Consider the following 51,047-nt stretch of genomic DNA (forward strand, 5'->3'; position numbering starts at 1 on the left):
TAAATTAAAATAAAATTTCTTCTCTTGCTTGTTTCAACAGTCTGGCGACGGCTATGACGCCAAATGTCAGGAAGTCACGCGAGGCATGAAGAAATTGCGATGTAATAGCCGCTTCGTCGTTTCAATTCACTACAACGCTGAAGCCAGCCTGCCTCAAGAGCCGGAATCACGAGTGAAGTAGTAGCGATTATAATTTCTTTAACATGCGTCACGTGACCTTTAATCGCCTTTGACATCCTAGCCATCGCTCGGCTGTTGAACCAAAACCCCTATAGGGACTTTAGTTGAAACCGAAACAGGTCTAAGAAATTCATTTCTAAATTGTTTAGCGGTCGCAGGCGAATGCCACGTGCGTCTTACGCATCATTACAGAGAAGGAAACATGCACTTGAAATTTGGTGTCTCTTTTAAAGGGACCTTGAAAATAGATGCAGAAAGTGACTATTCAATGCATAAATTATGCAGAGTAAATGCCACTGAATATGCACGCCTCGTACAAGTCCTCACAAGTGCGCCTACAATTTCAACTTTTTTAAATTTCCGCTCTCGCGCCTCCTTACGCGCAAAACCTCGCACACGACGTCATGCAGCGCACGTGACGTCAGAAGTAACGATTGTCATTGGCTTGCCAAAAACCGCAGCGAAGGTGGCTGATCGGCCCTGCCCAGAGAACCAGAAATATTTATAGGATATCCACAGATGGTCCCAATATCAAACATTTTGAGGGACCCATGAAACATATGGGCGAACATTCGCAAGAAATCATCTACGTAGACATCTACTTGATTTGCATTTGGTGATGCAATCAAAACGTCACTTTGTGAACATTGCTGAGACTGCAACAGGCGACTTTCTGTGAACATTCACAATCAGAAAATTAAATTATACTGGCTTGCTGCACCATCACAAGAAACACAACTGTATGCAGCTCATACAGCTCTTCAAATGATTTATGCTGAACCAAAAAAGCCCCATCAGGGCTAGGAAAGGTGCCTTTTTGAGCAGCACGGGTGTTTCTACCTAATGCATTTGTATGATGCTTGTGCAAAGACAGCGGAGCAGACTAATACATTTTTTGTTCTCTTTTCTAAAAAAAAAAGGTATTAGCAATATCATGCGCTCACTTGGATTTCTTGTTCTCGCTGCCAAAGGCTCATGACTGACTGAAATAGCATGGCTCGACCAGCAAGTGCCACTGGCTTTAGCAGGAGGACCTTATGTGGGGGATATACAAGCTCGTTGAAAGTCACTATCATGTGTGTGTGTGTGTGTGTACACAGCACGTCGACATATTGCACGACGTTATTGGTTTCATAGTGCTTGTGGCTTAAGTGTTTCGCGCATGATTGACTGACTGGCTGACTGGATTGCCATGGTAATGCTTGGTTTATGGTTCATGGGGTTTAGCATCCTAAAGCGACTCAGGCTGTGAGGCACACTGTAGTAAAGGACTCTGGAAATTTCGACCACCTGGGGTTCTTTAACGCGCACTGACATCGCACAATACATGGGCCTCTAGAATTTCGCCTCCATCAAATTCGACCGCCGCGGCCGGGATCGAACCCGCGTCTTTCGGGTCAGCAGCCGAGCACCATAACCACTGAGCCAACGTGGCGGCCTGGTAATGTGAATTACGTTAATCAACTGTCACATCATGGACCTGGGCAAGCCAATTTTGCGGCGATTAGCTTACTAAATTTCAAAAATTTTCTTTTTGCTTCACCTTTGCAGGTCTCCTTTGCAAGAGGGCAGGCCTCAGTCAGGTGCTTTTGGCGCCTTTTGCCTGCTCATCCTTGGTTTGCATGTTTTGTGAACCAAAACTCAAATAATAAAAAAGAAGAATATGCAAAGAGGGTCACAAATATTTTGTACACATGCATGTTTTGCCCAGCTGCCAACAAAATTTCAGTGCGAAATATTTTGAGTCACGTCCATTCTGAGGCAATAGAGACATCATCTACACACAGAATGGACAAAGTGTCGTCATTAAGAAACATATTTGGTAGATTAAATATTTTGGGAGGTGCGTTCTGTCAATATCTTCTCGACTTAAGATGGTTGTCTGGGTGTGCACGCGTCTAGAGGGAAAACATGGAGGCAGTTTTTAATGGCCAGTAACTCCGGTGCTACATAGGCTAATTCAAAAATTTTTCCGCTAAGATGATGGGCGAAGCAATATCTATAAGCTCTATTTTTACCCTCAGTGGACACTGTTTCAGTGCCCCATCAACACGACACCACTGACAATGCTATATGCCAAAAAATCGCTCTTCTAATTCAAAAAACCTACTTTTATAAACTGCCGTCAGTCTTAGGTTAAACACCATGTATATGAATCCACTTTGTACATCACGGAATCTGTGGAAAACATTCTGTGAATTTATTTCCAGTATCTCCCCAAATAAATTTTGTAAACCATCCTCTTATTTATCTCTTCACAGTGATCATTTCTTTCTGGTGTGGCAAAGCATATGGCATAGCAATCGCATAGACAATGATTTATTTCTTCATTTTCTAGATTCATTAGAGCGCTTGTATATCGCTCAGGTTTGATACTGTTTGCTATGTCATTGTTTTCAGCCAGTGCCCGCCAAAACATGAGTTTTTATATTGTAAAACAACAAGCACCCAACATAATCAAAAACCTCACATGACCAACATGACCTCACACTGCAGTCCTCACAGCTTCGAAATTCAAATATACAGTCAGTGTGTGCCACGTGAAAATTTTTAGCGCTGTCATATGGCAAATAAGCTTACTACAACAACTAAGACTGCACGGTGAATGTGGATAGACAAGCATTGCAACGGTAGCAATGGCAACGCACTACCTTAATATTTAGCTGCGAGAATTTTTTTTATTTTCTCTAAGTGATGTAGCACATTATTTTTCCTCCCATACAAACTCCGGAAAATGCATGAGCTTATATAGAACTACCATAATAGAATGCATAAGTAGAGAAAATATCAGTATCACAGTTTTTTGCACTTTTTTTCTCTACAAATGCATTATGTAATTTTATACATATCTGACAGAGTATTACCATTGCGAAAAAAGTAAAGCAGTCACTGTGGCACTCTTAACAATTTGCAGTTTGTGAATGATAACAATGATGGCTAGAGAGCACAAGAAATGCAGAGCCTGTTTGAAAACTTTATTGTAGAGGGCATGAAAAGCGCCAAAATTATTAAAGTGCATTGAAATTGGCTTAAAGATATGTACTCAGTTTCAACTGCTGAAACGAGTGCAAAATGTATAAAATTGTTCAAGACCATTCTATCTAGCAATGAAAGGGCATATGAGGCGTAGCCTCTTCGACGTGTACGTGTCACTACGTGGGATCCTCCGGTTCCTTATGAGGGTGGATGGCTGCCTTCATTGTTAGTTCATTACGACCCGTGCACAGCCCTATGAGATGCAGCTGGTGAAGGAGTGCAAGGCCCACGTACAAGCAATGGTGAATTGCATCTGTAATATCTTACCCTCTGCGGTTTCTCCAAGGGATGGACAAATGCTTTTCACCACCTGCAGTCTGGCTTCGCCCTAGCACCAAGCATATTCTGACAAAAAATACAAGTGTGAAGTTGGGGAAAGAAAAAAAAGAACGATGATATCCATAGATGCCCATGCACATTTTCAAAAATCTGCAACTCAATTAAGCTTATGAGGAAGACAACTGATAACGTGCAGGGCTTAATTTGTTTAAGTAATGACTCCTGTGGGCAGGGTTCGCATTCTAGTACGTTGCAAAGGATCTAACATTGGGCTGCGGGAAATTCATCAGTCGAAGAGACCTTGACAGCGGCAGCCTTTTTAAAAATGATATTCTAGAGGGAAAAAAAAATTTGCTAAAAACCATCAAATCTAGTAAACTGCACTAAAAATTGCTTAGAGATATTCAGTTTGAATGTCTGGAAGGAAGTGCATTACAACACTGCACCGCATAAGAATGAGCAAATCAGCACGCACGAAAACTGGGTCATAGATAATTCAACGAAGGATGCCAGCCGACAGCATGCTGGTTTTCAACTGGTTCAGACAATATACCTCGTATCGATTTCTGATGGCTAGTCAATCACCTTTCTGCTGAGCACCAGCAGGCCAGCTTTACTTTTGGCTGTGAAGCATCCAAACAGGTTAGCCTTGGGGAGAACAACGCGCGATTTAGTGACCCCAGCCATAGCCTTCTCCACAGCACAGTAATACAAAGACCCATACCAATTGCTTGTACGAGTTACATCCGGACGTGGGTATCGCAAGGGGACATACACTACAGGTGTTCCATTGCAGTGGTTTTGAGAAAACATCGTGACACAGCTGGGTATATTTGCATGAAACAAACAAGCAAAGTAGAGGCGGGATAAACACATGGCCCTTGCATGTCCGTCCTACAGCCTCTGGGCACCATGCACCACGCTCACCGCCTGAAGACTAAGACAGTGTTCTAAACCCCGTTTAAATGGCGTGCTACGCTCGGAGCTCATCGGAGGTCCTGTTTACTGGATGTGTGTTTACTGGAGCTGCTCAGAGTGGAGAGCGTGAAGCAGGGCAAGAACTGTGGTATCATGACGGCCAAGCAAGCACTATGGTGGCTAGAGGTGCATCCAGATGGGAAAGGCACAGGCAGAATGCATAGCGAAGCCCCGAGCCATGAGGACCTATAATGTGGTATGACAGAAGGATAAACTGGTTACAAGGAAAGGAAAGGTGCACTAATTGTGTCACTCTCAGTGGACACCTCAATCAAGTCCGCCGCAGGATTGTATCCCGTGTTCCTGAGCTCAGCAGTCAGACGCCATAACCACCAAGCCACTCTGGCGAGTCATGGCAGAATGCCATATCGCTCTACATGCAGGTGAAGTTTGTGGGGACCTTGCCCCCACTGGTACCAAGTGGTTGGCTTCCCTGCGCGAACCAGGGTGCTGGTTCCACACGTTGATGGAGCAGCCGCACAAGGCCTCCGCCGCAGACGCTCCATCAAAATTCAAAGGTTGAGGCTTCACACATACTCCGGGTTTTTCAGCTTTGCTAGTGTTTTGGTGCTTTTCGCACTAAAAAGAGCAGAAATGTTAAGTAGCTAGGCAAATAACATCCAAAAGTTATTGTATTATATCTGGGAGCTTCATTAGTAGATTTGTTAGCTTGCCACCAGTATTCACCACATTGCTGAAAAATGTGATTTTGCTTGGCAGTGCAGCACAAGAAATCCTGACTCTCCCCGTGCATGAAACCAGAACTAGTCGATCAAACTCCTACTATAGACCTTTTCCAGACCCTCGGGAAAACTGGTTTTCTGGGCTGTGCGGAGAACGTGGGGGAGCTTCATCCCCAACTCTTTCCTGTACTACGAGCACAGCCCAGTGCCCCATATGGCGGCGCCCATGGGCCTCTTTTTGGAGAGGTCTATATCACACGTCCTACTGGGGTGCACAATACATGCTACACCCTTTTCTACGGAAACTAGCAAGAGCGGCCAGGCTCCTCATGCCGCCCACCATGCAGCCAACGAGGTGACAGGCATTGTTAGACAGATGATGCAAGCTACACAGAGGTTAACAATTTCCTGGTTGCCTGCTGGGGTGAAAACACACATCAGGTCAATCTATCCTAAGAACAGATAGCCTGCCTGTGACCAGCCTGTGACTGGTTCCGAAGTAGCTCACACTAACCACTCTGCATGAGAATAAAGGTAATATCAATTTACGAACAGGAAAGAGGTGAAACAAACAGTGCAGCTCTTAACAACATAGGCTCTTTAATTTGTGCGTACTACCACCAAACATTCTCTAAGCAGAATGCACAGTAAATAAATAGAACAGGAATCAACAGCACCTGCCAGAGTTAACTCCTGCTCGCTCACTGTGGAGACCAAATGCACAAGGACAGGGGCTCTCAAACTGGCATCTTTGGAACCCTTAGGCGCTCTCGGGGTTCTCCAAGCACCTAAATCCATGCATGCCTCAACCTTCACTTTTCCTTTCAGCCATTCTATTTTGGGACTAACCGTACTGCAGTTTTTCTTACAGCAAGATGTTATGTCCTTTTTACAGTAATTAATTGAATTTGGCCATTTTACTGAGGGGCTGTGTGTCTGCATACTCTTTTTTGCAGAGTTCTTAGCGAGGAAGAGGCGAAAGTCAAGACAACCAGAATTCTTCAACACCTTCTGAAAGCCATTAGGGTCGCTTGACGCTAAAGATTGAGAACCCCTGCACCAGAAGCATGGCAACAAAGTTGGGCACTAACAAAGCTTGAAGGCAGCATCTCACACAAAAAACAACATATTGGAGAAAAAATCCGAAAAACTGAAGTCCAAGCTCATTGTGCAGCAATCAAGAAAGCCTTGCAATTTTAAATGTTTCTCGCAAACAATTATTGAACCAAGAAAATAACACACGTAAGTACATTGGCAAAAAAAAAAGAAGAGAAAAGCAATACAAGCACTGCTTTAACACACATTCCATTTGTTAATTCGTGAGCAGACAGAGATAGCAATGCTATTGCAAACGATCATAAAGCTTTTCATGGCATGCAAAAAGAACCTATATGTCCTGAGAGCAGTTTTAGAAAACATGACCTAAATGCATAAATCTGAAAAATAGAAACTGAAACTGCACAGATCACACAGCCTATTCTGTGCATAATAGCACACTACTAGCAACACTAAACAATGTTAGCAACGTCAGTGAAGAGAGTTGCAACATTTACTTTCTGTGAGCATTACACATATGTACTGCTGTGGTACATTTTTCACTCTATATTTTGACTAGTCCTTGCTTCCTGTGAAAACATGAATTAAAGGAACCAGAGGAACTCAGGTACATTGCATATAACACAACCACAAGAGCTGTCCGTGACAAATGGTTTGTTACAAATGTGTGTTGTCACACAAGTACAGCTTGAACAAGTTTAGCCTGTGGGCCCACAGTGGTGGCATTCATGAGCACAGCACCTTTAAAGGGCAACTGACTACCACGAAATGTCCTTCCTGTGTGAAGGCGGGCCTCCTCCCTCTTGTCGAAAATATTTTCTACCTCTCTGGTAGCGAGGCATCGTCCCCGGAAGGCACGGCCGCAAATATTTTTTGAAAAGACTCTTTAATAGCGTAGTTACAGCCATCGCAATCAAGCTACTTCGCCATGCTCCTCTCTTCCCATTCCCTCCTCAAGATTTTTCTCTCTTGCGCCTCATCAAGTAGGCTCTGCAAGGGAAAACCGCCCTTTCACCTCCAATGTTAGTGGGAGGCATGGTGTCTGGTGGAGTGTGTCACATGTCTACGTCATGGCCCTGCCTTGAAAAGAATTCTTTTCTTGGTTTTTGCTTGTTTTTGCTAGGCGGGGGGTCTCCCAACACCCTCTCTATTTTGCTCTTTGGGTCTCCTCACGGTGTTTCGTTGCATTTTTTTTTCTTTGTCCTTCCTCTCCCCAGTTGCTGTTTGTTTTTTGTGTTTGTTTGAAGCATTTTTTTTTTTTTCACATTCTCCACTCCCTTCCCCACCCTTCCTGGTTGGGTGTACAACAAAACTGCTTTACCTGTGTCTTTTACCGGCCCGTGTTTGTCCCCGCCTCTCCATTGTCATTGCGCATTGCTTGGTGCGCATGCCTTTGCGGCCTTGCTCCGCTGTGCCCACAGATGTGCGCTGTGCTCACAGCCAACACGTCCGTGGTTTCTCCCTGCACTTTTGTTGTTTTTTTTAAGTTATTTTTTGCGGCTTTTAGCAACTTGTGCAATCTTGCCCTTTGTCGGGCTCTCTGTTTCAGCTCCTTGATCTACGAAATAAATGTCCAATGGAAGGCCAGTGCCGACTAGGTCTGTCATTGTGTCCTGTCTTTCCCGCGCTGTTGTCCGGTGATCATGGCAAGGGGGGGGGGGACCAAATCTCTCCGTTTTGCTTTTTTTATCTATTTATTTTTATGACTAGGCTTCAAGGCTGTCGCCACACGCTCCCTCCTCAGTTTTTTTTTCCCCTTCATGTGGGCTTGTAGGCATGTGCAAAAACAGAAGGCGCTGCAGAAAGCGTTCGCACAATGAGCAGACGACGCGACGCCCCAGCTAGGCCCACCCTTCGCCTGTCAGTCAGAAAGACACACCAATGGAATGCCTTTAGCGAAAGTTTTCAGTATGACGTCAGACCGAAGGCTCAGGAGCCAGAGTAGACGATGAAGACGTTTGCTTGTGGAAGGAAAGAAAGAGCAGGCTTTGATTTGAATTTTTACAGCTTTTCGGGGCGCGCATGGCTCTAGTATTTTGCAGTGGTTATCTTCGATGCCTCATCTATGCAGTGGGCTTGTTTTTCTGAAATTTCCTGACCCTGGTCAGTTGCCCTTTAATAACTTGCAGTGACCACTACTAGGCAGAGTTCCATCAAGGCTGGAATTCAATCCTGTCACCCCACTGCTTCCTTGCTTAGGCTGGTGAGCACATGCATGATGCAAAAATGCAATAATCTCCTAGCTTAGTAACTGAACTGTAAATGCCCTGCCTGAGTCTGCAATTACAAATACAGCAAAGCATTTTATTTTGGCCACGCTACTTACTGTTTGCAGTAGCAGCATCATTAGCACAACAGATACCAAGCCTAACTGACCCTCTGTTAGTGTTTCTGAAATACTGCCGCATCTGTAGCAAGCCACTATCTTAAGGTGATTAAAAGTCCATCTTGTCACCACTCTACACACAACTTGACCACAAGAGCTTAACAATGCGTTTGCAGCACAGGTCACACCACCTTAAATTCAAGATAAAATTGAAAATTGGTTTTGAGGAAAGGAAATGACGAAGTAACTGCCTGAAATATCTCGGTGGACACCCGAACCTCGCTGTAAAGGAAAGGATAAGGAAGGGAGTGAAAGAACAAAGGAAGAAAGAGGTGCCGTAGTGGAGGTCTCCAGAATAATTTCGACCACCTGGGGATATTTAACATGCACTGACATCGCACACCACACAGGCGCCTTTTGCGTTTCGCCTCCATCGAAACGCGGCCGCCACGGCCGTGTTCGAACCCGGGTACGCTGGCTCAGTAGACGAGCACCTTAACCACTGGGCCACCGCAGCGGGTAAATTCAAGATAGCAGGCTACAAATTTTGACACTCAATAAGACACGCACAGGAAAACTCAAACAACAGTAGAATCACTAGTTCAAGGAACTGTGAGAAACAAAAAGACAATAATACATTTTTAAAAAGAATCCCGCCAGCCTGGCTTTTTTAACAGCCCTATTTGCAGCAAACACGATCTATTACAAAGCCTTGCCTAATCTAAGCAGAAAAATGGTCACATTTAACTTATTCAAAAGTTAATTTTGTAACGTACAACTGCCAAAAGAAATCTGCCAAGTAATGCACTGGAAAAGCTGCATGAAAAAACAGTGATGTGCAGCAATAAGTAGCTGCTCCACTTTGTGCTAAGCAAGTAATGTGGTTCCTGTGATCTAGTGTAAACTCATAATAGGCTATGATTAAATGCAATGCCAAGGAACAACAATACCTTGCAGAAGACTGAAGATTTGCTTTATTCAAGAGCCATGTTTAAACTTTACTTGTTTTACAGACTTGTACTCGCAGGAAAAAATAAATTACACACATAAAAGCTTGACTGGCACCATATAAGGTATAAATTGTTCGCATAGATCTCTTGAACAAAACAGCTTCCATCTCTATACAGCAAGCTGTTCCAAGTGCTTTCCAAGTGCTTGAAAATTAAAGTCACACTGCTACCAGTATACTGCTACATTTTGCACAATCATTAAAATGCAGCAGGCTCGTCTCAATCTGCTCTTTTTTTTCCCCCCAATACCCATAGTCTTGTGCGTCTTTCAGTAGGAGATTTAATATGCCTACTTCCCCCTTATTGGAAGTACCCATAGTCTTGTGCATCTTTCAATAGGAGAGTTAACATGCCTACTTCCCCCTTATTGGAAGTACCCATAGTCTTGTGCATCTTTCAATGGGAAGTTAACATGCCTACAACTCTCTTTTGGAAATTACAGTAAGTAGAGGGTTTTGCTGAAACGAAGTTGCCATACAAAAGCATGTCAAACCTCTGACAACTGTCAACTGAACTTCCTGTCCCATTCTTCCAGAAGAGAAGGAACACTGGCTAAACAGGCAATTGCTGCCTACATGTCTGAAAGGTAGGCTTAGAACTCGTTCCAGGAGAAGACTGCACCTGTAATACCAAAAAGGTGGACTGTCCACTGTGCATGAGCAGCCTGCACTTCTTACGATATACACCAATAAAACGAGGGTAGTCAACCTCACATGCTTTAGGAAAATATAATTTCGTTCCACAGGCAACTCCCACGGCAACACCAGCCGCTAAAACCTCCGGCTAAACTGCAGCTGCCGACCAAAGCTATTGGCCACGCCACCACTATTTCGGTACTTTCCCCAGGCACCGAAGGGCATGACGACTGCAGTAGCATTGTCCTGCGATGCAAAGTGCATGGCCTGGTCAGTGACAAAGCCTGCCGCCTCGGCTGGTGAACTGCAGCTGTTGATGGCATCCACAATCTCTTGGTCAGACATGGCGCAATTCACACCATCTGTAGTGAGAATCACGAAAGCATCCTTGCCATGCTTGACCTGGGCAAAAGAAATGGTAATACAAGCTTGAGGGCAATGTACAAGCTTTTCCACACAGTATCACATGAGCTAAAAAAAGTACTAACCCAAATTGAGAAATCTAAAAACCTGTGTAGTGCAAAGACATTTTCCACACTGCATTAGAACCCAATGCAACTCAGAACATGGACAGGCATAACTTGATCATTCTAACTAAAAGGAGTTTTATCAGAGTCAGAAGCTGACTATGTTATGCAATCAATAGCACATGCTAGGCCTTTTCACGTGGCTGCTCAGCACCGAGGGCACGTGAGGGATCTGTAATGGCCTCCAACTAGTCCCACGCTAGCACCATGCTGGTGACCCTACTAAGTGATTGTTTCCACGTAGCCAAGAAAAGAACGGGCCCCCACCGCGACAGGTGTGTGGGAAAAGAAAGGGCAGAGGAAAACAGTGGAGGAAAGAACATTATGACAGGCACTCTGACTGCCAATAAGGGAGCCAAGGTAACAAGTTACTGTGCACTGATGGCAGATGATCACAGCCAATGGCAAGCTATGTGAGCACGCACCACTAGCAGTGACATGATGAACTTGAGCTTAAGGCAGTCACGGTTAGCTACCATGGTTACTGGTATGCAACTGCTCAATGCTGGGCCTAGCCACTGAACTGCAGTGCTTTGCTGGCCAGGGCAGTTGGCTGCGCAGCCCGTTGAAATTCACCATTTCACAAGTTAATGCGTTCATATCATAGTACAACCTCATTGATAATTTCATTTGCATACGCTCAAAATCATAAGCAATAAAAATGTTGCATACAGTTAAACAGTTGAAACCAGGTATATCGAACTTGACGGGAATCGCGAAATAATTCGATATACTGATCATCTGATACATAAAAAACAGCAGAAGAATGGCTTATATGTGACCTAGAAGCTAGAATACATTGTAACCACATCAGTGACGCCGCTCTTGCAGTGATGTTCCGCCTGCGTGGGCGCTGCTATGCCTAACGTGCTTCGCATCGAAGCTGCCGCGGACGGTTCTTTAGAACCAGCCACTGCCTGTTATAAGACGTCTAATCCTGTTACCAGTGCACTATAAATAGAATAATTGTTCATTAAACTTGAGCTACAGTTGGTTTCCGCAATGCCTTCAGAAGCACAGTGAGCGAAGCACTCCACGCGAGAGCCGCCACAAAGCTACAGTTAGTTATGTTGGCTTCACCACATGACAGCGATGTGGCGTGGAAAATGAGTATGTAAAAGAGATCGAAGGCCATCCTCAAGCACACCTCACGTTCACCTCGTCATGTGGCTTCACAACGCTAGCACTGTCAGGAGGTGCCCAAGGCCACGCAGCCAACCCGTCGCCACACGCGAAAAGTGATTGAAAGGCGCCACTAGGAGAAGTGCCACTTGCAGGGACGCAGTGTACATTTGGATACACCCAGGCTATGGACTTTCCAGTGTTTATTTTTAAGAAAAATCATCAGGTTTTTTTTCAATGTTTATTTCTTCTTGGGAAATCGGCATTTTTCAGTTAGTTGTATGGTGCAAACGCTAACACCAGTGATTATCGGTTGAAAAAATGATCAAAGTTTATTAATGAGGTAACAGAAGCAAAGGTAACTCTGCACTTTGTGCGTGTACCTTTGTGCCTCTTCTTGTCCCATCGTCTTTGCATTTTTTTTTTTTTTGCAGTCACTATGAACCGACTAGCCCAACATCATGTCTTACCTCAATTTATGTCTCTGCACTTTGTGTGTGTATCCTTGTGCCTCTTCTTGTCCCGTCGTATTTGCGCAGTTTTTTTTTTTTGACAACCACCGCTACTCCCTGTTTTGAGCTGCCCAGTTCTACACCCCTTTGCCTTGCTTCACCCTACCCTACTCCACTCAACTCTTTTAGTGCCCTCTCTTTCTCAAAGACCCGCACCACCCTTCTTTCCACATCCACAGCCACTTCCTCCTTTGCACTTGCACACCACACACTTTGCCCCAAGGTCATTAAAAAGTTGCTTCTCCAAGTGGCTCTGAAGCCTGGTGGCAAAGGTCACTTTAGTTACCATGAAGAGCTCTAAAAAAAAAAATTCACGCTATACAGGGTGTGTCCGGAAAGTAATGCAATTATTTTTTGGGGGGCCCTGCTGTCGGTCCTACCGCGCTCAGATTGGTAGGGTTAGGTGGGGGGGACATTCAGCTTTTCATCACTGCCTAGCGTAGTCTGCTCTAAGCTCTGGCAGCGTCAGGATCGCTGCTTCTGTGTACCCACTGATAGCGCTTGTGTCACGACGTGCAATGGCATCCACATGTAAACAACAGTACGCAATCAAATTCTGTGCTAAACTCGATAACAGTCTTGCCAACACCTACCAAATGATTCAATAAGCCTACAGGAATTCTGCTTTGTGAAATTCTCAAGTTTCAAGGTGGTTGAAAGCATTTAAGGTGGGCTGGGAAGCCATCAATGATGAATCCCACTCTGGATGGCCATCAACGAGCAAAAGTGATGAGAATGTGTCTTGTGTTCATGATCTTTTGAACACTGGCCGTCGAATGAGTGTGCAGATGATAGCAGAGACTCTGAATATTCCAAAAACCACTGTGCACGACATCGAAAATACGTGGATGTGCTCGAGAGAGTGAGAAAAAGGGTCCTCAGAGCGCAAAACAAGATCACCAATACCTGGCAGTTGCACCACGACAACGCTCCCAGCCACACTGCTCTGTGCGTAAGGGAGTTCCTGGCTAAGCACAATTTGGTGACACTGCCCCAGCCCCCCATAGTCCTGAACCTGGCTCCGGCAGACTTCTTCCTGTTCCTGAGAATCAAGAGCGCCCTTAAAGGAGTCCGTTTTGGCAACAACGAAGTGATCCAAACCACCGTGACAAAGGCTCTAAAGACGGTTTCTGTTGACGCCTTCCAGGATGCGTACAGTGCATGACAGAGTCACTGGTGAAAATGTGTAGATGCCAAAGGGGACTACTTCGAAGAATTTTAAACGTTTAAAACGATATCCTGAATAAATTTTTTTCTACGGATAAAATTGCATTACTTTCCAGACACACCCTGTACATTCATACTTTGGTTTCGAATATAATGAGAAGTGCTTTCTGAAGGACAATTTGATGTTTCCCGAGAAATTTTGCGGATTCTTTACCCTTCATTTGCAGAATTTAAAATTTTCCGCTGCAGAAAGTTAGGTGCCTTAGCTATACACCAACACATTACTGTGCCAACAATATTATGCAAAAATGTTCACAGGTGTTGTTTGCAGGAGTCACTACAGACCTCTTTTCCCACATACTCCTTTTGCTGGCATGGAAGACCAACAGATGTGGGTCCAGCTTCTCACCTCCATAGATCTGACGTCTGGTAGAGCGATGACACCGTATGGCTTGAGGTCCAAGTCCCCCAAGCTTCTAGTCATGGCCAGACGTCCATTCACAAGATGGCGTCCATGACTGTCTGAGATGAGCCTGCCACCAGACATTTTAATCCTCTCCTAATGAAGCAAAGTCATCACAAAGAAATCAGTGATATTGGAGCCACATCAGAGTTTGCACACCCTAAAAGTTGTTTATGTTGGCAGCATCTGACTCTATTCCAGGCACACTGATGGCCCAAAACTAATAAAAAAAAACTACGAATTTGGAACAGAAACTCTTTTGTCAAGCTGTCAACACCAGCCCTTTAACCTTTCTTACCTTTTGTAAAATTCCGTTATACCCCTTAAGGTGCAGATTAGTATCCGAATGGGAGAAAATGTTAACATTTTCATATTTTATACAGCATGTCAAAATTGCAAAGAAGAAATTTCCATCCCTCACAATGCTTAATTATACAGTCTTTGTCGAGATCTCATACCTCCACTTCGTGACTCAACACTAGTTTCAAGGTCTGAGTTATAATGCACTGACTGATTCCTGTAATAAGAACTTGTTATGTGAGCAAATTAGCTCATTCTAAGCACTTATTAATGCACTCATCCTTGCAAAACAAAGAAAAGGAAATGCGCACTGCCCACAGCCGTACCAAAGCTACCGTAAAACGCGAAGGCGTCGACCTCAACAACGATTTTAAGCATTAATTTCGCATGCCTGACCTGAAATGGTTTGGTGGACAATTTTACACATTTCAGCACTTTATTATATTGCCCACGTTTCTGTACACTGCACCTTCTGTACAGGAATTTCACAGTGTCCAGGACGTGTGTACAAATGCACACATAGTGCCTGAAGGGATTATAGAAACAAGAAACTTACTGAGCTCCATCTGTTTCGGCGTGCACAAAATTATAGCTTCTTAGGTTTTAAATTCCTTTATATTAATCTCCCAATGACGAAAACCACAAATAGAAAAAAGAAATCCCCTATGACCCTTGGTTTCAGTGACTGTTGGCTTCCGTCTTGTATGTTATAACGAGCACCTCTTTCGATTCCTTTGTCTGCTTTATACAGGATTGCAACTTCATCATCAAGAAGAGCATCAGCTAATTACAACTGATATTATCCTGGAACCATACATGCTATAAAAACGTTTCATCTCTTTCGAACTGCCTTGCAACACATTTCAATATTGCTGCATGATAAAAGAAAATCATGCTGTACAACACCATTATAAACCTTAATCTGAATGTAGCTCAAAGATTACATAAAAAAATCAGTGCAACAAAAGTGCAAGCAAGAAATACTTGCACCAGTTGAAAATTTTCGCACTGCATCACTTAGTACTAATACTACATGCCATCAAAACAAGTAGTGTCACCTAGCTTGCAAAAGACGCAGCAGTACGACCACCATGTTGGCTCAGTCACTGACACAGTTGACTCTTGATAATAACTCGAAGTGGCACAAAAATTTTGAAAATCTGTTCAAATTATGAATGCACAAGTCAAATTAAGAGATGGTTTGATGCTGAGGGAACCAAAGGGTTGTTTAGAATAAATAAAGGTTTGAATTATGTAATGCGAAGGCAAGACAACCGCTGGTCCTTAAGGGTAACGGAGTGGATTCCAAGAGAAGGCAAGCATAGCAGGAGGCGGCAGAAAGTTAGGTGGCTAGATGAGATTGAGAGAAGATATTCACAAGTCATGGCAAGGGCATACACTTAGACATCCCATAGCTGTACTCTTGTCACACAGCCAACCTCAATGCCTGTTGTGTCAATGGGCATCGAAATTTTCAAGGTCCATCCACATGCGCCACTACCACATGGCAAATTTCAATGATCACTGAGCAGTGCGCATGCAATCCAACAGATGGCACTAGGTGCAGCAACATGTAGTAAAAATAGGAAATGAAGCAGTAACCATGAGCTGCATATTGAAGAGCTATTTTTGCTATTCAAGTACCGCACAGTTCAGCCTAATCCAGACAGCGACTACAGAGCAATGATAGGCAACAATACGCACTTCATTTCAGAAGCTTTCATCTTTTGCTGGCAAAGCTACCACAGACCAGTGACCACCCAGGCCCTCTTTGTCGTGTTCATGGCTACTATTGTTGCAGCGGTTGTGGCACACTTCTTGTTCTCAGTCATCACAAAGCGCACGGAGGCGGAAGAGAGTGAAACACAGGGATACGGTGCACAATGAAAGCGGCATTCGCTCGTTTACATCCGACAGTCTGCGGAGCTGTCACTTTGGCTACTAAATAAATATTAGTTGGAGAACAAGTTAATATAGTATGAAATCTAATAAAAACAAAATGATTTTCATCATTTATTTTTAGTTTTTATATCTTGTTCAACCTATGGCGAAAGTGAGGCTGTTCTCGTTCTCAAGGGCCCCAAGATTCTAATGGCCATTTGATAACCTCCGCAGAGCTGATCTCCATCAAGTTCTGAGTTAATTGAAAACCACTGAGTGGCACCGGCTGATCCAAGTTCAGTTCAACAATTGGCTTAAAAGGCATTGAAACTGCCTGTGTGACAGGGGTATTAGCAAAGCTTGTGCACTAAACAATGACAAGGTGCACCCAAGTTTGTGCAATCACGGCCACTATATTACCATGTGCTAGCAACCAAAACTGTGTCCTCTTCAACAATTTTGCATGCTTTCACCACAGTGAAAATGTTCAGAATAAAGCTATCTGTCCAGAAATTGTGCCACTTGGGGGTTCTCGCACTCACTGCAACCTTCATGTTGAACCAATCTGATACATCTCCAGCAGTTCAAATATTAACTTTAACAAGTTACGATAAAAAGTATGAACTGAAAAATATGCTTGTTTGCTCAAGGCAACCATTTCCCATTTCAGTGCCATTCCTGCAAATTCTAAGACTCCTGGCAGTCCCCGTGATTTTATGAGTAGAGTGCTCTCTTGAATGGAATTCGGCTGAATAATCTTCTGCATGCTGACAACGTTTTAACTGCTGGGGTGCCCGTGAATGCTGAAATTATTGTCAATGCCACCACTAACAAGCAAGCCAACAAAGAAAACTGAATGTAACCAACACATGGGCACCAAGACATGCTGATGGGTCATCACATACAAGCAGAACAAGCCTCCTCGAAAGTTATGAATGTTATCAGGACATGCATCATACCCAATGCAGTGGGCAAAGAAGTACTGTATCATTTCAATCTTCAAATCCTCTTCGCAATCAGCAGTGCAACAGTACTGGATAATCGTCACTGTTGGACTAATTATCACATTGCTGGTATATGATTTAACAAGGTGTCTGACTACATACTGAAGAAAGGAATGATGTACATGGTATACAGTTACAGATTTGCCTTTTCGCGATTTTTTTTTCCTATCTTAAAAGAAATTCATTGACATTTATTTTTCTTAATAAATTGGGCATTTTTGTAACTATTTTACTTAAACTGCTCGTCATGCACATTTAACGTGACAAAGTGCATGCACAGATTGCACCAATCACACCTGCTACTCCAGTTGCAAACCACTGTCAGCACATGCACGCCAAGAGTGCTCTTCAAACCTTCCTGAGCCACTTCACACATGACTGGGAACTGGCAAGCCTCGTGGAGAGGCTGCTTGCTCGCAGTAAAGTGGATTTCAATGAAGAAAAAGGACAGCCTACCTTCAGCCACAGGAATTAAAGCTATTAAGAAAAAAAAAAGGAATAACCACTTCAGCCACTATCGAAAAGATAATTTAGCAACACAGCATGATTGAGACTTTCTGTCCTTTGCTTTGAGCGCCATTCTGTGCATGAACCATGCATACAAAACACAAACATGGAGAAGGCCGGATGGTTATCCTTTTAAATTTATGCGTTTATGAAGCCTTAGTGCTGTGGCTGCGTACAAAAAAGTTAGCAAAGCTGCAGTCTTGCTGCAGCTGCCAGATGCTGAACAACTTTCACTGGGACACCCACCTCTTCCAGCTTGAGGCCAGCAGTGTGGTCAGTGGTAAGGCGGCGTGACTCACCACTGCGGCACAGCAGGGCACGGCTGTCGCCTACGTGGGCCACATACAGTTCAGTGCTGCTCCTCAGAAGGCACACAGTGGCGGTTGTCCCAGAGGATGCCTCCTCACCGTCTGCTCATCAGGGGGGAAACGAAACAACAGCAGTATGCACACGTTTACTGGCCCATTACTCAGCCTGAATGCCAACAGATCCTCCCCAGAATACTTCGCATAGTGTGCACCAAGAGAAAGCTAGAGTTGAAGGGCTACTCGAGTTTCTGTGAACAAACAACTACTTGCCACAAGCTAAAATGTTTAAACTACTACTCTTCCTTGTAGCAGCACATTTTTTAGCAGCCCCCACAGATAAATGCAGCCAAACCCAAATATATCGAGCTTGATGGGGATTACAAAACAGTTTGATATATCTATAACTCAAAATATAAAAAATGATAATAAATGTGCTTATCTGTAACCTACAAAAAAGAATATATTGCACCCACGCTAGTGATACGTTTCTTGCAACGCCGGCGTGCTGGCAGCGCAACATTCATAAGGCACGTTACTAGGTCTAACCTATTTTGCATCGAAGCCACAGCAGACAGCGCTGTAGTACTAGCCGCTGCCTATCAAAAGATGTATAATCATGTTATCAGTACACTATAAATAGAATAATCTCATTAGAATTAAGCTACACTTGTTTCTTCAAAATCTCTAGCAGTGAAGCAAGAGAAGTACAGCCCCTCTCCCACTTAAAGGGAAACTGGAAGCGTGTGATAACCACACTTTGCGAAACGCTACTGCCGACAGCCGGCAAGAACCAATGGCAAAGGCGCATGCGCAATAAGCCCGGCCGGCTACTTCATCTGCACATGCGCCTTGTGCCGCCCATTATCTCCGGTTGTCGGCAGCAGCACTTCGCAAAGCACAGTTGTCACGCACTTCCAGTTCTCCTCTAAGAGTGAAAGGGGCTGTACATCAGGTGAGCACAGCCACTAGGCTTTAGTTCATTAAGTCGGCTTCACCACGTGACAGAGACATGGTATGAAAACTGAGTACAAGAGAACAAAGGCTAGCTGCCCTCAAGAACCCCCTACATTCATCTCATCATGTGGTTTCAATGCACTAGCGCTGCCAGCAGGTGCGCAATAAACCGCGCAGCTGCCGACCCGTCCCGGCACACAAAAAGAGATCGAAGAGCGCAGTTAGGAGCAGCACCCTTGCAAGGGCGTAAGCCATTCGATATAGTATCAAATTTTCTGCTGAATGCGAGTTTGATAAACATGAACAAAAGTGCTGTAGTTTTGCATAGAATTTTCAAGGTGACGTTTTGACTATTCAATGTAAATAATAATTATATATATATCCGGGTCTGATATATCTGGTCTTGACTATATATTAAGAGCACACCTGCCCTAAATGTATGATTTCAAAGCCAACTGCAGACATATCCCAAAGTGCTGAGTGGTGTCGTTGATTTAGTTCACAAAATAAATGCTCACTGCCATCAACAGATACCAGTCCTACAGGCCACTCTTGAGCCACTTCATACAGCGAAAATTGCACTGGCACTGCCCGGATACATGCTTTTTGAAACTTCCACTACATTTACGATGACACTGCTCAAGGTGCACTGCCTTAACCACCAGTTGTGGAAAAACTCAACATTTTAAAATGCTAGACAAACAAGACAGAGAGGGGAAATTCGACAAGAAAAAGGTTCAATACTCCCAATGTTGAAAACAGCAAGTTAAAGATATAACCATCCATCATTTTGAAAACTTCGCATGCAAAGATTAGCCAGCAGCTTGTAGGCTATCCTGATCCTGCACTGAAAGAGAGAGATTTAAGCATATAACGAGGTATTAAGAGATGCCCTTTAGTGGTCACACACAAAGGTGTGGAGCGGACGTCGCTTCAGGTTGCAAAGAAATTTAGTTCTGTCATATAACGCATTCTACTGCTGCTTTTGCCTTTAGATGCACACGTTTCATTAGCTATGTCTCAGCGCAAAACTTAAAAGTTCAGTTACATGAATCTGACAGTCATCCAGCAAACCATGCCTGGCAAAATCGCAGTCACAGCCCTGGAAATAGCTTGCACTGGAGGTAAAACCAAGCATTTTCCCAGGTGGTGCACTGAGAAACAACAGCAAAGGTAGCATGTTTCCAAAGGAAAGGGAGTTCTCCACATTATCTACAAAACTTGATGAAAAGCCATTTTAGTTGCCATGTGTTTCCAACACTCACCTGGCCAGTTAAAGGCAACATATTTTGCGAAGGAATTGTTGATGTCAATGAATGCTGACTGGAGCAGTGCCTGCAGGTCTGTCTGGCCTCTGCGGACCCAGTACATGATGTGTGCCTCCATGTGTTCCGCACAAAAGTCTGCACAGGTTGAGCCACCATGCCCATCAAACACGGCAAAGTAGAGGAGGTCGGGTGTGAGCTCCTTGACCCTGCACAATGCACAATGATTTTGATTACTGAGAGCAAGTTCCCTACCAGCAGGCACATACCAACACAACTGTTCTAGAACACTATGTGCACGAACCATAATAGATTAATGAAGCACAATCTTAAAATTAACATGCAGAAGATCAAAGTAATGTTCAACAGTCTCGCAAGGGAACAGCAGTTCACAATTGGTAGCGAGGTGCTGAAAGTGGTAAGGGAATATGTGTTAGGGCAGGTAGTGGCTGCTGATCTGGATCATGAGAGGGAAATAACTAGAAGAATAAGATGGGGTGGAGCGCATATGGCAGGTTTTCTCAGATCATGAATGGCAGTTCACCAATATCCCTCAAGAGAAAAGTGTACAACAGCTGTATCTTACCGGTACTCACTTAAGGGGCAGAAACGTGAAGGCTAACGAAAAGGGTTCAGCTTAAGTTAAGGACATTGCAGGGAGCTATGGAAAGAGAAATGATAGGTGTAGCATTAAGAGACCACAAGCGGGCAGAGTGGGCGAGGGAACAAACGCATATTAATGACATGCTAGTTCAAAACAAAAGGAAGAAATGGGCTTGGCCAGGGCATGTAATGCGAAGGAGAGATAACCGCTAGTCCTTAAAGGGGCCCCGAAACACAATCTTAGTTGACTGTTTTGCCTGTTGATCGCATACAGTGAGTTACAATAGTGCTATTAGCATCGGTAATACCGCGTATATTCCGTTTTTTAATATTTTAATGTCCTCCCAAAAACAAATTCATGGCTCTGATGGTGTCCCCACACAGTGGCGGGTTTTAGCAGCGGATATGACATCACCTGGCGTGAGCTTGATGATTGGACGAACAGTAAATATACTGCAAATTGTGTGAGTAAATAGAGGCACATTTTGTCACCTGTCGGTGTTTTATATTAGATCAACAAAAACAACTTGTTTGTCTTAGATAAAAGCCCTGCAAAGCAAGTCAAATAAAAATACACCACCAGGGGGGTGTATTCTTGGGCTTGTTGGTTCATATTTGAAAGGTAAAAACGTAGTGCAAAGAAACAAGGACACAGTGTGTTGTCTGTCTTTCTGTGTCCTTGTTTCTTTGCGCTACGTTTTTACCTACCACCAGGGGCTCTTGCATGGAAACGGCGCTGCCAGACTAAGCAAGAACAAGTTACAGAGAGCAGGCAACCGTGGAGTGCAAACTTCCGCGACGTGCTCTGGCAGGCTGTTTTGATTGGTTGCGCCAGGCGCCGTCATTGGGAGAGCGAAATAGGAGTGGGAAGCCTGGCCAAAATCGAGTTGAGGGCAGCGTTTTGTTTGCTTGTATTTTGAAATTTCTTCATTGAATAACTCCCGTTCCTGTGCATCGATTCCTGTAATTCTTTTTAAGTCAGCATCTGTGTGACATAAAGAAGCCACCTGAAGTATAGCCGGTATCCCCTCAAGCAGTGTTTTGCAGCCCCTTTAATGGAGTGGATTCCAAATGAGAGAAGGCAAGTGTAGCAAGGGATGCCAGAAAGTTAGGTGCGCAGATGAGATTAAGAAGTCTGCAGGGATAAGGTGGCTGCAGCTGGAAAAGGGCAGGGTTAATGGAGAGACATGGGAGAGGCCTTTTTGCCCTCTGAAGATGATGGTGAATTCATTTACAACAAAGTAATCCCTGCCTACATAACTGACCCATCCGTGCAAAAGTATTCTGCAGACATATGCTCACACTGAAGATGAATAAGAAGCAACATGATGCCTCACAACCTAAGGTACAACTTTTTATCTACTGTCAATGCCACAACCTTTCCTTTCCAAATAAAATCAGACAATTTTTACTCTCAACCAGTGTTTTGAATGAGAGCACAAAACTTTCACAAAATAATGTTTGTAATTTCACCATACCCTCTGCAGACCTGCTCACACAAATATGTGGGTGCAAAGAAAAAAATACTTTGAACTCCACAGAAGAACTGTGCATGTTCTGGCCCAGCCCACATGACAACCTGACAATCTGCATCACACCGTTTCCTGCCCACATGACCGCCGACCCGCAACCAGGCCGTCGTCAGGCCCAGGCCCTGCACCCCAACCCATTCTCTGCAGATACTACCACCTGCTATGTAAATGCATCACGCTCTCCTCCTCACGGTTCCACTGCCTTTGTCATCATGACATATTCCAAATCCACTCCCACTACACCTACTGCTGGCCCCTACTTCAATCCAACTACTCCACTTGTTCTGGAGATTGCTGCCATCATGCATGCTACTCCGGAACTTGCTTCCCCTATCCTTCTACTCATTACCAGATTTGCACGGATTCCATGGAAGCCATTCGGGCAATTCACGTGTATCGCCCTCTCGAGGTCTTGCACAATGACCTGTACCACGCTCTCTCACAATTTTCCCCTGCCTCAGTCACTACGGTGTGGGTGCCAGGCTATGCAGGGATTGCCAGAAATGAGCTGGCCCATCAGCTTGCCCACAAGACACTTATAGATGGGTGCCGATGGTCCCCTGGCCTTCCCCACCCATGGCGGACAAGGCACACTTCTAAAAGAAGACCCTGAAGCAGCATTAAACACATCTCCAACAATTTCTGCAGACATAACCTCCACCACACACCTGCTTACCACCTCGCAGAGCCATACAGCTTAATCCACTCGTCACCCCGTCCGACTGTTCCTCTATAGGTTTCACACCAACCCCACCTGCCCAAATTCCCTTTGCCCGTATGCGAATGTGGAGCAACTCCTTTTCGCTTGATCCATAGCCATCCATTCCGTCCAATACACCAACCCCCCACCTTCCCAGTGGCCGGCATGGATGGTTTCGGGCAACTCATGTCGACCAATTGGTTCTTGTGAAGGAAAAGTACTTACAACGTATTAATTTGGCCTTTAATAAAATTTTTCTCTATCTCTCTCACTAGTTCAGGAAACACCAAAAAAGGTGTCTCTCATCACTTGATCAAAAGGGCACGCGCTTGAAGACTTCCCAAATGGCATTCTAGGTTCCTTTGCAGACAGCGAGAAGTGCGATGCTTACTTGAGCTAGACCATGTGAAGGAAACTGCTTTACATTTTTTTTTTTTCTTAATTCCAAGTTCACTGTAACTTGAAGTATGTTTGATCTCTGCTATAGCGACAGCTTCACCAATAAAAGCCCAACTCGCTCATGTTTGTGGGTTCATTTTTGCAATCAAGGATTTAATTTTCTGATATCTGGATGCTAGATATTATGTCAGATGACCTTAAGAAGTAATAAATGCATAAACAAATCAGAGCTTCTCGGTTACTACGTCTATGGGCCTCAAAGGAATAGCAATCCAGCAGTTCAGGCCAACAAGTGTTTCTATGCGTGTCAAAAAACAACTCCATAAACTAAGGATCTAAGGATGCACCACACATGGTTTCATTATGGGTGTTTTTCTTTGAAAAACAGACTTATATAGAAGAACAAGTCTTCAAGAAAAGTGCTCCAGTGGGGGAAATGATCAAAAGCATGAAAAAAAAACACCAAAAGAGACAAGGGCAACTCCGGCATTTTTTTGACACCCACGCATTTTTTCAGAAACTTTCACAGTAGACTCTCTGGAGTCTCTGATCCTTTATGCCAAATATCGCAGCTGAGTGGCATTTTCTTTCGGTACAAACTATTTAATATTTTCCAGTTTCACGGTGTCCATCAAGGTGATTTCTATGGGCATCATGAGCTGCACACTCGTTATTTGCTCTGGGTTTGGTGAAAGAAAAAATTTTGACCTTGTTTTTGATCATTTCAATCAAATAATGATCGAAACCATTACTTATTCACCAGTTTAGCCGATCAACACAAAACAAAAGTTTTTTTAAAGTATCCCTGACGTCATACTTGGCTTTTTGTGACATCATACTTTGGTCAAAAGCCAGTTTCAGTTTGGGTTTCCTGGTTTTTGCTATTTTATAATTGTCTCCCTCAATATTTTGAAAAAAGTATTAAAGTAGTATAGACACCTAACTTTGGGGTACGCATTTTCTTCTTTGTAATGAGGTGTAAGGCATCATTATACACGGATTACCACATGGTATCCTCCTACAACCACTAAATAAATTATGATCGAATTTAGCTCTCGTCCTGTTTCGGTTTCGACAGCCGAACGATGAACGAATGATGAATGTGATGTTAAAGAGAGGTTATAGGTCACGTGAGGCATGAAAAACTGCAATATAATCGGTGCTTCTACATTCATTGTCATTACGGCCCTCAAGGAAGGCTGGCTTTAGCACTGTAGGGATTTAAAATGATTAAGCAGCAATTGATCGCAGTTTTTTCATGACTCAAGTGACCTATAACTTCTTTTTGACGTCACAGCCATTGTTCAGTTGTTGAAACCAAAACTGAAACAGCACGAGAAAGAAATTTTATTATAAATTATCTAGCAGTCGTAGGCGAATACCACATGGCAATTCATGTAATGTCTTCCGTATCATTACAGAGAAGAAAACATGCCACCAAAATTAGGTGTCTATACTCCTTTAACTGGAGCCAAGGCACGGATAGTCGACTCAAAATGTTCGAAAACTTTCCAGAGTTGCACTTCAATGCTGCATTTTTTCATTTCAAACGGTTCTCAAACTGCGGTACAAGGAAAGCACTTAACAGTAGTCTCTGAAAACATGCCTGAAATCATAATAGTTCCTGCTCTTTAGTGATATGTTTTCTAGTTTTCTTGCATGGATAAACAGACCTGCAGGACGTGCAAAAGCTAGTTCAAGTATATGTAGTCTTCTGTTTTCGGGTTTTACTTTTTCCACAATTCAGGGTAAAAATCTGGCAATATTTTTCGAGCTCAAATTCGGGTGAAATTGGGTTATCCAGATAAAAGTTTCGCAGCTCATGTTCTTTCGAGTCATTTTTTGCAGCAAAAGACAGCTTGCTATAACAGTTTGTCTTTCTGCTGGACATAAAATGCACTTTTGTTTGCTCATTTCATAAACAATGTAGAAATCGAGAGTCCCACTAAAAAAGTCTTAACTAATTAAGGTTGTTCTTCTAATCTATTACAAATATTATGTTGCATACGTTACCAATCTCCTACGGAGCATTCCCGCATCTGAGCAAGAGCGGCCTGCCTTTATTTGTACAGTGTGAAAACTTTCAACGTAACAGCGACGACTTTAAACGCACAAGGTCCTTGGATTGTTTAGTTTTCTTTTTTTTTCATTTCATTTTTTTTTACATGACGGCAAAAGTGCTGTAACAAAAACTAATATAAATCTCACCCACCAGACAGTGATAAGATATTTTTAGTACATGGAGTAGCGTCCATTTCAGTTTCAACACTCAAAGCCATTACGGTAGTGATTTACGCCTCGTCGCTAAAAGTTTTCAAAGGCCGTGGTTGCCACTCATTTCAAGAAACTCAAAAAGATTGTGGCGCCATCTAGTTACAAAAGCTAGAAGCGCATAGTCGAAGATACAAAGAGAGCGTTGCTTTTCTTCGAATGGTGCACTGGAGAGAGTGTGAACTATAACAAAACACGACGAGCACTTCTGAAAGAAAAATCCCACTGTGCACTCAAAACAGATAAGTGATATTTTACTGAGATGTGGTCACGTGGAGGACTGCAATGATAAGGGCGGGTTTCGCCGCAAGACGGCTTTTTATTTGATTTTCAATGCCAAATTAAAATCACAAATCCTCATTTCTTTGATATTGCAGTGCTCAATTCTTGCAGTTTGAGGCACAATCTTTTCATTTCCGCCATAATCTCATGACACATTTTAGTCAGTGTTCAGACTCTTTAACAGAAGTGCCCTGAAAAGAAGATATGTGAGCATGTTAAATGCGTCCAAATATGTCAGGTGGTTCAAGGAAGCCGATCACTTATTTTTACAAATAGGCTTTTTGAGGTATACAGATGGCTTCTGCTCGCAGACTCAGGAAAGAGGGTGAATCATGTTGACTAGCAAGCTGATTAAGTAAGTTCTAATTGATTGACTGATTGAAAGTTCTTTATTTTAAACAGCAAGGCACAAGGTTGCTATGAAGGGGAAAAGGCATAGCATGCTATTCACTCGTCAAAGTCCGACTGAGTTTACGGTCCATTCTGTTACGGATGGACCCGATCAGAAGGACTTTAGTAGGAACCAGTACACCACCTTGACGAGGCCACTTTAGCTCCTATAGACAGCGAAAGGAGCTGTGTGTCCGAATCCGTGAGCAGTGCAACGCAGTAATCTATGTTCTGAAGTGACTGTATGGCGATGCTCCTGGTTTCGAATGCAGTACATTGCCAGAGAAAATGGGCAAGGTTTTGTGCAGCAGTGGAGGCCCCCGTGCAAGCAAGTTACCACGGTGACGTTGGGCAGTCACCATTTCACCAGAATATATGCCCAGGTGGTAATTTCGCAAGTGGGCCACTTGAAGTGGGTTACTGGACAGGAACCTCTTGCAAGAGGGACCATTTGACAATGTGGAACCACTTGACAATTTAGATCCACTTGACAATGTGGAACCACTTGATAATGTGGTACCACTTGACAAAAGGGACCATTTGGGACTTTCCAGTTTAAAAAAAACACTGAAAATTTCAATTGGAACCAACTGGATATTCAGTTGGTTTCAGTTGGATTTTGAAATAGGTTCCAATCATGCCTTTAATCAACTAGCATACTATTAAGGTGCAAAAGGAAAACTGATTTGTGAGGACTGCAGGGTGACGCTCAGCCTTCTGCAGCATTTTTACAAGATAATTGAAACTGAGAATTGCATATGCTGTCATAGAAATCAAGATGCACTCGCAAGAAACACATACTATAGTCAGACACTAATAAATCTAGCTTAATGTATAGACCCTATTCACTATCAGATTCGGCAGGCAGTGGGAGGCTCCTGCGCAGCAACCAATATGGAGAGAGATGCACATGTCAGGATTGGTTCGATGCTTACCACCTATACTGACGAGTTCCATTTTCTGAGGAGAAAGTTGCAGACTTATTTCGATACAGGTGGTCTCATGAGCACGGTGAAAGAACACGATAGATGGCTGGAAGAAGGTACCCCAAGCGGCGAGAAAGTTGCGCATGCTTCACACCGCTCTCGGCAGGTGGCTATATTAAAACACGGGCCTTCAGTAGTGTAGTTTTCAAAAGAGCAGTGTTAAGTAGGACTTTAAGCTCGCAGGCACTAAATAAGCTAATGTGTTGTGGGATTATGTAGGCACTGTAAGCATTTTTTTGTGACTGCAGTGTGTCAGAATAAGTCGGGTGCAGTACCAATTGGATGAATACTGGTCCCTGCACGTCCATATCTGCACATATCTGTTCTGAAATATCTGTGACATGATATGCATGTCCCTAGCTTGAAAGATTGAGCCAAATGTCTAGTGCAGATTTGTCGAATGCAGTTGCAAGAATCACAATTAAAGTTTTGTTTAGTGTAGCAGTACATTGTATCAGCATGCAAAAAAGGATTTTACAGCATTAAATTAATTTTGCAGAGCAGTTTCCCACAGCCAGCATATGTAATCAATCGACCTTTGCACAAAACTTCCGTGTACACTTTAAAACTTTTATAGAATTAACTACCAGAGGGCTATCTAGGGGCTATCTAGTCTTTGAGGACAAAGGTAGTATAAAATAGGTAGTTGTGAATGTTATAACCTCGAACCATGGTCCAGAAAAAAAAAAAGTCTGACAGGAATGGAAGACATTTACTATCTGAATGATTAGAGGTGGTAGCCCTTGACAGCTTCTGCAAAATCTGTTCAATAAAAATAATTTTTAATTCATGGATACATAGTATGGCAAAAAGTACAATAATCAAAGCAGTTTTCCATTTCACCCTCATTAGTAATTTTACAGCACTTGAAACAGCAATATTCAAGGTGTCAATATAATGCATAGAAAAATTTTGCATAATTATAAATTTTTGAAGCGTGACTGAACCATTGCACTTCAAATATGCATGCACTGTGCCTTCAGCTTCCCTTAGCAAACAATATGATATGTCTCTCTGTCCTAGACATTGAGATATCGACATACTAAGACAGCTGGGTGTCCAAAATTTTCATGCTATTAAATCACCTGCTCCTGCACAAATTCAACCCACACAATGATTTGAATTCAATATTACAGTCAAAATAAAGATTTCCTAAAGGCAAAAAATTGGTAGAGTTGGAGAATAATAGCTGTATACACCAGAAAAGACATTTTTAGAAAATCGATTTTTGGGTCATGTTTTGGTCCCAAAGACCCGTGTCCCCCCTCCATAAAGGTGTCTTTTCTGGACAAAAGTTGGAAGTAACACGTGTGCTGTTGTTTGTGTCATCCTTGCCTCTATTGCACTGCACACAGTAGTTGCGCTGAGTCAACAAAACAAGCCCACAGGTCTACCTTAATTTAAAGCAGAACATGCACAGACTTCCGTATTTATCTGTCTGGATTTTTAAAAATTCCTGTGTGCAAAGTACTGGCCTAATCGAAAGCAAATATTGCTCACAAAGTAGCATGTTATGATCTACGTTCTTTGAGATGTAATTAAACATGGAACTTGCCTGCATTTTCTAGAATTGAGGTGAAACTGCTGCCGGCTGTGAGTAAAGTTTTCGCAGACGCGAGCCATACAGCTGATCTGACAGACTGCTCTACCTGCCAGATGAAGAAGCAGCCGAAACTCTGGCTCAGTGGATGGGCGAGTTGCGCATTTGTTATGAAGCTTACTGTTGCATTTTTGTGGAGTTTTAGTTAGAGGGGTGATGGCTCTTCCTTTTGACTTTAATTTTAACGAGAAGACAAAACAGCATCTTCAAGGAACCCCACAATTTGCCCTTGCCCAGAAGACATCAGCTGAGTACCCAATCGGCAGAGGGCGCAGCCCCTTGTTTCAGCTGCTCAACCTGCCTTTCCAAAAACTGCACCTGTGGGTGACACCAGTATTTAAGTTATTACAAGAAAATTCAGGCCCTTGCGGAAAATTCCCTTGCGGATTCAGGCAAGGGAGGTCAACAGAAATCGCGCTTAATAAACAAAAGGAACTGATCATAGATTCTTTTGAGGACTGAAAAATCGTTCTTGGAATTTATATTGATTTTACAAAGGCGTTTGACTTAGTCCACCATCGTCTACTACTGCATAAGCTACTCCATTATGGAATCAGAGGTATAGGTTTATCCTTAATGGAATCCTACCTAGAAAACCGCATGCAAATGGTTGTCAATGACCGCACATCGTCAACATTAAAACCTATTTTTTCTGGAGTCCCACAGGGCAGCATTTTAGGCCCCTTACTCTTCAATATCTATATTAATGATATATTTTACATGCCCTTACCTGTGACTTTAATAGCTTACGCCGATGATCTCACAATGCTTTTGTCCGGTGATAATGAAAGAAATCTATTACTGTATGGAAACCAATTTTTAGAATATTTGTGCGAATGGTCGAGAAAGAATTGTTTAAGAGTAAATGCTAAGAAAACTAATGCCATTATCTTCCGTCCAAAGAACAAGCCTATCTCCATGAGTTTTGATCTCATGCTGGGTGACACTAGAATTGAAGTTGTAGACACTATAAAATGCCTTGGTGTGGTGCTCACGGAAACCCTGAGTTGGGACAAACATGTAAACACTATCCGCAAGAAAATGAACCGAGTCAATGGTGCCCTGTGTCGACATAGATACACACTTCCAACAAAGATAAAGATTCTTATATATAATGCATACTTACTTCCAATCATTACCTACTGTATAAGTAAGTGTCTGGGGTACCACAACGAAACATAACAAACACAAGATCTTAGTTACACAGAAGCGTGCTGTCAGATTTATTGCAAATGTACCATGGCATTCCAATGCGTTTCCTTACTTTAAGCAATATGGTATTTTGTCTGTTGATATATTGCACCCGTTCATATTGTTATGTGCATACAAAAATGCAGTTAAAACAAATAATCAACTGTTCCTTGCAGCCTTTATCTACATCAATACACACCAGTGTACAATACCCGGTGTCTTTTACCTTGGCTTCTACCCTTTTGCCGTACTTTATACCGTAAACAGTCCTTATCCTATAACCTAGGAAATTATCTCAACACATTGGCAGCAAATAATGTTTGCATAGAAGACATCTCAAAGAAACAGTTATTATCTGTCATGTGCATTTTCGAATCTATTGTGGCATCAATGTAAATAGGTTTGGTGTATTATATTGTCTATTGTTCCTATTATTTATGTGCATCTCTGTTGTGTACGCGGTCAGGGCTACACTATTGTTGTCCTTTTTCTTTGTTTGTTTTGATGGGGATATTCAGCTCAACTTAAGCCTGATGTTCGTGAAACACTGCTGTCGTATTCATGGGGTACTGGGTGCTACTTCAAGCTGCATTATGCAGCTTTTTGCCCAGTGTCCCCTTTTTCCACTGTAATGTGTGTGGAGAAATAAATTTTCAATTTCAATATTTCAATTTCAAAAATCAGGCAAGTATTGATGTTTAATTACGTATCAAAGAACACAGACAATAATACGCTACCTTGCGAGCAATGTTTGCTCTCGATTAGGCCAGTGATTAGGGCACAGGAATTTTTTTAAACCCAGACAAATAAATACGGAAGTGTGTGTATTAGTGCAGAAGCAATAACTTCCCTTGGGATAATCATTCAATGTACAGCTAAGTCACGTTTTGGGACAGCCTACTAACAAATAGGAGAGAGGAAGGCAACATTCCATTGCCAATTTTTTTAGGCATGCCAGGGATGAAAATGCCAACTCATGTGCAAAGACAGCAGTTGCCCAACTACAGCTCTATGAAGCAGGTTGAAATGCACAAGTATGTGTGCGTGTGTGTGTGGGGGGGGGGGGGGGGAGCAACTGTATGTGTAGCAGTAATCACGACAGCTTGCAGGGTTAATGATCCATTAAAACCGGCAGACAACTGCTGTTGTTGCACTATCCGCTGAAGTTAAATAACTTCTTTCACCTGTCAGCATTTGTTTTTACTGCGCAGCTCTTAGGTGCCCGCTCCTGCATTCCGCGTCGTCGTCGTTGTCGGCGTAACCGGTTGTCAAAGTCATTACCAAGATCGAAGCAGTCGGAATATAAGCTAGAACATCAGCTAAACAAAACAGAACACACAACGGGTCAAGATGAACGTAGTTAAAAGAAGCAGACATCCTACATGAACGCAGCAAAGACTCTGAAGAATGGTACGGCAAAACAGCGCTGACGGACGGGACGGAAGAAGATGAGACAAACACATGCGCTGTTTGTCTCATCTTCTTCCGTCCCGTCCGTCAGCGCTGTTTTGCCGTACCATTCAACATGAACCAACCAGCCCGACTCAGCCCTCTCCTTGAACTCTGAAGAAATGCAGCTGGCAAGCCACTTCAAGGCGGACAGGTCACTCGCAGGTCTTTTTTTTTTTTTTTTTAAGCCAACCTTTCAGCGAGCTGTCCGCAATGCAATTCACCCCTTGTGTGCACTTCTCAGAGAAAGAACTCAGGCACGCAAACACAGCACACAAAAACATGTACACACCTGTAGCGGTCTTCATTGTAGGTTCGTCGGCCGAGGATCGTCGCGCAGCCGGCATGTTCACCAGATATTTTGGGCACAGGCTTGCCAACTTTGATACTCTGCTGCAGCAGAAGCGGCAAATCGATCCGATTGTCCCACGTTCCTAAAGTGTCAAAATTAATGTGCTGCTGACGCTGTCCGATGTTTTCGGGGTCCGAGAGAATTTGCTTTTCGCGTACAGGCGGCCGAAATAAAGGTTTCAAGACATCTCTATTCAAGCGGGACACCCGCGGTAGGTTCAACCTCAAGAGCAACAGAGACATGCAAAGGACGTTGCTAGAACACGCAACGAATATGCACTTTGTCGGGAGTAACAGAAAACGTCGGTAACAGCCGCAAACAGCGCCGATGTTACCAATTACGTTGCGTGCAGAAAAAAATTCTGACTCCTCTGCGGATGTCTCCGATGGCCTATTGAGGATGCGAATTAAACGACAGCAGCAACGTCACAGCCTTCTGACACACCGCACCGCTGACCGCACGCATCTGCCACAACCGGCTACAACCGCTACAACTGCTACAACCCTACAACCGCTACAACATGCTACAACCGTGACTGCGTTCAACTTAAAGTAGATAAAAATTGTATTAAAAAAATAGTGATTTTATAAGTAATGGTATTAAGTCTGACAGCTTATTCTATAGATATGTGAAGCAAAAAATTACAGGCGATATAGCATATGACGGTGTGGTTAGGCCACTTCGATTTCGGTTTCGGTTTTGGGACGAGATTTGATTTATGAGGTTGAAGATACCCGTCGCGGTGGTTCAATGGTTAAGACGCCCGCCTACTGAGACGGAATACCCGGGTTCGAACCCGGAAGCATGGGCGTCCGGAGGGGGGGGCAAGGGGGGGCGGCTGCACCCCCCTGGAAAATCACTCACTCTAACCGTGAGTGATGGCCGCACACCAGGGGCGGCGGTGCGCTCAGCAAAAAGAGTAAAAGCGGCCCCGCTTCCAGCTTTGGGTCACATCTGCGAAGTGCCGCGTCCGGGGACGCGTCGTTGCAGACATACAGCGGCACCGGCGAGCATGTGTTTCGAGGCGTCTTGAGATGGGTGCCTGTTTCTTTGATCTCTAGAGAGATAGCCACACGGAGGCAGACAGTGCACAATCCGGCCACCGATGAATTCTTCAGGAGGGAGGGACAAATCAGCCGTGTCCACCCCCGCTTTGTCGGGCTGCTCAAGGGCAAGCAGGCGATGAGTTGGCGCCGCCGCCGCTCGCTGTCTCCTCCGATCCACGGGAGAGCGCAGTTCGGTAGAAGCGCCGCTTTCAGAATCTTCGGCAAAGGGGATTAGCAGTTGCTTTTGTTCACGGCGACGCAGTCTCCAGAGGCGCCCCCACACCAGCGTTCCTTGCATCTTCTCCGGAAGCCAGCGCCTTTGGTCAAGGCAGCCCGATGGCGCCTGCCTGGCTCGCCTGGCTCGCCTGTCACCTCTGGCTGGGCCTCAAATCCCAACAGCGCCCATGTACTGTGCGATGTCAGTGCATGGTAAAGAGACCCAGGTGGTCGACATTATCCGGAACTCTGTACTACTCCGTCCCTCATAGCCTGAGTCGTTTTGGGGCTCTGAACCCCATAAAAACACACAAAACAAATTTTCCGACCGGAGTGGCGAGTGTCCCTTCCCCTCGGAAGTCGCGAGGCGTTCCTTTCACCCCCAAAGTGCTATTAGGAACGACGACAACAAGTCTCGCCGGGTGGCCGCCAGCACGCCTGTTTCTACTGTGTATGGCTGCTAGCGACTTGAGGGTGATTGCTTTCGGGCCTGCCGCCATGGACCACAAGCACCGAGAGGACCCAGGTGCCAGCTGACTTCAATTACGGAGTTTGCCCGGTTGGAGTGCAGGAACAAAACCAGACCCCCTTCACAAAGTGCCTGCACGTGTAGAACGCCGCCGCCGCCTCGGGGAGACGAACGTTATCTTCCCCATTTGCCGTGACCGTGCCAGGGAACAAAGGGCCTCGTCTCCGGTTGCTCTTTGGCGTGCCCAAGCACCGCGACAAGCTGGCGGGCCTCATCTCCGACCCAAGCACGAGGAACCACTTTCGGCGTTTTCGTGACCTCGCGTCTGGCCTCGAGCGGCGGGTGGCATTTGATGATCAACAGATGTCGGTGACCCGCAGAAACCTTCGGCTGGCCGGAGGCCATCACCTACCGCCGTCAACGCTACCTCGACGACAACCTTCTTTCCCTCAGACTCCACATGTGAAGGGGGCGTGACCATGAGTGCAGTGTCGTGTGTGTGCGCACAGGTGAAAGCTCTAGGCCCCTCCCACTCCGGCAAGGGCGTCCTCAACCTAGGGACTTTAGGGAACAAGAAGGATATAAAACTCGACAACGGATGCGGCAGAATCGTCTCACTTCTAACCACCAATGTAAAATGTAAATAAACCTATTCTCCTTTCGCCATCTACCTCTTCGCTCAGCGGCACTCCTGTCCTGAACCCTCAACTCCAACAGTGCGTATTCGGGGATACTGCGGCAAGTAGGCCCTTCCATGTGTGCGCGCCTCTGTGTTTGTGCTTCGGTATTTTTAGTGGCCGGTTGTCAACGAAGCTGAGAACAATCAAGACAGCGGACGAGAAAACGACGAGCGGCGAGTAGTGTGTGTGCAAATACTCGACTGTGCGGTTGCGCGAGCAAGATGGAGCGAGGTGTATGAAGCTGCGAGCGTGCATTTATCTTGTAAATAAGTTTTCGTTGTATATATAGTCATTTTTTGTTTTCAACGTACGCATTCAACCGTTTTTTCAATCAATGTGTATATATTTTTAACACTACCAACCCCGAAGAACTCCATAGCCAGCTTTGTCTCGCGCGGTTCCGAATGATGGACATTCGGCGCTTCTTCAAGCGTCAGCGGTTGTCTGACTAAGCGTTATCCAAATGCGCCCCTGCAGATTCTGGTGTGATATGTGACAACGGTGTAGCATTTGAACAGAGTGATGCAAGCTTTTATCACCGGACAGTAGCTGATGTCGTCGACTCCATGGAAGGGACTCTGTCAACAGTGAGTTCAGGTAATGCAGCAGGCCGAGATGATTCCATTTCTCCTTTCTTGGGATTTAAGTCCGGATTTGACCAGAGCGATGCAACCTTTCATCACCGGACAGTAGCCGACGTCGTCGTCTCCATGGAAGGAACTTCACCAGCGAGCTCCGGTCACGCAGTAAGCCGAGACGATTCCCTTTCTCCTTGCTTGGGATCGAAGTCCGGAGACAACATCAAGAAAACAAATAACTTGCCTCAAGAATATGACTTAGGAGAGTTTCTAGGCAAAGCTAAACTCACTGGCATACCGGACTTTTTGAAGTTACGTCTTCTTACTAAGCCATGGTCACCAAATGTTACATACGATTTTAAGAAGGATGTAACACCTGGAAAGAGGCCTTTTCGACATCAATGGCTGGGAGATTACGCCCCCTGGCTTGCGTACTCAGCGACAGCGAAAGGCGCTATTTGTCGTTTTTGCGTCATTTTTCCTCCACGTGTTCACCGGGGTACTCAAGGAAGTTTTATCGTGCGCGCTTTCAGTAACTACAGAAAAATGCACGAGGCGTGCAGGGATCACGTAAAATCCCAATGGCACCAGGAGGCAATGACGGCCTCACAGAACTTTATGGATGTGATGAAAGGCAAGCAGCTACCCGTTGTAGAGCAGCTGAACAGAGCACTCCACGCGCAAGTTGAAAGGAACCGTGAGAAACTATTTCCAATAGTTTCCACCATTGTCTTTTGCGCAACGCATGACTTGCCAATTCGCGGCAAGCAGTCCGATAGTGGAGTCTTCAATGATCTGCTTGACTTTCGTGTAGAAGCTGGAGATACTCTACTTCAGGAGCACTTCGCTTCTTCTGCTGGCAATGCCAAGTACACTTCTGTCCGCGTCCAGAACGAGATCATCACAATCTGTGGCGACATCCTGAAAGAGCAGATAGTTACCGAAGCTAACAAAGCGTTTGCTTTTTCCGTTCTTGCTGACGAAACTGCAGATATTTCAGGAAAAGAGCAGATGTCTATAGGCGTTCGCTTTATTGACAAGGCGGGAGCCGAAGTGTGCGTTCGAGAGCAGTTTTTGGGATTTGTAGAGCTGGAGCAATTAAACTCCGCTTGCATCGCCGCGACAATCTTGAAGTTTTTGACGAATGTCGGGCTGATTCTTTCGAACCTCGTTGGACAGGGGTACGATGGATGTGGCTGGAAAAGAAGCTGGAGTGAACAAAATTATACAAAAACAGTTCCCGAAGGCACTATTTTTCCACTGTGCAAGTCACAAACTAAATCTCGTCATCAACGATCTGAACGACGTCTCTGAAATTCGAAACACAATTGGCATAATCAAACAAACCATAAACTTCTTCCGCGAGAGCGTACTCCGGAGAAAATTGGTGCCGAACATTCCGATGCTGTGTGAGACAAGATGGTCTGCAAAATATAAGTCTATTAGGATCTTCTCTCAGCATTACGTGGCCATAGTCGAAGCACTCGAGGAGCTCGCGTCCACGGAATCATGCTCGAACGCTGCAACTAGACAACGAGCTCACATCCTCTACTGCGCAACAACAAGCTCATCTTTCATCGTCTGCTTGCATATTGTAGCGAAGTACAGCGCTCGGCTCGAACCAGTTACGAACATTCTGCAAGGTGTATCCATGGACTTCCATTCTGTGCATGACCACATCACTGAGCTGCAACGTATTTTTCGCGGCCACCGGACGAACGCTGTAGAGGAGTTCTCTAACATCATGAATGCAGCAAGGGAGGCAGCCAATCACTTAAATGTGGTGATATCTGTGCCAAGACAAGTCTCTCGTCAGGCCCACCGAGACAACTACGGGATTCAGTCGCCGGAGGAATACTACCGTGTGGCAATATATGTGCCGTACTTGGACTCCCTCACTGCTTCTTTAGCTCGGCGCTTTTCTGAAAGCAATGAGAGGAGCTTCAAACTTCTCCAGCTGCATCCATCAAAAATGAAGCACTTGAGCCGTGTTGAGTTCGCTGTTCTCGCCGAAGAACTCCAGTGCTTTTACGGCATCGACAACTTCAAGGAAGAGGCCATCTCTTGGTACGAGATGTGGTGCAACAAAACTGGGGACCCATCAGAAATAACTTACTGCGAGCTTCTACATCAGGCCAAGACATTCTTCCCTGGTGTTGCAAAAGCCATTGAGGTGGCTCTGGCTTTGCCAGTTACTACCTGTACGGTCGAACGCTCCTTCAGTACAACGAGGAGAGTGAAAACGTGGCTACGCTCAACGATGACAAACGACAGACTGGACGGCCTTTGTATGATGAGTGTGCACCGAGAGCATGTAATGAAGCACAGGAATGAATTTATCACCCGTGTCATCACGCAATTCGCCCAGAAAAATCCGAGGCGTCTACAGTTGCTGTTTACTGACTGACTGTCGTTGCGTGTTTGTGAACATATTGTGCTGTGTGCTGGTCATCAATCCGGGTGTGTCGAGAGCACTGAGCACTCTTCTCCACGAAGTGATAGTATCTTTTTGCATTTTTATTAATTTTAATTGTTTCTTCGTTGATAAACTCCAATGTATCTCTCCTAGCCACGCTTTAATTTGCTGTTTGTAATTTTTCTTTCATGTGTGTATTTTACTTATTTATTTTATTTATTTATAAATAAATAAATTTACTCCGCAAATAGTGCCTTTTTGCTACGAACATAACCCCCCCCCCCTCCGGCGCCAACAGCCAATGGGGCCCCCCCCTGCAAAAAATTCTGCGGACGCCCTTGCCCGGAAGAGCTCTGTTGTGCGGGTACAGTATGCTTCGCATAAAAATGGCGGTCCGTGACGTTGTCGAAAGGTGGCCGTCCGTAAGGGCGAAACCTTGCGATCGTCCAAACGATGGCCAAGCATTCTTGCTCGGTGACGGAGTAGTTGGATTTCGGTTTTGACAGGGCACGGCTCGCGTAAGCAACATACTCGTAAAATTCGGGTTTACGTTGCCTAAGTACAGCACCGAGGCCAAAGCCGCTAGCATCGGTGTGAATTTCGGTGGGAGCAGTGTGGTCGAAGTGTCATCGGGAGGTGCTGTGAGCACTGAGCCGGCGTAAGGTGATGAACGCGACGTCGCAGTCAGGTGATCAACCGTGCAGGTCGTTGCTGCCCTGAAGAAGATTCTTCAGTGGCGCGGTTATAGAGGCAAAATTTCCGACAAAACGTCGGATAGCTATCTAAAATGGCGGTCCAGCTGACCATCAACGCAACGATCTGGCGCCGTGCGCTGGCTGTGCGGCTGCCGCCGCTGCCCATCTTTCTCTTTACAACATTATGATAATTGAAGTATATGTCGCTAAACTTAGACGTACTATACGTAAATCTTAGATAGTTGATGATATGAAGCCCCGGTGCATTTAATTGTTCACGGTCATTCACGGTTGATTCTCTCTTCTGTCCTAAAGTGTTTTAGCCACGCGCGCGTTGCTGCCATGGCACACGTTGACACGTTGGGCCAACGAACTCGTGACCGCCACACACCAGCTGCCTCCTAGCGACCTGCTTCTCATACTGGAGGACGTGCGAGCGGTCATCTACGACCACCTTCTACAGCAGCAACTCGACCCGCGCATCACACAAGGTCAGCGCATCAACAGCGTCAGTGGCCGCTCCCTGACCCGACGTGCAGCGCGTGATGATCCTCCGAGCGCATGCAGGATGCCTGTGGCCCGGCGACAGACGGATGCGCCACGGACTAGCAACAAGCGACATATGTGGTGCAGCCGAAACACTGGAGCACTTGCTTCTCCGATGTACAGTCTTTGTCAAAAGTAACCAGGCTGCATGGTTTGCTTCTAGCTCGTACAGTGGAGCCCTTACAGCCCTGAAGCTGAAATGGTGGTTAAAGGTAAGGATTGGGAGTCTTCTTACTTTCCAACACCTTTTGATCTTTAGGAAAGCCACAAGGGCTCCTCTATACAAGCTAGAAGCAAACCATGCAGCCTGGTTACTTTTGACAAAGACGGTACCACGTTAGCCCAACCGCGTTGCGACATGCTTGCGGCCCAAAGAGCGCAGGGCCTCATCCCTGACAGTGTATCAGTGCTCCTGTGGCCACAAGGCAGTCCGCGAACGTGCCGTCTGTTCCGCGCCAGGTTGTTACGGTCAGTGACATAACGCTCCGCGTGTGCCACCTTTGGACACTCTACGGTTGGACGCCCCAACCCCAGCTGTTTTGTACAGTGAACTACGCGCGTGTGTTTTCGTTTACTTTCACTCGTGACAGGACACGACACGCGCGGCATGTAAATAATCGCCTCGAGCGGCCGGAGCGCGCGACGGCCAAGTGAGAGAGTGTGCTTGCGTAGGAGACCCCGCGCGAAGACAATGACCCCACGCGATGTTTTGCCTTGCGCAGGACAACCCATCAATGCCGGCATGAAAGACATCGCGTAGGCCGCGACCGGCCGCTTCCCCCCACCAAGCAATTGGCACGCCCGAGCGGAGAGAACTCTTGGCAGCCGTGCGCGGGTGCCGCACCCCACATGTAATGTATTGTGTATATTTTTATTTGTCTATATAGTCACGGCCTCGACGCGCGCTCTCAGAGCGAGAGCGCGCGCGCGTTGAGACATTGCCGCCCTGCCCCTACTTTTTCTTACTATCCCTCGAACCCCTCCCCCCTTTCTTTCCCCCTGTCCCTTCCCTGTCCATTAATTTAAGCTTGCCGCAGCTCAGGTGCTTCAAGTTTCGATGGCAGATGCCGCGGCTAGCAACAGCTTCTCCTTTCATTGTTATTTTATTAATGAAGAACCACTAATAATAAGTTCTTCATTAAGCTGCATTAGTCGATTTGCCGCTTTTGATTCGTTGGTCGGGCCCGCCAATGACGGCTAACTTAGCCCGCTTGCGTTTACGAGCGGCTTCTTCCTCGTCATACACCATTCGTTTCGGTGGCATTACAGCTGCTTCCCGACTGCGGCTTCCTAGTCTGTCCTCACTGCAGACACATACGCACAGGCGCATTCTACGAGAAACGCAGCGGCAAGAAGTCAGAGCTGGGGAAGTCCAACACACATCCAAGCACAATGAGCACGCCCTTCTTTTCAATTTGCACGCCTTGTCTCTCAAAAGTACCGGGGTCCCAAGATAGTGCAGCCACCCTATCTGGTCTTCTTCCATGTTAGTTTAGTTTATGGGCGTTTAACGTCCCAAAGCGACTCAGGCTATGAGGGACGCGTCGTACCGTGTGTAAAGCCCCTCAAACGAGAGGGCGACGCCGCGGGAGGGAGAGGCTTACCACAACATGCCACAACACAAGGCCGATTCACACGACGGACGAAATCGCTAGAGGTCTTTTCGATTTGGTTGCATTTTCTGCACCAGTTCAAGGAGTGCAGCACTTTCGCCTTCGTTTTGCCAGTGCAGCGTGCGCCTGCTGCACTTCCGTCTTCGTTTTGCAAGAGAGCCAGCCTAGTGCAGCACTAGTTCCTGGCTTGCACTCTTGGAATTGGAAGTGCAGCTGCAGTGCAGCGTTATGGTGGCCTGCATGTGTAGGTCGGAGAAGATTTGACCGTAGTTTAAAAGAAATGATGACTGTTTGTTCTTGAAAGGAGGAGGTGCGTAACTTCATGCGGTCAGAATTGAAAACCTAAGCGGTCAAGTCGAGTCCCATGAGCAGCATATTTCAGCGCATATTCGTAAATCATCTGTGCATATTACATATCTAACGACTTTTTTGAGTAAAACGATTTTCTGGGGCTGGTTAATGGCAGCACTTATTGCGCTTTGCTGCTTGATGTTCACGTGGTTAGAGATTTTGGCGGCTCTTGATGTCGACAGCACGCTGCTGGCTGTTATTTTGTGGCAACGCCCAGGCTAGCAGACGACTGGGCCTGCACACGACTATTTGTTTTGGAAGTAGCCAGTGGCAGGCTGCACTTGAACTGATGCTGCACGCTCGCGGCACCGCCGCAAAACCTAACGGAACTAGTGCACCACAACATCATCCGACGTCACTGGCTCCGGCTCGACCGCGGGCAGCAGCGGCTCGCATGCACATGACGGGCGGCGATACCGGCGCGGACGGACGGGAAAGCCAGTTGTGGGCATGTTGTGGTAAGCCTTTCCCCCCCGCGCCGTCGCCCTCTCGTTGCTTTCCATTGACCTCCTTGCACTTCTTTCCCAACAGGAAGGCAAGTGCTGCACCCCAGAACTGGGTCTTGGGCACGGTGTAAGAATACATTTAGGTGTTGACACTGCGCTCGGCGGCGCGACCAGGACTTGTTCGCCGCTCCCTGCGCTTCTCTCGAACGCTGACAGATGGCGCTACGCACCCGGGGCCCCTAGTCGCCGAGCTTCGGCAGCCGTAATGCAGATGCCACGGGATCTTTCGGTGCCGCTGCGTGTACGCGTGCTTTGTGAAGTGCGGCAAGACAACGAAGGATTGAAACTGCTGTCTACACCAAATAATTTTGGGCTACTTCGTGTTTTTCTTGCTGAGACTGTATGAATGGGCGGAACAGCAGCGAGGACGCAGCCCTGTGCTGCTTCCGAGCTCGTTATCGAAATGCGTTCATAGCAAATTTTTTTTTCGTTCATCCGCACGACTGCTGTGAGCATAGTTAACTACACTGCCTCTTAAATATAAAAGGTCGGACTCAACGCGCCCACATTTGGCCTGAAGAACCTACGCGTGCATTCAAACATAGCTTGAGCAGTGTATTGCGCCAATGCTGCGAGATGACCGCCGTGTTGAGAACATGGTTAACTTCGGCCACCTGGAGTTCTTTAATTTGCACAGAAACCTCAAGGACGTTTCCGCATTTCGCCTGCATCAGAAATACTTACTCCGCAGCCGCGAATAGAACCCGCGCTCTTGTGCTGTATTGCAGAACGCCACTGCCGCTATACACGCGAACGCCGGGACCAAAATAAAAATCCAAGTGTCCATTTGCGGCTTTTTAATAGCAAGTGCAGTCCACAATTAGGTACGCGAAACGCAAATAGTTACTGGAAATGCCACTGGCGTTGTTTCTGCCAATCTTATCCCTCAGGTCGGCACCGACGATGCTGAGTGGTTGTCTCTAGCACTAGGCCCGAGAACGTAGGTGTAATGCCGGCTGCGGTGGCCGCGAAACAACGCAAAAGGTGCCCGTGTGCTGTGTGATGTGAAGAATCCTATGTGGTCTAAGTTTGGAGCCCTCCATTGCGGCATCTATTAATGCCCATATGCCCCTTCGGGACATTAACAGCACAATTTGCTTTTTTTTTTGCTCAAATGCGGCCTGAATAGCCATTCTGTTGAGCAAACAAATTTATTACTACAAGTAGCCTCTCTGAGAGATGTGATTTCCTGTAGTCACTAGGTTACGCACAAAACACAGTGAATCACAACCTACTGGGCTACTTTCGTGTAATCAAGAGCCAAGACCGTGACTGCAATTGTGATGATCACTGCATTCGTTTATTTCGACGATACACTGAGCGAATCATCCTCTATCATCTAGGATGAGCACAGCTTGGCCTGTTTCTTTTTTTCTTGACACTGCTTTGTCATGACTGCATTGGTGTGCTTACAATGCTGCCTCATACGCATGCTGACGTAATAGTGGAGGAGCTGTGCGAGTACTTCTTCCTTGTGATCAGCACATGGGAATGTCATCGTGTATGTATCTATTACTGCGTCTATGGTGTCCCAGTACACCATGTGGCAGTCTGCATATTCAACAAAAAACCGCTCCGTATGCTTTAGAAGGTCAAATATGTTGACGTTAGGGTGGGTAAGACCCCCTCTGGTCTTCACATTTGTTAGAGCTGCTTCAGCAAAAGAATTATTTTTTACGCTGAAGGCTGACAAGCAAGCAGCGCAGCTGGTAACTCTTCGCATCTTTCTGCACAAAAAACCGGTGACATAATAAAGTATGCAGTCTGTAATTTGCCCTCCGTCTGATTTGTGTTTCCGAACGATATTTTCACATTCCCAGTCTTCTACTGAAACTAGATCGTCTAGCTTTTCTTTAATTTGATTGATGAATCCTGGGCATGATGCCACTTTGTCGTCTGTTCTAATGAGGGCCCTGAAATATGACGCATCCAGCAATGGTTCCTCACCCTCAACGACTTTGCAATTGCCATACTTCGGAGGTATAAGGATACTGTAGATCGACAGCGTCTGGTAAAGCTGCATAAAGGTGGGCATCGAAGGGTGATCATTCTGGCTTCCTGCCAACCGTATTTTGCCAAAGAACCGCTCGATAGGATCTTGGTTCATTTTGTTGGTTAGGACATATTTGAAGTTGTGGCAATCAAGCAGCACCTCACAAAGATCCAAAGTGGACTTCAATGTGACTCGAAGTCCCTCGCAAATGCTCTTTGTCAAGAACATGTCTTTTATAATGTTGCCACTTTCCAGTTCTCTTTCCCAGCTGTCCAGCCAGTCAATTCCATGCTTGAGAATTTCGAGGTCTCTGCTGTTCGTTGTGATCCCTTCTGCTGGAAATCGTCTGTTCAGTGCATCAAACAAATTGTTTAAAAACAACGTGAATTCTTGAGTTTTCTCGCTGCCTATGAGTTTGCGGATACCTTGTTCCCGATAAAACTGAATACCCGCCGCCATGGAGCGGCTAAAGACTTGGGTCGCTAACTTCACATGCATCTTCTCACAGTTACTCGGGTATATGTGAGAGTGCGTTATTTTCGGGCAGACTTTTAGGCCCCCCGCGTTGGCAACGTCTTCCATGTAGACTTCAGCATAGTACTCCCACTTGATCCACTGTCCTTCGTTTTTCAAGTATCGCTGCTGCTTAAGTCTATTTCTCACACACTTAAACAAGTGTGGAGTGTCAGAAAACGCAAAAACTTTTCTTTCAGGCTCAACTGGGTGCGTGAACGAGTTGCAGCTCTCCTTGAGGCTTCCATTAACACCTAGAATGTTCCACATGCTCCTGTTTGTTGACGCGCCATCACAGACAAACCCATGAATCTTTGCACAGGCTTCTTCGAGCATCACAATAGCTTGGAGAAGCAACTGAGCGAGAATGGAGCCTTTGGTTGCATTTTTTGCTGCGAACACCCCTATAGGTTGAGCGTAGCTATCGCCAAAAGGACAGAACATGAAAACGAGGGCGTGATCAGCGAGCTCATCAGCGTTTCCAGCGTCTGTTGCCAGCCCTACATATGTCATTGTGCGAGAATTGACACGTTTACTTTTTCTAACCTGCATTTCATCGAACATGATAATCCCATGTCGCTTGAAGTCGTCCATTTTTTTATTTTCCTTTTCAGAGCAGAAAAGAACTTGCTGTCAAATCCCTACTTAAATCCCACCATAGAGACATACCGGCGTATTGTTCGGACTGACGGCAATGCGAGCACTTCGTTTTCCATCAGGAACCTGTAGGCTGCTGGTGACCTGATATGAAGGAGCAAGCAAAGCAGGACCCAGCTGTCCGAGTATCGTCGTCCCTTCTTAGAACCAGTCTTGCCAGCAGCCACACATTCCTTTAACACAAGCTGCTGTGCCTCAGTAAGGTTCGCATCACGAGAAATGCGGTCAAGTGTTTCATCACTTAATTGTTTAAGCTTGGCTTTGCATTTGCTCAGTTCCGCCTCAAGCTTTTTTTTTCCTTTTAGAAGTCGCACTTTGGACCTGTAGCAGGAAATTCTTGCCTTCCGCAAAAGGTCAATGCGGGCTTTTTTGGAAGGGCTGCTTAAACGACGAATGTGCTTCATTTCTCCTCTCTTCTTCATACGGGAGTAATGTATCCGGAGTGTGTCTTTCAATCTTTCGCAACGGTCGCAACTTGCTTGTTCAGAAAATAACATGCAGTTTCTGTGCCGCCACACGCCACATGCGTCGATATATGCACACTCGGGTTGGATGTTGTGGTACATCTCGCCACCGGTGCCACCAGCGCATACGTGCAGGTTGTGAAACTTGTGAATCACACTCTCCAAGTCGCTTAGGCCGCAAGGAACAACATCGCCGCTTATGGCGTTGACAGTTATAGGGTGACCATAAATGAAGGCACGCAGTGACAGCATTCCGCTGGATGAAACTGTAGCATCTAATGACTTCCTCAGGAAAGGTGCCTGGTCGCGTTTCTTCGCCAAAGCCACTTCCGTGAAGACTACAGCCTCCACACCAAAGCTATCAACAACTTGTGTTGCCCACGAGGTTCCTGGAAGTTGAATGCTGGATACATAACTCGAGAGACAAGAAAATGTGAGCGGTTCCTTTTCATCTTGGCCGCTGACAGACACTCCCTCGTGACTTTCCTCGACTAATCCGAGGCTGCTGCATGCTGCCAATGGTGCTTCAGTCTGGACGTGACACAATCCATCTGGACCACCCTGATGTGGACTCGTGCGGTTGTCCTGACGAAAAATGAGAGAAATTATATCAGTGGAAATGGATTTAAGGTATTGTTATAAAACATATGCTACTATCAAAAGCAGCCAAACCCAAAGCTACAGGCAAAAGTTTCGCGGACTGCTTCAAAAGCTAAGGGCTTAATCATGCTGTATGTTAACAACAGCTAAATTATTTAATGTCCTGGGCTGGGCAGTTACTATTAACCTGTATTGCAAGCAACTATCTCGTTATCCAGGGGCACCTATAGGTATCTATGGCATGCCGGGAGGACCGATACGGTTAGCAGAAAGTTATGTACAGGGAACACTAAGCACCTAGAATATTAAGTACCCGGAGCAGTGCAGAAGAGAACAAACCTTAACGTCATGAACGCCAAGGAAGACGGAGGTGGCACTTGAGGAGGTGCCTCCAAGTTCCATGGTGGGAGAAGGGCACGTTCCTTGATCACTCCACTCACATGTCTGCAGTTTCTTCTGAGGGCTCGATGATGGATCGGTGCCTTTTTGTTTTTCACAGACCGTCCCAACGGGCAGTGCGACAGCGGCGGGAGCGGGCCGCTTGCTTGACTGATCGCCACACGTGGCCGTAGACTGTCGTTTTCTAGGAGGCTTTCTTGACCTTGTCGGTTTTGTCAGATATTTCGGACACCCGGGAAAAATACTGCTCACATCATTCGCCGACAGCACCGGGATCTTCTTCGGTACATTTAAAAGTACCTTGCCATTGAACTCGGCATAGTACGATTTTTATATCATATGCTCGGGAAAGTGCTTCGCGCAGACGTGGTCGCTCGGTTGCAATATCCTATCTGCTCTGGGAATTGCCTGGCGCCAAAGTTTTAAGCCAGCAGGCTCCGACGGAGCTTTAAAAAGTGAAACTTGATCCGGACAACTCCGTTAGCCCGAACTGCAGTTGGGTACGAAGCACTTCTTACCCATAATTGCGTCTAGCAGACTTCTGGACCCGGCTGAAGTTGACAGGTGTGTCACAGCAACAAACAACAGATCACAGACACAATGCACATAGGCCGCGACGACCGTCCATGGCGTCGGCCCGCGCCACCACGTGCGTTTCCACAACTGTCAATCCGGCTTGTGCCAAACCGCGACACAAAAAGCTAGTTCTACCAAAATTTGCTCGTCCACGATGGAAGCTGACGACGTGGAAGCTGAGATCGTGGTGTTCACAGCTTGTGATGCACTCTCTCAGCCCAAAACATCGACCAACGCAGCCTAAAAGGGCACCTAAAGCAGGGCGCGCCGGAGAAGAGAATATACGGCTCTGGGCACGCCGCTTGCCGCACCGAAAGCGAAGGGCCTCTGCTCCGCAGCGCCCCCGCGCCGCTGCGGTCGGCGCATGTACTAGAGGGCGAACACAATCTGTGCGCGCTCTCCGCCGCGGCGGGCGGCCAGTGTCAACACCTAAATATATTCTTACACCGTGGTCTTGGGAGACACGTACAAGCGCAAAAAAACACGGACAGAGAAAGAGACTTGGACAACACGAGCGCTTACTTCCAACTGAAGGTTTTTCTGCGCTTGTACGTGTCTGCTATGAACCAACTAGGCCAAAGGTCTGTGCTCCTGGTTCTTGGGGCCTGGAAGGGGCCTGTGTGCCCCAAACACCTCTGTCAAAATAAAAGCTTTTACCGCCACCACCAGCAGCACAAAAGAAACGGGCAGGCGACGGAACTGCTCCAACCACACTGATTGAAGAGGGTTCACCAGTGACACTGTCCATAGGAAATACATCGGAACTTTCAGCTGCTATAATGTGTCTAAACATGTTTCGATTTTAATGAGGTTTGTGGCAGCGTTTTCTTCTTCAGTGAATAGAGGAAATGTTGCGGGCAGATTTTATTGTTTAAGTTTCATCTTTTTTACTAATCAGACGTAAATACCCAGAAAAATTGTGCTTTTAGATATGTCGGTCTTTCATGTCGTCTCGTGAAAAAGCTAAGCCAAATATCAAAATTTCTTCCCTTTACTTTTTTTCTTGTTAAGTCGCAGTTTTTGTCCGTATAGAACCTACTGTTTGCGTTTTACAGGCGCTGAAAGTTGTGTATTTTCTGCGGGGATTCGAATTTCGCGCTAAAATTTAACTAGTGCGACGTGGCTTCATCTGGCGACAGATTATTTTGTCGCTACTACTCTACCACCAACCTCTTGCTTGTCAGTGTTCGTGCGCACACGTTTTTCTTAGAACCTGGACGAACTTGATTTCTTTCTTTCCTTTTTTCTTGCTTGGGCTGCTTTCTTTTTTTTTTTTTTGTCTCGAGCTTGTGGTGCGAAACGGAAGTGGGATGCGAGGCCACACCCAAAAGCTCCCCACTCTCCCCTCTCCCGCACATTCACACACAGTAAGGCATTGTTCGCACCAAAACACACACCTGAGTCGAGTTATCGGTCAAAAACCAGTTACTGAGTTCATGTAAACGCGCCGAGTCGGGTCAGGAGTCCAGGGGTTGGGACCGGTCAACTCCGCCGCAAGGGGTAGGCTGACTCAACTCCACTCTGCCCCGATGTGCTTGTAAACGCTGTCGAGCCGAAAAAACTGAGGGGAGAGGATAAATGCGAACATGTTTTTCGCTTGCGCCGTCGCACCTCCGAAGAAGCGGTGGCGTGCCTCAATCTTGAATGCTACCACTGCTCCCTCGCAGTGCTCGACGCTTGGTGTCGCTGCAGTTGGACCGGTCTCGACTCGCTAAAATCGAGTTCATGTAAACACGCGTTGGTCGAGTTGCGTTGACCTCGCTAAGCCCGACCCCCGACTCAATCTGACGTTATTGGTTCATGCAAACAGGGCTAAGCAAGAACTCGCTTATGCAATGCCAAAGTTTGAGTTCAGTCACCATGCATAGCTACAGGACGCTCTCGGTGCTTGTGCAAACCACACTTCTCGTCCTTTTCAGTTTTATCCACTCGAATTTGTTTCGTTGTGAAATTATAAGCAGTGAAGGAGTATGAAAGGAAGTAAAACTACTACAATGTAAATATTGTCACGATGTGGCGAGAATGCCGTGAAAAAAACAGACTAGCAGATTAACGTGGTACTGAAACAAGCTCTTCATTGGGCTGCCGTAGAATAGGGATTTACACCCATGCACGGTCACCTGGGTTGTATTGTGCGTGGCGACGGCGGAGATTCTAGCGTCGGGCAGAGGTTCGCTCTTGGTCAGTATAATGCATAGCCGGGAGACTCGTAAAACTCCTGCACGCTGCAAGCAAGCGGTAACGTCAAGGTTGTCCTCATTGCTGACGTTTGACTGCATGGTGTCAAGCGTTGTCGTTGCTTCCCTGCCGTAAATGAGCCTAAAATGTGTCATATATGACTGGTCTCCTCAACTGCGGTGTAGTAGACGAACATGACGTACGGAAGGAAGACATCCCAGGTCTTGTGTTCAGCGTCGGCGTACATGGCGAGGTTGTCTGCAATGGTTTTGTTTAAGCGCTCCGTGAGGCCATTCATCTGTGGACCAAACGCAGAAGTCGTCCGGCGGCATTTGTATTGTAGCGCAGGATGGCTTGCGTCAGCTCCACAGTGAACGCAGTTCGTGTGTGTCGCGCGCGACACAGTGAAAGAAGGAAAAGCGAAATACGCGCTGTAGTCGGAATGGGTGTTCTAGGCGGCTTCTTGGCTATCGTCATTTTTCGACGTTTCCTTCAAAGGTCGCTTGACTTCTGGGGACGAAGAACCTTCAGCAGTGTGGGCAAGGTCACCACCATAAAGAGAAGAGTGTGTTTTGCTCGTAGGAGGTTCGTTATCGAGAGCTTTGCCTCTTTTTTGGTGTTCGCAATCAGTGCACCTGCACGCTTACGCTTCCCGTACCTGAAATTCTTTGCTGGCATTTTCTGCTGTCTTGTGCCTGCTGGTATTCAAGCCCCTTGAGACAAATCTATTGCTGTCTAGACAGGAAACAAAAGTGCCACAAGATGATGGCCACCGTTACAACAAGCCAAACACTCAAGCCTTGTTGGTGCTGAGAAGCGGAAGATGGGTGTTCGGCGCTGGGAACGCTCATACGAGGCTAGGCAAAGTAAGCCACACGCTGTCACTACAATCGAGGACATCCTCTGTAGCTATGTAAGGAAGGCTACGCGGGAAAGGGAAGAAGACCAGCCAGGAGGCCTTGTGCTAGGAGCTCCTTTCTTTCCTTTTATTTGGGACTGACTACTTCAGCGTTCAACACAATGGACCTTTTTTCCAGTAATGTCCTGCCAATGAGCCAAGCCTCTTCTTCCGCCATTTTAACCGACCACACCTATCAGCTCAGGCGAAACCAGTAACCCCACCCTACCACTGTAAAAGAATTTTCGCAGAAAAGACGGGAGGAAGCTTAGGGGACCCAAACCGGAAACGTTAAATTGGTGGGTTACTGGGAAATGGTCCATTGTCTGACCCCCCCCCCCCCCCCCCCCCCACCCATCCTTCTTTGCTGAATGGCCTGAGAGCAGTGGTGTAGCCAGAAATTTTGTTCGGGGGGGGGGGGGGGGGGGGGGGGGGGGGGGGGGGGCTCACGTTGCATGGGGGCCTCCTCATAGAATTTGTGGAGGGATCAAACGCAACAATAATAACTGCATTGCCATTGGCAATGTCATTGCGTATTAGATAACGCTACGCACTGTCTAGACAATAGTGAAATATGTAGTGAAGTGAAATATGTATTTTTTAAATAAAAGAATGTATTCTTATGTCTTAAAAACCGTGGCACCGTGGCATAACTGATACCACTGCTTCCATGTTTTCGCGTATTTAACAAGTAAAGAAAATATCACACGAAGTCTCGAACTATATCAGTCCTAAACCAACAAAGCGAGTGCATGCCGCTGATATGAAAAACGTAAAGGTCATGAAATTAGCAAATATAGAGGACAAATATTTTAACATATCTTTGTCGTTCAAGAACCGTTACAATTTTGTACATATGCAACGGCCAGGAAAAAATCGCAACGACGCTGTCCTTCGTGCCATTGTACTGCGCAGCAGCAGCTGTCACCGGTCATGTATTGCGAGTAATTCCACCGAAATTTTAGTCGCAACAACGAGCACATGTATAAACGAAGAATTCCGCAAAATATGCATGCATAAAATATGCATAAAATGGAGTATTAGAAATGCGAAGATGCAAATTGATAAAGGACAAAAAAGTGACAATGGAAACAAAGTCACTATACACAAAACCTCGCAACAAGATATTTAGATACACTTCTGTCTCCATTAAATCTACTTATCTAAGGTAAAGTCACTCTATATAATGCGTGAAACAAGGCAAATAAACATTTTGCACAATCACGGATAGTAAACTTTACACACGGAAATACAGACGACCCAACGCAAGAACAAAACTATGATAGCTGAAGTAGCGATATGTATGTACTTGGGCCATGCCGCGGTCGCGACTGCACCATATGGTTAGAATAATAGATGAACGATGCTGAAATCAATAAGAAAGTACGTATTTTTTTTAACTGCCTGCACGGCGACAGTTATTCTGCACCCATAATTACAGAAGGGCATTCCTTTGGTTCAAAGAAAAAGCAATTAGCTAAAAAGGAAGGAGAAGGACAAACGAAAGCCACGAATGATGCCGTTGTGCCGCTGCTGCAGAACCGACACAACGCAGGAGCAGGTGCTCCAATGCCTCGATTGCACTGCAGTCACTGAACGCGTCACCGAGTGAAAGTCAGTGGCGCACCTGTCTTTCCCCGGGCCACACGGAGCCGATGCGCGTTAGAAGGATCATCGAACGCTTGAGACACGACAATGAGCGCGC

The 51,047-nt window shown here is 45.7% G+C and overlaps 1 protein-coding gene across 2 annotated transcripts; it reads right to left on the bottom strand.

Moving 5' to 3' along the window:
* Nucleotides 1-5,731: 5,731 nt before the first annotated feature.
* LOC149352025 (protein phosphatase Mn(2+)-dependent 1K-like) lies at nucleotides 5,732-32,476 on the bottom strand. Of its 2 annotated transcripts, XR_016290683.1 has the most exons (6): nucleotides 31,889-32,476; nucleotides 20,194-20,402; nucleotides 17,913-18,076; nucleotides 13,921-14,070; nucleotides 9,965-10,585; nucleotides 5,732-9,901 (listed from the first exon to the last, which is right to left on the bottom strand). XR_016290683.1 is itself a non-coding variant. In XM_089581247.1 (5 exons), the coding sequence occupies exons 1-5, from the start codon at nucleotides 32,188-32,190 to the stop codon at nucleotides 10,319-10,321; spliced, it is 1,092 nt and encodes a 363-aa protein (XP_089437373.1). In that variant the 5' UTR covers nucleotides 32,191-32,476; the 3' UTR covers nucleotides 5,732-10,318. The 2 variants fall into 2 exon arrangements, 1 of the variants encoding a protein (XP_089437373.1); XM_089581247.1 differs by having other exon boundaries at nucleotides 5,732-10,585.
* Nucleotides 32,477-51,047: the final 18,571 nt, after the last annotated feature.

The sequence above is a fragment of the Amblyomma mixtum genome, chromosome 3 (assembly GCF_055824585.1).
Source record: "Amblyomma mixtum isolate Tamu chromosome 3, ASM5582458v1, whole genome shotgun sequence".
Taxonomy (NCBI): Eukaryota; Metazoa; Arthropoda; class Arachnida; order Ixodida; family Ixodidae; genus Amblyomma; species Amblyomma mixtum.

What these genes read in the sequence shown, in the direction of transcription:
- LOC149352025 (XM_089581247.1), bottom strand. Translation starts at nt 32,190, where the DNA reads ATGTCTCTGTTGCTCTTGAGGTTGAACCTACCGCGGGTGTCCCGCTTG. An exon ending in TACAATGAAGACCGCTACAG is followed by an intron (nt 20,403 to 31,888) that starts GTGTGTACATGT and finishes TGCATTGTGCAG; the next exon opens with GGTCAAGGAGCTCACACCCG. An exon ending in CAGACGTCAGATCTATGGAG is followed by an intron (nt 10,586 to 13,920) that starts GTGAGAAGCTGG and finishes TCTTTTGCCCAG; the next exon opens with GTCAAGCATGGCAAGGATGC.